Source organism: Thrips palmi, unplaced genomic scaffold (genome assembly GCF_012932325.1).
Source record: "Thrips palmi isolate BJ-2018 unplaced genomic scaffold, TpBJ-2018v1 HiC_scaffold_16, whole genome shotgun sequence".
NCBI classification, from domain to species: Eukaryota; Metazoa; Arthropoda; class Insecta; order Thysanoptera; family Thripidae; genus Thrips; species Thrips palmi.
The window spans coordinates 10,781,142-10,838,654 of record NW_023144625.1 but is presented as its reverse complement, the minus strand read 5'-3'; the positions used below and the strand labels follow the sequence as shown (position 1 = coordinate 10,838,654).

Here is a 57,513-nt window from a genome sequence, read left to right as displayed (position 1 = left end):
CGGAATCAGTCCGCCGGCCCGGGCCCTGCTGGCGCGGCGGTAGCGGCAGCATGGCAGCAGCCCCGGCCACATAAATTTCCATACAAACAACGTATTTCACCCGTTTGTGGCGTCGGCCCGACTCGGCTGCCGAAGCGAAGGTGGGAGAAATCACGCTCCATATCAGGCGGGCCGGGCCGAGGCCGGGGGGAGACAAAGGGAAGTGCGCCCCGGGCCTGCACTGCCTGCACTGCCCCGCTGCACCGCCACTGCACTGCAAGTCGTGCGAAAGCAGCTTCTTGCAGGGCGTCCAGGCCAGGCCAGGGTGTCGCCCTTCGCCCTCCTCTTCTCGGCCTTCTGGGAAGCACGCCGACGACAGCAGGGCGAATCCGCGCGCACTGCTTCGTCGCTCCGTCTCCTCCGCACTCCTTCGGTACGCGCCGCGAGAGCAAGAGAGATAGAGGCAGCCTGATTCCGAGAGTCGTCTTCGTCGCGCTGTCTCTCTCGCACTGATGGGGCGTCCCGTGAAGGTGCGAGAGAGACAGAGCGACGAAAACGACTCTCGGAATCAGTCTGCTGGTCATTCCATTGGACGGGCCGAACACGCGGGTAGCAGGACCAGCGGCCGGACGTGCAGGGAGGGGCGCGTGCTTCGAATGCACGACGACGAGGACGCGTCTCCGAGGCAGCAACAACAATAACAACATCACTTGACATTCTCAAGTGACTGGTTCAAAACGGGAGGGGGGCACTGCGGACACAATCAACACGTGCATGGCTACGTGCGCCACGGTACGACGGGCAGGGGGCGGCGGCCGGGAGTACGGCACGGCACGGCACGGCACGGCACGGCACGCCACGCCACGGCATGCCACGCCACGCCACGCCACGGCACGATGAAAAGGAGCAACAAGCCGCGGTACGGAATAGAGTCATCGTGGCATGCCGTCCACATTCCACTTCCAATGCTTCTGCTTCTTCTTCTTTTGGTGTCTCACTCTGTGTCCGAAGATTGAAGAGATTCCAGATTTTGATGGCCCTGCTGCACTGCAAGAAAACGGCACCCAGTCGCGGATCCAGGACTTTCCAAAGGAGGGAGTATTGTACCGATTTTTGCCTACGTACAGGGGCAAAGAAGTGCTTTTGCCTGTCTCTCTGGCGTTCTATCCAGTGCTCAGTGCTCAGAGGGGGGGGGGGGGCAACATCCCCACCTCTAAATCCGCGCCTGAGGGCAACAGCGGAAGAGAGCACAAGGCAGAAAGGCTTGCGCTGGAGTTACACTCAAACATGCATAGACAGTGGCTTCACTGGCGAGCCGCTCCGTGCGTTTTCGCCATTTCTACTAGTAGAATTGCGAATGGCGGAATGTGGATTCCAGAATTTCGTGGCTGCTTCCAGCTCCAGAGAGCCTCCTAGGTAAGGAATGGCCTGGCCGCGCTGGCTATCGAGGCTGTCCTTTGAGGACGCGCCGACGCCGGACGTATTTGGAAGTGGCCGAAAATCATCCGATAGGGAAGGCCTGCCCAGCCTGTCCACTGTCAGACGGGGAGCGGAAACGGAGCAAGCGGGGTGTAACTACACTGTAGGAGTGAAGCAAGTCAACGAGGAGCGACGGCCGCGCGTTGATTGGCTCGTCAGGCTGTAAATCCACCTGTCATTGGCTCGTTTGCTGCGATGCTGGCGTTGCTGGGGGGAGAAAATAAATAGAATGAAAAAGGAGGCCAACAAACAAAATGCCCCGTGCGTGCCAACGCGGAGTCCAAGTCCCCGGGGCTGGCCGGCCGGCCGCGCCCCGTCCGCCCCGGCCCGGCCCTCTCAGGCTGTCCACCTGCCTCTCGGCTTATCTGGCCTGTCGGCTGCGCGGCACTGCGGCCGGCCACGGAGCGGGCTGCAGCGCCGCCGAGCCGTTTTCGTCGCTCTGTCTCTCTCGCACCTACACGGGCCGCCCCATGAGTGCGAGAGAGACAGAGCGACGAAAACGACTCTCAGAATCAGTCTGCTGCCTGCACTGCAGCCTTCGGCTTCCTTTGGGCTGCTGCCATCGTGTTCGGACGTACAGTGTGGTGGCGACGCTCCGCGCTCCGCCGCTCCGCTCCGCCGGCCAATGCAGAGTGAGTTCTAGTTCTAACCTCAACCTCTGCTGCAGGGAGCGAAGTCCGTTCGCGGTAAAACGAAAACAATGCCGCCACTCTTCGCGTCCGCGTCAACCCGTCACGCCCTCGCCAGCACCTCATCTGATTTCGACGCGTTTTCTTGGGAAATCTGTCCAGTGGCGTGGCCGGCTGGCCGCTCGAAGCGCTCGGAGGTGGAGCCGGACTCCTATGGTAGCCTCCAGCTGCCTCCAGCGGGGCTGTGCTTTTATCTCCTCACATTCCGGTTAAACACCTACCGGATTGTTCCAGCCCCCATTGTGTGTGCTTCGGACCAAACAGATTTTCCCCCCTTGTCGGACGGACTCATCTCTTTCCAGAAAACTGCTCCAAATTGAGGCTCATCCCGGGCCGCCGTTTTGCACGCACAGCGACGCGCAGGCCCACGCGACGGGTTTATACCGTCCAGTGTGGGCGCTTCGGAATATATTTGCACAAAAAAGGCGCAGGTACGGGCGTCCGTTGCTGCAGACTGATTCCGAGAGTCGTTTTCGTCGCTCTGTCTCTCTTGCACTCATGGGGCGTCCCGTATTGGTGCGAGAGAGACAGAGCGACGAGAACGACGCTCGGAATCAGTCCACTGGTTTCGCCCGCCAGGCGAAGGTGAAGGGTCTACAAAATGGAGCCGTCCAGGGACGGGGGGACGCCTCTTGCGTTCTTGGCTCGAGCGAGCGGTGATAACTGTCCCCTGCAGCACAAACTGGTCCAGCAGGCGGCGTAGCTCAGCCAGCAGACTGTCTCTCTCGCACTCATGGGGCATCGCGTTTAGGTGCGAGAGAGACAGAGCGACGGATATGACTCTCGGAATCAGTTTGGAGGCCAGGCGCAGCCCAGGCGCAGCCCCACAATTTCCTACGACCGCGCGAATAAATCGGCCGCCGGACACCTGCTGGACTTGCCGGACGTCGCTGCACTGTAGACTGCCGTTCCATTTCGGATGCCGGCCGCTCCACAACTGTGGCGATACTCCGGCGCGAGAGACTCAGCTGCAGACTAATTCCGAGAGTCGTTTTCGTCGCTCTGTTTGTCTCGCATCCACACGGGATGCTCCATGAGTGCGAGAGAGACAGAGCGACGAAAACGACTCTCGGAATCAGTCTGCTAGTGGCGGCCCAAGGTGGCGGCGCCCCGTTGCAGGCGATGCAGGCCGCGTTTCGTTGACACGGCGGCAGCCGCGTGGCCGCCTCGCCTCGCTGTGCCTCGCTGTGCCTCGCTGTGCCTCGCTCGCCGCCAAAGGAACGGGCATGGCGGACAAACCGGAGCGTACTATCGGGCCGAGCCATCGAGCGTCTCTCTCTCTCTCTCTCTCTCTCTCTCTCTCTCTCGTTCTACGGATCGCCCCTTGAGTGCGAGAGAGACAGAGCGACGCTCCCTCCACAGTGCACGCACGCAGCGGCTTTGCCGGGCTTTGCGCCGGGAGGCGTTATTCGCAGTAAATTCGCCGATGACCGACGCGTATAAACGGAACGCCCGCGGACGAAGGACGACGGGGCGGAAAGGAAACGGCCGACGGCATAAATCTCTCGCGGTATGGACTGCGCTCACACACACACACACACACACACGTACATTTCACGTACGTGTACGCTGGACTGCACTGCGTTCGTGTCAGAATATATCTCGACCCTTCATCACGCGTGTACCTTTGCCCGCGGTCATGGGTCCTGCCCTCACAGTGTGCCCACTGCCACGCTCTCGCGACCTGCCCGAACGCCTTCTTCCAGGACGCCTCCAGGACACTGCTCCAGTACGCCGCTAGGACGCGTCCAGGACGGCTCCAGGACGCCTCCAGGACGCCTCCAGGAGTCGCGCCTCCAGGATCCAGCCTACGCTCCAGGACGCCTCCAGGACGCCTCCTCCAGGACGCCTCCAGGACGCTGCCTCCCAGGACGCCTCCAGGACGCCTCCAGGACGCCTCCAGGACGCCTCCAGGACGCCTCCAGGGGGACACTGCTCCAGGACGCCTCCAGGATGCTGCTGCTCCAGAACCCTCGCCTGGCTCCAGCGTTGAACTCTCCACGCATGTCGCAGCACGCGAGTGCAGCTTCCAGTGCACGCACATCTTGCAGTGGTCCAGCTGCGGCGTCGGCATCACAGTGATGCAAACTCTGTGTGCGTGCTCCCGGGTGCGTTCACGCGTGTGCGCTACCGTACGCCGGGCGTTTGCGCGCGTTAGTGTGAGTGTGTGTTGCTGAGTCTGTGTCTGTGTGCATCTGTGTGTCTGTGGGAGCTGCATCGCAAGTCACCTTGCTACCTGGACTCTCGGGAGAGCACCCCCTCCCTGCGCACCTCAATAAGGGCTGCTTTGTCGGGAACATCTCTGTCCCTCTACTGACTTTTTTCCCCTCATCTTCATTTTACTTTTTTCTTCTTCTTTTTTTTCGCCGCGCATCATTTGTTGGATCAGAAGATTATGTTGTTTGGTGGAATCCCTGACGACGTGTTCCCGTCCCAGCAACACATCAGACCCATAACAAGCCGGCCGGCAGCCCTGCGGCCCCGCGGACAGACGGACAGCCGGGCAGGCGGACTCGCCGCGCTATCAGTGGGAAATGGACTTGGAAGAGACGCCGTCCCACAGTGGGCCAGAAGCCGGTGGAGGCGGCCAAAACTCTAGACGCGTTTTGAGCTCCAGAGTCGCTAAATGGGACTCGAACCGAACGTGTGACCCCACCAATGGATTCCTCGTTCGGAGAGCAATCCATTGGTGGAGTCACACGTTCGGTTCGAGTCCCATTTAGCGACTCCGGAGCTCAAAACGCGTCTGGAGTCGTTGCTGCCACGGGGCCGCGGTGCGCGCGGGTGTAAGCTCATTCCGAGAGTCGTTTTCATCGCCCTGTCTCTCTCGCACTCATGGGGCGTCCCGTGTAGGTGCGAGAGAGACAGAGTGACGAGAACGACTCTCGGAATCAGTCTGCTGGCCGGGAAGAAACGCGATTCCCGCTCCGCCGTCGTGGCCTCGCCGGCCTCGGACATCAAATCGCATGTCCGCCCACCATTGTCTGCGAAAAAGGCAAAGTCGGGCGCAGCGCGAAGGTTAGGTGTGCAGCAGGGCAGCAAAGGTGTCCCGGCCCCGCCCCCGCCCAGGCCCCCGCGCCCCCTGCTGCGTCGACGGGGCGATCGACGATATGGGTGTGGGACCCAGGACCCGTCGCCTTCGTCCATCTGTCTCTCTCGCACCTATACGGGGTGCCCATGAGTGCAAGCGAGACGGAGCGACGCGAAAACGACTCTCGGAATCTACAGGCCGATGCTGGGCCGGACTTGAGGCCATCGCGTCTCTCGCACTTTGAAGCACCCCGAGGCGTCGCTGCGTTTTGAATCAATCAAGTTTGACGTTTGACTTCGTAAAATCTGACTTGCTTCAAGTCCAAAATTCCAGCCCAAGTCTGCGCGCGTTCTGGGTGTGGCGCTGCAGTCCGCAAGTCCCCTTGCACTCTGCATTTGAACCGCAGACTCCTCGTTACAGTGTGCTGGTCGCGCACTCCGCGCCGCGTTCCCTGCGCTTCTATTCACCTCTTTCTGCTCTGTCGTCTCTCTTTTCTCTTTTTTCCGCGGAACTCATTGTGGAGAGGCACAAGGAGAGGCGCACTGCTGGTGCCGCCTTGCTGTCCGAAGGTGCAACTTCTTCCACGGACTGGACTCCCCCCTCCACTCCCCCGCGCTCCCCCGATCGTGTGTTGTTCGTGTCTTTATCCCTGCTTTTGTGTGGAACATCGATCCACTCCAGTTCCATTTGAAATGCATGCACGGCCGCGCCAAGAGAGGCGGCTTGCGAGCCCCGCCCCGCCCCGCCCCGCCCCGCCCCGCCCGCCCGCCCCGCCCCGCCCCGCCCCGCCCCGCCCCGCCCGCCCCGCCCGCCCCGCCCGCCCGCCACGCCGAGCTTGTCCAGGACCAAGTTTTATCGCCTCACGGCCCTCGCAGGTTGCTTCCAGGATGCCTCCAGGATGCTCGACGGTGGCTGAGCAAGTCCGAAGGACCGCTCCGTCGCGCTGTCTCTGTCGCACTCATGAAGGGTCCACAGGAGTGCGAGAGAGACAGCGACGGAACGAGTGGCCGCACCTAGCCGCACCACCTGACAACTAGATCGCCTTATTGTGCCTCGACACTGCATCATCAGCATCTCTCTCTCTCTCTCTCTCTCTCTCTCTCTCTCTCTCTCTCTCTCTCTCTCTCTCTCTCTCTCTCTCTCTCTCTCTCGCACCCCGACGGCTTCGCCTCCGGCAAGCCCCATGAGTGCGAGAGAGACAGAGCGACGAAAGCAGTGTTGGGAGGCAGCCTGCTGGGGGTCACGCACGGGTCCTGGCCGCCAGTTTGGCGCGTCCCGGACCAATCTTGGACCGTCGGCGGGCACCTCGTACAGTACCTTTTACCTGGCCGCCGCCCTGGGCTGCCAGCCGGGCTGTCCGGGCTGTTTGTTCGATTGCGCCTGATTGCCGCGCTGCTGGCTGCCAGTGTGCTTGCCAGTGTGCTGCCGGCGTCCGGACACCTTTATCAAAATGTATAAGAGGGCGGTGCGGGGCGCTCGGACACCTGCAAGTCCCGGAGCAGGCCAACGAGGGACTAAGAGGGTGTTGCGCTGAACCAGCCGGACCGTGCCCGGCCCCACTTGGGGTCCGAGGCGGGCAGTGCCCCTCTGGGCCCCTCTGGGGCGCCCCGCCATGGCCCCGCCGCCCCGGGCGGTGGCGGTGCGCAGGGGGCGGGCACGGCGGAGGCGCGCGGGAAACCGCAGTGGAGCAGCGCCGCGTGGAGCAACCCCGCACAGCGTCTCTCTCTCTCTCTCTCTCTCTCTCTCTCTCTCTCTCTCTCTCTCTCTCTCTCTCTCTCTCTCTCTCTCTCTCTCTCTCCTCTCTCTCTCTCCTCTAAGGGACGCCCTGTGAGAGCGAGAGAGAGAGACAGAGCGACGTGCGGAATGAGCCCTGCAGGCGGTTACGCCCTTGCTGGTTCGGCAGTGTGTCCGCGCGAAGCGAAAAGCACGCCGCCGCCGGCCCACAATAACAACTCTCAAACGAGGCGAGAGGAAGGGGGTCCACTCTGCAGCAAACGCTTCTGGGAATAATCCGCGTTGATGTCTTTATTCGTATTAAGTCCGGCCGGGCCACGGCACGGCACGCCAGGGCACGCATGACACGCACGGCACGCACGCAACGGGACGCGGCGGCTGCAGGACAGGTTCTGCCGAGCGAAGAGTCGTTTCGTCGCTCTGTCTCTCTCGCACTCACGGGGCTCTCCGTGAGGGTGCGAGAGAGACAGAGCGACGAACCGCTCCTCCGAATCGCTGGGCAGTCCCGAGCGTCCCGACGTGCGGCGCCTCCAGTGCCGCCATCCTGCGGACAAATTATTTCAGCGCTTGTTCGGCGACATCGTCTCCCTCCCCGGTGGAATATAAGCCTCAGCCTCGTGAGTGTGCGTGTGCTCTGCTGAAGTTTCCACGAAAGTCGAGTAATCCTTTTTGCGCGAATTTCTGTACATTTGACGTCATCATCAATTTCTGAGATTTTGGTGTATTATGGTCGTTGGTCCATACGACTTGCTTATGACCTTGGTGATGAAGAAAGTCGAATTTCTTGTGTTTTTGCCAATTTTGAACGCGCGTAAATCGCCCTTCATATCCGCGCTCATATCATTTGATGTTCGTAAAATCTTTCATGCAAGCCTCGTGCTGTTTTGTAGTTGGTTGGGAATTTAATGAGTTGTCGTCAGTTCCATTTTAAAGACATTTATTTCAGGTTTTTTTTTGTAAGTATTTTTTTAAAGAGTGATACACGTGAAGCATATCCTACAAATCTTCGAAACTACAAACTAAATAATTCCCATCATTTTACACCACAGTCACACCATCTCAACTTTTTTGTGTTGTCGAACCACACTATCCTACATCGAATGTTAGCTAGGGTCACGAAACGCGCATAGAAATGCAAAGGGAGGTCCTGCCGAGGAGATTTGTATTTCGGCCAAGAACCAAGCGGCGAGAATGGAGCAGAAAATGACGAGGGAAAAAATAAGCTTCTCTGACAGAAACAGAATAACTAATATAATAAATAATGACATGACGAGGGAGGGGGAAAGAGAAATGATATGATTGTTTGACTCATTAGGTATACGAATCATTCTAATGAAGGCTGATAAATTGCGATATTAGTATTCTGACTTCGCCTTAGGCTATCACAAATAAAGTGGACAGTGACACATCGGATAAAGATTTCCGAAGCACATTTAGGTTTCATAAATTTGTTTTTTTTTTAACAATATACGATCTACGGCCCCGTCTATCCGACGACATGGCGGTAGCCGTGTCAACACACCAGACAGATCACTTTCTTTGAAACTCATGCTTTTCGCTTTGACCGCCGAACATAACCGCCCCCAGCCCAGAGCCAGGACTCCCAGGACTCCTTCCAGGACTACAGGTGCATGTGCGCGAGCACGACAGTGGGGCTCCGAACTGGGGGCGGCCGTTGCCATTGGCTTTTCGAACATCAACGCGTTCACTGACAATGGAAGAGTCTGAACCAGGACTTAAATTTTTGGTGAGGTATTCTGTAACCCCCAAACTTGGGTAAGAATTATTTCATTCGCCCAAAATCGCCCAAAATGTGGCATCGATCAAGAATCTTTCATTCTCAGTGCTTGGCTTCGTTCCGAACGGGTAGGCGAGCTAGGCGGCCTGGGGGAGGTCGAACTTCCACACGCGGTTGGGGCCGATCTCGGCCACGTAGAGGGCGCTGCCGTCGGGGGACACGGCCACGGAGTGCGGGTTGCTCATGCCCTGGAAAAGAATAGTAACACAAAATGACAACAACTTTCGTGTTTGAACGCACTTTTGCCAAAGACCCAGCGGACTGCATGAGGGCTCACCTGCGGCGGTCCCCACTTGTCGATGACGGACTCGGAGGCCGGGTCCAGGGTGAAGCCGGTGACCTTGATGTCCGAGGCCGTGTACCCGTTGACGGCGTAGATGTAGTCGCCTGCAACAGGAGAGCACGCGTCGAGTCAACCGGCGAGAACATCAACGCACAGTGGGCCAGAAGACCGGTGGAGGCGGTCAAACTCCCGAAACGCGTTTTGAGCTCCAGAGTCGCTAAATGGGACTCGAACCGAACGTGTGACCCCACCAATGGATTGCTCTCCGAACGAGGAATCCATTATTGGTGGGGTCACACGATCGGTTCGAGTCCCATTTAGCGACTCTGGAGCTCAAAACGCGTCCAGAGTTTTGGCCCACTGTGCGGCGAGGGAATCAACGCCCACCGCCACGACGCCGCGGCGCGACGCGGGGCGATGGCTTGGCGGCCACAATGCACCCAGCCAGCCGCCCCGCCCCACCCCGCCCCGCCCCGCCATTAGCATACAAGAGCGTGCGACACTTTGGGAGCGTCTGGTTTTGGTGTCGATTTACGCGACGCGGCGACGCCAACGCAGCGACACTGTCTTGAAGTACGTATTGTACTCTGGAATAAAACCATCAATCAGTTTCGTTTTACTATCCGACTCTTTTTGGAAACAGAAATGACGAAGCAGGGCGTTCTCCGCGTTGTCGACCGCGGCGGCCTCGGCGGCGGCCCCGGCGGCGGCCAAGGACCCCACACAACGAGTGCCATGTCAAAGGCGTGTTCCCTGTCGAACGGACGTCCGACTGTCAGAAGGGATTTCAATCGCCGCGGTGCCCCGCCCCGCCCCGCCCCACCGCGGCCACACACTGCTGGACGACAATATTATTGATAGATGGAGGATGAGCGCACGCGCCTACATAAGACGGTGCGGGGGTGGCGGGGCAGAGCGGGGCGGGGCGGGGCGAGGCGGGGCGGGGCGGGCCGGGCCAACAAAGCATGACAAAGGACCTCCCAGGGCACGCGGGGCCTATCGCGACGGGCATATCTCACCGCCTGTTAACCCGCGCGACCCCCGGCGACACCGCGGCCTGGAGAGTGACTATGGGGCTGGGAGGGCGAAGCTGGCGAAGCTGGCGAAGCGCAGTGACCACAGAGTAGTGCCTCACGGACATGAGACTGTCCTCTGCGGCTGCGTGGCTGCCTGCTCTCTGCCGCCACAGCCACAGGGACGTCGCAGCGCATCCAGGTCCAGGATGACGGCCTGACGGTCTGACGGCCTGCCGCCAAGCCGCCGCCCGTTCCCACGGCTGGGCCGGCGGCGGGGCGCGGGCGCGGGGCGGGGCGGATGGGGGTGGCGTGCCGCACGCCAGCACGCCACGCTCCTGCAGCAGCCCACCCAGGGCCTCCAGAACTCACGGCAGCGCGCCGGAGGCTGCGGCGGCGGCGCGGCGCTCTCGGATCCACCCGGAAGCTGGCCACCGCAGTGTGCCACCGCGGTTCCGGACAAGAAGACCCCCGGCAGCACGCCACCGCCGCCGTCGGAGCCACCCATGCCGCCGGCCCAGGCGTCTGGGATGCCTGCCTGTGCGTGGATTGCTCTGTTGCTCTGTGGGTCGCCTGTCTTTGGGTGGATTGCTCTGCGGGTCGGGTTGCCTGCCTTTGGGTGGATTACTCTGTTGCTCTGTGGGTTGCCTACATTCTGGCCCCACAGTGGAGGTCATGGCTGCTCATGGCCTGCGTGTGTGGGCCTGGCCGCCCTCCGCGCCCAATGGCCCAATGGCCCCGTGCCCTAATGGGCCGGGGGGGTCCCGGAAAGCTATGAAAGGGCCGGAAAGGGGTGCTTGTCACAAGTTTAGTGATGAAGTTTTGGCCCCCTCAGTACTACTCCCAAACAAGTTTAAAAAGGGCGACAATTAACTATTTTTGGACCGATTTGGCGTTGAGTCAGTTTAAAACGCTAAATAAAGCCTTAAAATGTGTTTAAATGTGAAATTTATGAGTAAAAGCAAGGTGTACTCACCCGTACTCATGTACTCATGTGTACACCAGAACGCAGAGTGATTCACCCCTCGCTCAAGGGCCCCGAAAGGCTGAAAAGGTCCCGGAAAGCTATGGAAATGGGACCGGATCTTTTAGGGCGACCCTTGTCCTTGTCACACAGATTTAGATGATTGAACCGTTTTGGTCTGGCCCCCTCGAGTCAACTCACGTCTCAAGAACGGCGAGCGTTCCGAACGTCACACATAAGACAACTGAATTTCACATTTCCTCTGGTACTCTTTCCCTGGTTTGCAAGACGTAAAGTGCACTTTGCTGGCCCCCACCGTCTGCTGGGCAAGCGCGGATCCCCCCGCTAGGAAGCGAGGGGGGGAGCGGAAAGCACCCCTGCCGCCCAAGGTCAAAACACCACTTTCCCCGTAAAAGGGCAAAGGGCGAACTTGCGCCCAGGGGGCGTCGGCCCCCATTGGGCGGGGGGGGGCGGGCCCGGCGGCGGCCCCCGGGGGCCCGGGCGCGGCAGGGGGTCCCCCCCCGGCGGGGGCCAGATGACGCGCAGGTTCTCGCGGTCCGCGATGCAGATCATGTCCAGGCGCTCCAGCAGCGCCAGCGAGTGCGGCACCTGCATACGGAGCGAGTCTGCAACAACAACAACAACAAGAGGACCGTCATTATGGGGAATGAGGCGCCAGGATGGCAACTGCAGCATGTCCGCAACAACAACAAGAGGACTACCATGCACAGCGGTTTCTGGGTTTTCCCAGGAACTCCCTGGAAATGGCATATATTTCTTTACTACAAGCTGAAGGAACCGTTTTTACCGCGTGATAGTGGGGGAATCAGGCGCAGGGCTGGCTCCACCATGTCTGCAACAACAACAACAAGGGCAGCGTCATTATGAGGAATTAGGCACCAGGATGGCACCACTCCCCGCCCCGCCTCGGTGAGACTCGTCGACGTGACTTATTCATATTGAGATTCGTATCGAGGTGATTGATCGGCATTTCCTCGTCCGGTCCTCGCCGGGTCCTCCGGGACTCTCGACTCTCTGGACGGCCGATGCGATCGCTGGCCGTGCAGACATCTGAGGCAGCGAGTCACCGTGACGGGGCGGCGCCACGCCGATCGTCGCTCTGTCTCTCTCGCACCCACAGGGCGCCCCGTCCGAGTGCGAGAGAGACAGCGCGACGAGGACGCTGTGTGGAATAATCAGTCTGCGGGGACGCCAGAGTGCCAGGGCCTCACTTTGCTGAAGATCCAGCCAGGGCCAGATATGCGCAGGACGACAAAACTTGAAGGTCGAATTTGAAACTGAAGTTCTGAATTGTTTCATCTCCCTAAACTGAACTGGCATCACCAAGCCCTCATGTTCGATGCATATGTATTTCTAGCTTTATTTTTCGGCTCAGTCTAATCAGCGTTGTCTAAGAGTGCTTGAGTAAATTTCGTATGACCCCATGGACCCTCCCCCTCCACACTTCCTCTTTTCGGCTGCCTGGCGGCCTGACGGCCTGACGGCGTGGCAGGCTGTATAATTTAACTGCCGTGCGGATTAAGACGGGGATTTCGGCGTAAAGGTTATTATGATTGTCCCGGGAACTGGTTATACTACACGCCGGTCCGGCCGTCCTGCCGATGGTCGCCGACGGCCTGGCGGTCGCGGTGAATCTGCCGCAGACTGATTCCGAGTCGTTTTCGTCGCTCTGTCTCTCTCGCACCTATACGGGACGCCGCATGAGTGCGAGAGAGACAGAGCGATGAAAGTGACTTCTAACCAGCCGGAAACACTCTCGGGGCGCACAGTGGGCCGGAGTACTGGAGGCGGTCAAAATCCTGAACGCGTTTTGAGCTCCAGCTTCGCTAAATGGGACTCGAACCGAACGTGTGACCCCGCCAATCCGCCAATGGACTGCTCTCCGAACGAGGAATCCATTGGTGGGGTCACACGCTTAGTTCGAGGCCTGTTTAGCGACTATGGAGCTCAAAACGCGTCTAAAGTCTTGGTGGTTGGTCCTCTGACCCACTGTGCGCGGCGGAAAGCACAGTGGAAAGTGCGTCCAGTCCCGGGAGTCGAGTGCGTGCGTTTGCGTTGCGTGGTGCGGCGGCGAGAGCGTTTAGCGCGGGTTTTATAATTCGGCCGCCCATTAAAAGCATTGGAAACGCTCAATAACGCAGAGGCGGCTCATTTACGCAAGACTGGTAATCGAGCCAGTCATTATCGCCGCGGGGAGACGCGGTGGGCAGTGCCGCAAGCACACTGATTCCGAGAGTCGTTTTCGTCGCTCTGTCTCTCTCGCACCCATACGGGACGCCCCATGAGTGCGAGAGAGACACAGCGACGAAAACGACTCTCGGAATCAGTGTGCAGCGATGGTGCGATATGTCCGCGTGAGTTACGGCCCCCTCCTGGCCCCGCCCCTCCGGCCCGGGGTGTCCCTCTCATTTGAATCACGCGCTTCTTTCTAATTTGCAGAAAATTGTGCACAGCCGCCTCCACTGACATTTTTATTGGCCCCAGTGCCGTGTCGAACCCGCTCCTTGCTTAGGACCTCCTCCCGTCCTTGACAGGGCGTCGCGTTGTCGGAGAGTGTGCGAGGCGTGTACAGTCCGAGCGGAAACACCTGGCCGGGCCAGTCCTGGCCACTTTGCACCTGGCGGACGCCAGCGGACGGGGAGGGGAGTCGTCCGCGTGCCACACTGTACCAGGCTGTACTCCGTGCGTGCCGCGTGGCCGCGTGCGAGCGAGTGTTTGCACTCGGTACACTGACGCGACGCCGTTGGCACGCCCCGCCATGCACCGCCACTCCGCCTTGTTTTCTTTCGTCTGTCCGTCCGTTCTGCGTCCGTTCGCCCGTCCCGTGTCTGTGCTACGTCCGTCCTGCGTCCGTTCAGAGTCTGTTCGCCGGGTGTGTCTGTCCAGAGTCCAGAGTCCTGCGTCCTGTCCTGCGTCTGTCCAGAGTCTGTTCGTCGGTTCTGTCTGTCTGTCTGTCTGTCTGTCTGTCTGTCTGTCTGTCTGTCTGTCTGTCTGTCTGTCTGTCTGTCTGTCTGTCTGTCTGTCTGTCTGTCTGTCTGTCTTTCTGTCCGTCCGTCCGTCCGCCCTTCCGCCGGCCCCGCACCTCCACGTCATCAATCATGGCCTCTCATCGGCTACCTGGTGCCCGCGCCAAGCCAAGCCGCGCACCTTCCTGGAATCCACTGCCCCCTACGGACAGCGCTGAGTGTCCCCCTATTCACGTTCCGACGCCCCCCCCCTCCCCCTCCCCCTCCCCAGCGCCCCGTCGCCCCATCCGGGGCCCTATAACAAGTCTAATTTATTCTTTCCCAGATCCACACGTTCGTGGTAAACACCTTGCCGCGCGGCTCCAGCAGTGCCCCAGCACCACTACACCGTCAGGCTGGAGCCTCCAGTCGCCAGCAGCCATCGGTTTGAGAAACTGTCGACGGGGAAGGCTTTTCCGCCTCATTAGTCGCAGTAGGCTCGATCCGAACAGCGCTCTCGCCGCGCCGTCTCTCTCGCACCCCGTCGAGACGCCCCGCGAGTGCGAGAGAGACGGAACGGCGAAAGCGCTCGACGGACCGCACTGCGCACTCCAGCTGCTGTGTCCGATCAGTCGATCCCTTTCGATCCTATCGAACAGGGGGATTATTTGGCCGCCTCGAGTTGAGCGAGGCCCGGCCGTATGTAAACAGAATAAAAAGGTGAATCAGTGGCGTCCTTGAAACCGGACACCTTATCGGGGCGAACGAGGCGAACGGCGGTAAGCCGAGCCGCTTGGCCTAGTGCAGTGGGCAGCGCGTAATGGCCGGGCATTAGATCGCACAGTGCAGTGGCTGGCCAGTGGCGCGGCCGATCAACTGTGGTCCGGTCCAGCCACCAGTTCAAGTTCAAGGCCTGAGCGCACTCACAGCGCCGAGAACCGTGCGGCGCCACTGCCAAATTCATTGTATTAGAATTTTATGAGTGCGGTTGCGGGTCACACATACAGTGCAGTGCACTCTACTCACCCTCCTCCTCAGGATACATCCGCAGCAGCACCCCGGCCGGGTCGTACTTGAGGACGCGCGAGTTGCAGTAGCCGTCCGCCACGAAGATCTCCCCCGTGGTGGCCACCGCCACGTCCGTCGGCATGCAGAACTGGTGCTTGCTGCTGCCCGGCGAGAACCGCTGGCCCAGGGTCAGGTTGGGCTTGATGGCGCCGGGAGCGAACTGCGAGAGGAAGAATGCATTTCAAACGTTGCGCGCGCACTGCCGCCAAGGCCGGCGCACAGTGGGCCAGAAGACCGGTGGAGCGGCCAAAATTCTGGACGCGTTTTGAGCTCCTGAGTCGCTAAATGGGACTCGAACCGAACGTGTGACCCTGCCAATGGATTGCTCTCCGAACGAGGAATCCATTGGTGGGGTCACACGATCAGTTCGAGTCCCATTTAGCGACTCTGGAGCTCAAAACGCGTCTAGAATTTTGGCCGCCTCCACCGGTCTTCTGGCCCACTGTGCGGCGCGGATCCAGCGGGGGGCAAAGGGACAATTGCCCCCTCGATAGCCGCCTGAAATGTACGCGCAAAAAGCCGCACTTTGCCCGTGTAATGGGGCAAAAAGTGATACTTTGCCACCTCCTTCAGGCCGGCTCTGGACCCGCCACTGCGCCGAGAATAAGTACTGACCTTGAACACCTGGTGCAGGGCCACGTCGGTGAGCCAGGTGTTGCCTCGGTTGTCGATGGTGATGGAGTGCGGCATGAAGAACAGGTCCCTGCCCCAGCCCGTGAGCACATCGCCGTTGTCAGGGTCCAGGGTGAGCACGGTGTCCTCCGGTATGGGGCCCTCCTCCACCAGCAAGAAATGGTTCGTCCTGTTGAAGGAGCTGCGCAAGAAGAGAGGCACGGTTTTAGCACGGAGTTCATGGGTCACCTTCTGCGGCGCACAGTGGGTCAGAAGACCGGTGGGGGCGGCCAAAATCCCGGACGCGTTTGGAGCTCCAGAGTCGCTAAATGGGACTCGAACAAAACATGTGACCCCCACCTATGGATTGCTCTCCGAACGAGGAATCCTTGGATGGGGTCACACGTTTGGTTCGAGTCCTGTTTGCGACTCTGAAGCTCAAAGCGCGTCTATAATTTTGTCCGCCTCTACCGGTTGTCCCACTGCGACGTCGAGTACAGTACACTCGCTACACTCACTTGTTGTCGAACACCCTGGCGCCGCGGTGGAAGACGACGGGGAAGCCGTTGAGCGCCACGGCCACGCCGGCCACCTGTCCGAGCGGCGGCGGCCCGTGCAGCGGCCAGGACGGCACGACGCGGGGGTGGGCGGGGGCGGGGGCGGCGTTCAGCTCGGGGCCGCAGGGCTCGCCGCGCTGGAACACATCGTCAGGCAATCAAAAACAGAAACATTGCAGCGTTTATCGAAATGCGGGATGCAAGGATAACACGGGAAAGAATATTTATTTATGCCACTTTCTCTGAATTGAATGAAAAATAACATGCTTAAAACGGTTCCTGGTTTCCCCAGGGACTCCCTGGAAATCGTCTCCATCTTTCCGATAGGCTACCATGGAAAACCAGGAACCCTTTCGGCCGCGAATTTGACGAAGCAGATTTGATTAAGCCTAGTCTAGGCCTAATGGCTGGCGCTCGCATATGACGTTTCCAGGATCCCGGTTCGGATCTTATGGCCGAGACGTCTTCGTCGCAATTTTTCCTCACAAATTTAAAATTTACAGTCACGATTTGCGAATAATCATCGAAACGGGCTTCGTCTTTTCGAAGTGCTCGTCAGGTACACCCGAAGGTGGCAGGTGGCGGCCCATATGTTGCCCGCGCCCCTTGGCGGGGCCCCGCCGCGGCCTTGCACGGCCCGCCAACGCGCAGCCACGCGCAGCGCGCCATAAAGTCAACACGACGCGGGGCGTGCTCGATAAGGTGAAATAAATGAAGCCCACGGAGCACTCGGCGCCGTATCGGCTTGGCGGCGGCCCCGTCCGCAGTGCTGCGCAGCAGGACAGCCACCCCGCGGCGCGCGCCGCCAGGCCTCGCACGTCGATACCGCGTCGGACCGAGACTCGGACCCACCTGGTGCATCGCCCTGCGCATCGTCAGCAGCTCCCGGATCTCGGCGTACAGCTCCGAGCTGAGGTCGTGGACGTTGCTGACGGCGCGGGCTATCCCCTCGTCCGGGAGGTTGCCCAGGACGACGAACAGGGCCAGCAGGGCCGCCGGCCACCACCGCCGTTTCTTCGCCATCTTTGTTTTGAGGCCTGGGCTGCCCTCGTTCAGCGTGCCTTGCTTCGCCCGCGCTGCTCCGCGCTCGGCACTGCTGGCTGCTTGGCGCGCCCCCCGCGCGGCGGCGCCACCGTCGCCCCGCCCGCCACCACCCCCACCCCCTGGAGAGCCTGCTGGCGGCCAGCGGCCTGACTCCGAGAGTCGTTTTCGTCGCTCTGTCTCTATCGCGCTTATACGGGGCACCCCGTGGGTGCGAGAGGGACAGAGCGACGGAAACGACTCTCGGAATCGGTCTGCTGGCGGCCAGGGCGCACGCGCGACGCGTGGGCGAGGAGCGGCGCCCACCCTCGGCCGCCCTCGGCCTGTAGCGCCCCACGCGGATTCGGGCCCAACTAGCAGCTGCATTCGCAGCCGCGCAGCCTGGTCACGAGTCAAACAAGTCAAGGACTTTGGGTGGGCGGAGCGGAGCGCCTTTCGCTGTAACTTACTCATTAGCGCCTGGGTGCACATTTGAAGCACTCTCCGTTTGTCACGAGAGTCGCGGCAAACAAGCTGCCCCGTGTCGCATGCGTGCACCTTGCTTCAAGGCGCGTTCTGGAACTGATTTCGTGTCCTGGGTTCGATCAATCACTGCTTAAATCGGCGAATTCTTTGAATTGAGCGGACAAAGTAGAGGGTGGGTCGTACGGAAAGTTGTCTTAATCAGGGCGTAACGGACCTACTCCTCCACGTCGCTGAAGCTGCACGCATGTGTGCATGTACGTTGGCCCGCCATGGTACAACAGGTCCCCCCCCCTCCCCCACTGCCACCCACCTTAGGCCATATGACCTTACACCCACAGACCGCCCTTAGGGCAAGCTGCGCTGCAAGGCAGGGCCCGCAGCGCTTACATATGACCTGACGCAGGGCTCCCCACGCAGCCCGCAGCGCACGGCGAGCGCCCGCGCAGCAGCGCTTAGGCCACGGCTAGGCGGAAGTGCACGTTGGGTTGCCTATCCTCACGGCGCTCCGTGCGGCAGTTTTGCACATTTGAGCAGACAGGCTGCGTCTTGTGTGGATGGGCGATGAGGAAATGACAGAAATGAGACAGAAACGGTGTGAGGAAGACGACAACTGTATTTGCTAGAACCTGGCTGGAGGCCTCCCCAGCAACAATACAACAAACTTACAAAAATTAACACATCATCATATTGTTTAGCACAATGTTGAGCTATCTCTATGGATACAGTACTCGAAAGGAAACCGACACGTCGAGCCGTGCCGAGCCGGAGGCAGTAAGGGGTTAGGGCAGTGGATAAATTATTGAACGTGAGAAATTGCAACCGTCTCCTAGCCGCATTTCAAGTGTTGCCAGTGGCAGGTAACTTCGTTTGCTAGCAGGCATGGCCCGAATAAAGTGGCACGTTGCTGCCTCTTTGGTACTGGCAACACTGCCTGCATCTCTTTCTGTCTTTCTGTCCTCTCGGCAAAGATCAGACCGACAGCAGGTTGGTGCCGAACAACGGTGCTATGGTCGTTCTGTCCCTCTCGCACTCATGGGGCGTTCCGCAGGGGTGCGAGAGAGCGAGAGCGCCGAAAACACAGCGCAGCATCGCTTTGCTGTTGTCATCGAAACAGTCCGAGCGCTTAGAAGACATGAGCGCCTGAGACCGACAACTCCATCACCCACAGGCACAGTGGGCCAGATGACCGGCGCCTGCGGCCAAAGCTCTAGACGCGTTTTGAGCTCCAGAGGCGCTAAATGGGACGTGAACCGTGCATGTGACCACCACTAATTGACTCCTCGTTCAGAGAGCAATCCATGGGTGGGGTAACACGTCCGGTTCGAGTCCCATTGAGCGACTCTGGAGCTCAAAACGCGTCCGGGATTTCGACCGCCTCCACCAGTCTTCTGGCACCCTGTGCCGGCTGTCAGGGCCTTCGGGTCCCTTCGGGTTCCTTCGGGTTCAGGCCCCCGCGGCCGAGGCGGGCGCGGCGGCGGCAGAGCCTCCCCAGCCGGGCTGCGTCCAGATGTAGCCCGTGCCCGTCACCGTGCAGTACGCGTTGTAGTAGCGGCCCGGCGACCGGCAGTAGGACCACTGCGGGCACTTGCAGCGGAACTGCGTCTGGAACTCCTCCTTGCAGATCTCGTTCCACCAGCAGGCGCGCTGGAACATCCAAGCAGGGGGGGGTCACGCGCAAGAAGAAGAGCCCTGGCCCCTCGCAGCCCCAGCAGACTGATTCCCAGAGTCGTTCACGTCGCTCTGTCTCTCTCGCACCTATACTGGGCGCTCCATGAGTGCGAGAGAGACAGCGACGAAAACGAAGCGCGGACCGGTTCGCGCTGGTTCGCGCTGCAGCCATCGATCTGCCAGTGCCGTCCGCCCCCACGGCCCCTCGGCCGCGTCCTCCCAGTCCCAGTTGCAGCCGCCCGCTGCAGCGCGTCCCCGCGGCCCCGGGCGGGGTAGGGCGGGGTGGGTGGCGGCGCGGCGTGGCGGCGCCTCACTCACCTCTGTCAAGTAGCCGCGCACGGATTGATCGTTGTAGCTGCGCTTGGCGACGATGGCCGCGGCGTCCGCGCTGGTGGGGGCGTGGAGCAGCAGCAGCACCAGGGACAGCAGTGGCAGCAACAGGGCCAGGCACCCGTCCAGCCCCTTGGCGCGCGGCCACACGCACGCCGCGGACTGCGGACAACGCCATGACGGGGTTATGTAGTGCTGCGCACTCATTCCGAGAGTCGTGTTCGTCGCTCTGTCTCTCTCGCAGTCGCGAGGCGTCCCGCGTAGGTGCGAGGGGGACAGCGACGAAAACGACTCTCGGGATCAGTCTGCAGGTGCGCGGCGCGCGCAAGGACTCACCTTCCCCGCGGGCCTCGGCGAGGTCGCCGCTGCGGCCGCGGTCATGGCGGCCCGGCGTCGAAGTCGCGGCTAGCGAGGGACTCCGGCCTGCTCCGGTTCGTGCTGTCCGAGGCGGAGCGCGGGGTCCGCGACGAGCCGCGCAGCGTTTCCTCTCCTCGCGTGTCCGGGCGGCGTGCTGCGCGTCGGGCCAGGCGTCGGCCCCGTTTGGCGAGGCGAGGCGCGGCCCTGCTGCTACACTGCTCGGGGGAGGACGCGGGCAGCACTGCCTTGGCGGGCCGAGGGGCCGCGGGGCCGCGGGGGCGCGGGCGGCCGAGGGGATGCGGGATGCTGGAGGCTGTGCAGCGAGGATCCAAGGAGGGGGTGCGTTGCTAGGCGACCGGACCGGGCCCTCCCCGCGGCGCCGCGCCAGCCTGGCCAGGGCCCAGGCCCGCCAGGGTTGCGTTGGGGTAGTTGGGCCCAGCCCCCCCCCCCCCCCCCCCCGGGGGGGCCTCGCCAAGCGTGCGATCGGAGAGTACCTACTCACTGCGAACAGAGCGGAGTACCTGTGGGGTGGCGACGCCCTATAGCGTGCCTGACAAGGGGTGAAGGCGGAGTATGACGTCACCGCGACCCAATGAGGCTCGCGGGGTCCAGCGGGCGCACTGTGTCGTTGCCGGCCCAGGGTGCACGGCGGCACGGCTGGCGTAGGCCAGGAAGAGGTTCAAAAAATTAAAATGAAAATCAATATGGTGACATGATGTTTTTATGAATAAAGGAAACAAGTACTAGACTTCAATTTAATCTTTTATTGTGCACTTTGCATAATATCTTGACGGTGCGTTTTCCACAAATTTCAGAATCTTTCTTCGCTTAGTATTAATTTAATGTTTTGACCTCGTGTGCCCACCTAATTTTGTGTCTGGGCCAAGAATTTCTTACTGTTTGCCCTTATTACTTCATGGATTCCACAGGTTTTCACAAATTTGATAAATAATAAACTTAAGGCTGATTCAATACAAGAGAGTTCTACTGAAAGTTACAGACGCATTAGAACCACGGATATTATTGTCTTGCTGCAAATTATTGTACCATCGGGAAAGATGAACGAACTGCTCCTTCTCTTGGAATGTGAAGTTACTCTGAAACAAAATGCAGAAACAAAGTGATTGTCAAAACACAATTATAATAAAATAAATGAAAATACATCAAAGCATTATCAGTAAATTTAATTGAAACCTATACCATGACACACGACATGGAAAAGTGCTTAACTTACCACAGTTTTGAATAAGAGATGGTAAAGGACTATGTCAGCCAGAGACTTAAAATTGCCAGCAATATAAGTTCGATCCGCCAAAGTGGCATTAACATCCTGTAAAGATAAGAAAATAATAATAATCTCTGGTGGACAGAGGATAACAACATGACACAAGTGTCAAGTAATATACAATCTTAGGAAAAAAAACAACAGGCCTTACCTTTAAAATTTGCTTGGAAACATGAGGTACATCTACATAATTGGCGCTAGATGCAGCGTAATCCATCCATTGGCGGACTAGTGCTTGTTCTTCCAAGGTGTTACCAAGCAACTGTTTATTGTTTGTCTTAGCAAGAGTGACAAGTGAGGAAGAAAATCCAGGCACACTGCCATCGTGAGTTTTGTGTTGCAAAACAGGAATCTGCAAAAGAGTTCAATAGAACCCTAAGTACCCAGAAATAATACTAACAGGAATGCTAAATAAGAAAACGCAATACACACTTTCTTCACATCAACTGAATTGGACTTTGTTACTTTAATGCTACTGCATATTTTGTTGAAGTTTTCAATATTACACTGGACCATATTGACTATGAGGAAGATATTTCAAGACGTTGACAAAGCTTTCTAACCTCCTTGCCAACAAGGTTCGTTTGTGTTTTCTGCTAGGAGAGTAAGCAGTGTGTTAGATAAGGCGGTGACATGAGGCGGCGGTGCTGCTGTCGTCTGCTCTTGTTGATATTTTTATTTTTCGCAGGTGGCCGGTGGGTGCCGGTACAATCAGAAAGTTACACACAGCCTGCCTGTAGGAGAGAGAGAGTTTTGATTTGAAAATAATCTCTGAAAGCAGAAAGCTCCTCCAGCACTGATACAACAATGACGTTTGATGTGGTTGTGTCTCAAGAAGCGCCACTCAAAATATTAGCCAAAGACCTTCGAACACTAGCTGTGAACCAGGCCAAAGGATTCCCTTGGAGAATCAAGTTTGCCCCTGATAATTTGATCAGACGCACTGTGGTTGTTGAATTTAGCCAGGTCTGGCTTCAGGGTTCTATTAAGAGCTGTAGTGGTGATGGAGACGTCTTGACGATCAACGATGGCAGTGGAGACATTCGTGTGACAAAGTGCTCCAGGGCTCCAGGGTTCCAGGGGCCCCAGAGCTTAAGTTTAAGTTCAGGTATTATTAAGTTTTGTATGTATTTTTGTTAGAGGACGAGACTGCTCTCTCTTTTCCAGCTGGTTTTGCCATCTAGTTGTTAACAACAAGTATCTTTCTAGGTTCGTACTGGGCAATTCACGCCTGTGTAAAACTACCCTTCAAGTCTCCTCCCGAAGTTGAAGCAGTCAAGCTCATGCAAATTTTGGAGACAAGAAGTGAGGCTAAAAGCATGTGGCCCTTGGAGGTTCAAGAACTTACCGACCTCCTCAGGGGCAAAGTCACCTTTAATATGTGATTTTACTAAATGTAACTTTTGAATGAAGCATGATTCTGAACAGGAAGTTTTTATAAGAACAACACAAAATTAAAGTGTCTTGAAAAATATATTTTGTTTAAGATTCGCTTGCAAGAGTTCTTGATTGGTACATTCTCAGGGTTTTGGTCGAATGGTACAATGCAGCAGAAGCAGATCCATTGTAATATATGAGTGATCACACATGTGATGCTAATTAGCTTTAAAATTTTAAGACAGACTAAATATAAGTACTTGGTTATTTGACCAGCTGATTGTAATACGATCATTTAAAGCACTATTTTAATACAGTAGTCATAGCTTCAAGATTATGCAAACACAAACCCACAGCTACAGTTAAAGTGCAAGAAAGAATTAACACAGAATGGATAGAGGTTTGATTGACCAGCCATCTTTGTCAAGCACTTGTAAGAAAGAATTTAAAAGTGTGTTAATACAACACAGGTGGTAGTATAGATGAAATGGGGTGATAAGTCACCTGTATCATCACAACTTTAACAAAACAAGATAAAGACAAACTGAGGCAGCTATCATGAAGCATCAAATTATTTATGCCAATCTGATCAGTCAAATTACAGTCTAGATAAAATATCAACAAAATCTAAATCATAACAGAAATTCTACATGTGGTAATTCATATTGTATGCAACTTTTAGCAAACTTTGGTTCAGAAACAGAGCAAAGCAAAGCACACACAACTAATCCAGACCTGAATTTCGTCCGGCGAAATCAGTACAGAGTATATAATAATACAAAGCAACACAATAATTAAAAATTTTGATGTCATCTACATCAAATAAACAATAAAAGTATTTACAGATAAAACAGGATAAATTATTCTTAATAAGATATTATCACAAAACTTTACAATGGAATAGGCATGTCAATGTTTTAGGTAGGAAAATGTACAAGACACAAATTTCAGTCAACTTCATATGACAAAATATAAAAACAAAAGATTGCCTAGATCCTCTTTGTAAAACAAAAGAATTAAGTTCAAAGACATACAGTTGGATCAAAGGGCAAGACACTGACTTAAAACAAAAATACAAAATCAGAGCAATCTTGCCAATGTAATGGCTCAGATCCTGCAGAATTCAAAACATCATGATTTTGTACTGCACACTAAGTCCACATAATGACGAAAGCATCACATGAGTTAAAGCCAGTGCGCACTATTCGCTGCTATCTCTTTCCCTTTGGCAGTTATATCTGAGTTATGAGAAACAACATAATAAGTAGGTGATAACACATAAAGCTGTTATTTTCCCTAACAAAGGCACATTAAGCACTTAAAAAAACAATTCAGAGTGCTTTGTGACACAAGACTTCTGTTTCATGAGTATTACATGCAAACTGCTGCAGAAAGTGAACAAAAATTCATTTACATATGTTTGTACTATCTACAGTTCATACAACCTCATTGGCACAATATCATCAATCCATATACAATGGAAATTTTGAAATTACAATTTATTATCGTTAAGAAGGGGCCATGAGTTATACATAGAGAGGGACACAAAATTAACAATGAGCACACAAAGAGGAAAATTATGAGAAGTGAGCAGTCTTAACTTGCAGTTTCATTCTGAGTTTCAGTACTACGATAATGTCTTAGTCCACAGTTCAGACCAATCACACGCTTGCACATCTATGTTGCAAATGTGCTTTGCTGTCAATCACAGCTCATTCTCCAACACTTCACACACGTGTCGCCATGTAAAAAAATCTCACAATTATATAAATAGTGCATCAAAAGAAGACTTGGTGCAAAACTGAAATGTTTATCTATAGTTAATTTACCCCATATCAAGAAGGACACCTAACAATGCACAAATACACCAATACAAGTCAGATTACCTGCTATATTGTTCCCACTCCCATAGAAATTAATACAGCACAGGCTCTGAATGAAATATTATTGCTAGTAATTTCAGAAAAATCTGGGATGGATGGAATGGATAAACAAAAGCCTTACTTCAAAGCAAAGCCAACCTTCAAAATATACACAGACACATTTACATCTTCAGCATTTAAAAAAACCCCAAAACAACAAATCTCATTTTCCATGGGATTTTATTTGAGCAGCAATGCATTACGTAACTAATTGAATTGAATATGTACAGACAGAGCAGTGGTTTGAAAGGGAGGGTAAAACACCACCAGAAAGCACCATTAAAATAGGGGGGAAATTTTAGAAAAAAGGCACTTGGACATATTGCAGTCCTGAAAACGATGCCACAAAAAGTTCTACAAATTTGTGGTGCCTAAAAACTCAAATGAGAAAATTTGAGCAGAATAAGTAGGGGGTCTTTTGGGGGACGGCTTCTAGTACATTTAGTATTATTAATAACAACTGAATGTTCGTCTAACAAGGGTGTTCACTCACTGGCCATGGTCTGTAGTTTTAGAATTTGAGAGCCAAAGTACACTAAAAGGGATTAAATTTAATAATTACAGTTTTGAGGACAGAGGACGGCCTTCTACTGGAGTTTGAAAACGCCAAACAAACTAAGGGGCATCTTTTCTTCCTTTGTGAAGGAGCATAATACTAGCCTTCGACCTAAACCCAATCTCAAAAGGAGAGCTCTGTTGTAACAATAAGGCACATTCATCACACCACAATAACAAACATTCTGAGCATAATACACCTGGTCTCAAGAAGAGACAGCAAATAAAGTAAAGCAAAGAGCGAGTGCCGTTCCTTCATACACATTCTTTGCATATAACTAGTTGCTATTATTTAGTTTTATAAACTTCATGGCACATTTTCCAAATTTTAGGTAAGTTTTAAGTAATGTTAATATATAAACAGCTACTGTAACACCTGAAATAGGCAGTATTGTCAAGAAATTGAATATATGATGCATGCAATTTATGTACACAACTTCGCGCACATGTTCTAAACTATGTTCATCATACATCATACGCAAATGCACCACATCTGGCCCAAAATAAATGCTCTGCATTAGAGAAACTTTAGTTTGGATGGAAATGTGATGTTAGTGCTTCTTGAGATATACTTTTAAACAGCAAATACATAGAAATGTGCTGTTGAGCAAATGAATACCTTGATTAAATATTCTGCAGCCATTAGACATGCTGTAGCCCAATGCTGAGGATGACTGATAATTGCAATTATAACAACATGGTAGCAGGAGTGAATACTCCATATTAGCAGAGCATATTGTTTTCCTTTAACCTAGATCCAAAAGTGTATTGACCTATCCATGCCTGACCAGAAGATTTTCAGAAACACTCTACCTATGAAATGATACAACCCGCCTCAGCTTCTGGCTTTGCCTCAAGGGGCAGTGGGTACGAGTCATCTCCCTTTCCAACATCAACACCCTCTTGAACAATATCAACCCCACTTTCTTGAGCAGAAACTCCAGAGCTAGGGCAAGGGCCCGTGGTGACTGTTGACGAACTGCTGGCTGTATCAGATCGGGGTCGGCTACTACTTGGTGTCACCACAGCACGCTCCACTTTGGCCAAAGACACCTCAGAATTGTAACATTCCTAAAATAATAAACAGAAATTGTAAAAAATAAAGGACTTTTATTTTAATGTTTCAAAATTAGAATTAAGGAAGAGAAGAGGTTGGGACCATTGAAAGAAGGAAATACATAAACTTAATACATACCTGATTGGCGCTATCATCAATAGGGTAAGCATTATTAGAAGTAGGTGGTGGAGTCCCTTGCAACAAACTCTGTTGATGCAGTTGTTGATGAAGTTGAAACTGCTGGAGTTGGTGTTGTTGCTGTTTACTAGTCATTAACTTTGTGAGAACTCCAACTTGGCCCTGAATTGCCATCATGAACGGTTTATACCCCAGGCTGCAAAAATGAATTAACACAAATGTGTTTTAAAATTCTCCACGGAAATAAGGATAATACTTGTGAAAAAACTTCACAGTTTCTTGCACACCCACCATTCTGTGTTACTCCAACTTGTGAGTGTAGTAATGGTATCCCGCAGTCGAAGCACACAAGTGTATGACTGGGATGGGGCACGTGCAGCAGCTGTTGTTCGGACAACTGCCATGGCATCATGAAGTAAAATAGCTAAAATCAAAGCCCACTCAAGACACCCAGCTTCTGTCATCAATTGAAGGAGATATCTGAAAGGAAATAATGACAATAGTAATGAATAGAATGAATTAAAGCTTGGACAGACGATTCAATCATATAATATACTGCCACAGATTTCAAATAAATCATTACCTCAACTGAACTTCAGATTTCTGTGAACCTTTATTGGATGATTCAGTGTTTAATTGCTCAAGGGTGCTAGTCATGTCTGCAGCAGCATGACTCCATGTACCGCTGGCATCATCTGGAGAGTATTGCCCTCTCTCTCGTTCTTTTTCATCTCCCCAGTACGAGCTTTCCTCACTAACAATGCTTCGATCATCTGTAAAATAAAATTAAAACATAACACAGATGATGAAGCTTTTGAAACATCAAACCTATGCACCTATAATGCATACCTGCAATGGTGTGAGGAACAAGCCTCGCTTCCTCGATGCAACTTGGACTAGTGAGGTACTCGGAGTAGTTGTGAGGAAGAAGTCTATTAGGGACCCCAGACTGGCTCATGTAACCACTATCACCTATCCGACTGCCACTTCCTAAATTTCCAACAACACCTGTCGGTAAGCTGGTGACGTCGATGCTGAGAGACTGCAAATGCTCCTCTGTGAGAATACCTGCAAAAATAAGACCATGGATACTGCACGGGCCACACACAATGTATGGGAAAAGTTAGTCGACATGAGGGGAACTTGCTCGTACTCGACTTGTTCCTGTCCAGGCAATGCGCCAGGGGAGACAGCACTGCTGGGTGGGGCCAGCTGAAGTCGGAGTGCAGCTGCTGCAGCGAGGCCACCGGGTCGTCCACGCGGGCCGCCCTGTCGCGCTCTCGCGCCAGCCACGCCACGAGGTGGAAGTCGAGCCGCGCGGCAAAGCGACCCAAGTCAGCCAAACGGCGCGCCGAGAGCAACCGGCGAGCGTGCCTCTGGAGAATCACGTCCATGAAAAACTCTTCCGCAGAGCCAGAGATATCCCTGCGCAACAGAAAAGATATTCGTCATGTTTGTACATATCTTACATGGTTGGAATGTTTATTTATTCTGTTCACATGATACAGGTTTATTAGGCAAACATTACCTTGAGTCTCCTCTTCCAGTGGGAACAGATTTCTTACGACGCAGAGGTACAGCTACTCCTGGCGTGGGAGCTGGAGCTCCTGGGAGTCCTTTCAAAATGCTGTCACGCCGTAAAGGTAACAAATTGCTTCCCTCCTTTGATCCTACATCAAGTTTGGGCGTAAGGGTAGTGCTGAAACTGCGCCCTCTTGAGAGCTGCAAAATATTACATGAATTAGCAATTAATAAAATAACAAGATGAAACCAATAAGACCAATAAGATAGATATTTACATGCATGGTGCCAAGAACAAGGGTAAGGTCCTCTTGACTTGGACTGAGAGGAGGAGACTGCGGACTTAAACCATAGCGCAGAGTGGGGCCTGGTAGGACAAAGGATGCTCGTGGAGACTCCACATCATTGGGGTCTGTAAACAAATAAGACACAAAGTAAATACAATGCCACACGAGCATTCCTTTATAAAGTCAAGAGCAAAAATACTTGCCAATGGCTCTTAAAAATCGAACTAAATCCTTAGAAAGCTCCCAGTGACAGTTTTCAAGAGCTGCATCTAACAGAAGTGTAGCATATTGCCGACTTACGGATGATGGCTCCAGATTCTAGAAAATGGGACAATTAATAAAACACTTGCCATTTGTAAAATTATTCTGATCTGATTCTCTCTTGAATTTGAAAATTACCTGAAGTATAATTAAATATGAAGCAGCAGTATCAAGCTGCCTTCTAGCCAAACACTCTTGAAAGAGGTCTTTGGGTTTGCCTGCAGCAGCAAAAAGGTACGGCCATAATGCAATTTCAGTTTTCCTTGCACAATGAGCAACTGTTTCTAAGTAGACTGGGAACTCTTGAATGAACTCAACTACACTAGGCAACAAAGCATCAGGAATAGGTTGTTTGCTTGTTGCTTCCTCCTCCAAAACCTACCCACAAATGAAAGAGACATGAAATGAATAGGCATGTAAAAGGTGGAAAAAAGCAACAATTAACAACAATTGTAGAATACCTCATGAAGGAGTAGTTCTAATGAGTGAGGAAAATATGGCAGTGCCGTACAACTTCTGGCGATTTCCCATGCATGGTAACCCAAGTTGCGCCTTATAAGTTGACGTAGAATTTGATGGAGATAAACTTGGCTCTAATGGAGGAATGATCATCAAGATGAGTTACAAGAAGCAAAATTAAAATGAGCCAAAACGATAAGATGAATGTTTCCTTACAGTTCGCTCTAAAACACAAAATGGAAGAGAAAATGGACTCTTTTGGTCTGACGTGTAAAGAAGAGTGTCATTTTCAACTCCTAGGAGAATAGCATCTTCAAACAGTATAGCTGCAAAAAGAACATTAAAAAACAAAACAATAAAATTTTTAGAGAATGAGAGAAATTTTGCCAAGAAAAGAAGGGTACTGAAATCATAGTTTACCTAAAGGATAAATCCGAAGATGGAAGGGAAGCATAATTCGTTTTGCCATGAAACTATGTTGGTTGTCTTTAGATCTTGGAAACAGTGGTAACCACACTCTCATTCCATGGGCTCCACAAAACAGCCACAAAGCCTCTGTGAGATGTGGCTTTTCTATAACACTTCGGTTAGGCACCCAAACATGCTCAACACAAGAAGCCAAAACAGTGGGTGGAGTGCAATGAAACTGTAAAATAAGAGAGGCAGATATTAGAATATAATAAAAAAAATGAGGTAACATTATCAACAACCCTCAAATAAACAAACAGAATAGAATAAACATTTTTTGGAAAAAGAGAAACAAAAAATGAACTTTGCGAGGCTGATTGGTATGATAAGATGGCTGAACAAATTGGTTGAATGTCCAATTGAAAAACAGGATGCACTGGTTTTATATCATGAAAGTATATCTATTTGTATGAAATCGCTCTGCCATTAGAAAGCATGAGGAAAAACAGAAAGCAACGAATGGTGCATGCAAAACAACTTGTCTGTGCACACCTCAGAAACAACAGGGCCAACATATCATCAGCTTATCTTACCAATAAACCTTTTTGAGGATGTGTAACACTGAAGCAACATTGTTGGCAAATACTTGGAAAAAAATTCAAACTGTTCTGAAATCAATTGCTAATTAACTACCATTTCTGCTGACTTTATTGCAGTGAGGCAGAGAAAACCCGCTAAGCCAAATGAAACTCTTTTCAAACTGTGGAGGAATGAGTACTCACCAGCTCATCACTGTGAGGTGTGCGGGGATCTATTCTTCCATGTTCTCTTTGGACCATTAGCAACCTCCCACTTACATTCATAACAATACTTTCCATCTGCTGAGTGTTTTGCTGGCTCCTTCCTGACTCAGTACGAAGAGGAGTGAGAGCAAGAGATACAACACAAGCAGGATGCACACAAAGAGCGCTGATGTCTATCATTTGAAGAGCTGTGACATCAACTGAAGCACCTGAAGGAAAAAGAAAGTTCAAAATTTATTTGGTATTTCATGCAAAACTTTTTCAAGCCTAATAATTTTACAGAGGTAAGAGCTTACCAGAGCTGGCATTGTCCTTAGTGGAAAGGGCATAAATCGAAACTCGGGCATCAGAGCAGAATGTCACTAGGCGGTCCTGAAGTATATTCAGTAACAAAGCCTGGGCAGGTAGTTTAGTTACAGTTGCGAAAGAATTATCAAGTTTCGAATCTCTAGGATACAGACGTAGTTGGTCACAGTCTGATGCAACACTGTATGCAGCAAGAACGATATAAGAGCCCCACCACAATAACCCCCCTGATACAATGATGTCTCTTTCTTGACTTTCACTTCCAAATAGCTTCCATCTACGTGTTCCCACAGAATACAATGCCAGACCTGCTCGACCGGCAACTGCTAAGTGCTCTCCAGAAAGATCCATGGCAGTGTACTGTCAACAAACAAATAAATTTGCTTTTACAACAGCAATTACATAAAATTAAAAACCAAATACTGTATGAAAAAAAATATACTAACTCGAATGGGCCAATTTGCAGCTGAATATGTTGAGGGCAAAGGCACAACAACCCACTGTTTGGTTCCCATCAACTGACTGTTGTTGCTTATACCTTTGCTAGAGTTAACAGGAGTTTCAGTAAATGACAAACCAGAACCTGGCACAAACAATGATTCATCTCCTGAAGATTTTTTGGGGCTAGGCAAGCCGGTAGCACCCAGGTTTATATACAGTTTGTCTTCCCCTTGAAGGTACAGGTGATTTAAGTGTCCCTAAAAACAAACAATGGATAAATTAGTCGATTTGTTTGTTAGGATTTTAGGAAAAGGAGCAAGAGGGAATTGTGATTTGTCCAGTATGCATTACCATGCAAGGATTGACAGTTAGTGCACTTTTCACAAAGTCTAGGAGAACAACTGCATCTGATGGCTGTTCAAGACCATCATCACCACCTAGATCTTTATCAGGAAATCGACGAACCATCCATAATTGGTATCCTTCTGCACTCCACTCCTGTAGTAAATGCCAGAAATAATGAAAAACTTGTAAAATTATCAGAATTTGATTTTGAAAAAAAATGAGCATACTGGAAGAAAAATTGCAACTAACCATGCTCTGAATATTTAAAAGGCTTGCACTTGCTGACTCACTGTGCAAGCCATAGTCCCAGCCCAAGGAGCACAACAAAAGGGCTCCAAAGGTGCTCCACAAAGAAAGGCCCCCATTGGCCCAGGCCATTGCCACACAGCGTCCATCAGGAGTCCATCGAATGCAGCGAACTCTTCCTGGGCACCCAGGGTAGTCTTTAGGTGAGAGCACCATTTCATGAGTGACTTCCAATCCGCCAGTGGTTTCATCAACGCAACACACAACAGCTTGCGAGCTAAAAGAAGAGAGAGAGAGAAAGTAATTAAAATGTCATAAATTAGTAGTAAACTGATGAAATGATCCAGGCATGTTTCTTACTTTTTCCTTCCATAGGCTATTAGTCGATATTTGTGATTGACAGCAGCACATGTCGCGTCATCAATATTCTGCGCCCAAATCCCTTGCACTTGCTGCAAAAGTAACATAAAAATTAGAGACAGTACTTTACTTTTCAATAGTGGAAAATGGATTGTAAATTGTTCTCTGTCTTTCCCTTGCAAATTTACTTAGTGATTAAACTTGACTATTTTATTTATTTTTTAATTTGTAAAGTGCTACTTTATTATTAAAATTTGAAATTTTCCAATAACAATTTTACAGTGACAAGTAAAAAATGGTAAACAGAGTTTGGCGAATGACAGATAACGACAACACATTTAGGACGAGGAAAATTGGCACAGTTGAAAAGCACAGCTACCAAAATAGGCCAAGTGTGGAAAAATAAGCAAAAGAGACCAGTCATAGGATATGGATGACAAACAAGGTCTCCAGGATATTGCATCTGTAGTACAGCTGCAGGCATAAAATAAATCCACCCTCAATGCAGAGGACAGTACAGGCTCCATAAAAAACAAAAGGGAAAAGACACCAAGCAACTAACAAGCCCGAAATACAGTCTTACCCTCCTTCTTTCAAAATTGGCAGAATTATTTTCCTCTTCGTTTGGGGTCACCTGTGTTAAAAAGACACAGCAACTAAAGCATAATACGTACTACATTAGATGCAAGCTTATGCGGAAGTATGCCTCAGGTGGAGAATATTCTTAATATACTCTGGTGAGGACAACTTACACATGTAGCAACCCAAAGATAGTGTAGTGCAACACAAAACAAACTAAGTAGTCAAAGTAAGCAGCAGGTAAACGTAGGATAAGCAAGGTTTCCTTCAGTGCAGATCGGGGAACCACTCAAACTGAAACGGTGCACAGCACACTGACAGCTAATTCTCTCACAGGTGCGAACAAAAACTCACAATTCACCACGAAACTAGAAATTCTGGGAAACACATGAACACAGATAGACCTTGCTACTTACATTGGGGTCAAATTTAAGAGTTGAGGCGGTCAGGAATGCAGCTCTTCCATCATTAAGAACCACAGCAAATCCTCCCACAAGAGGTGAATAATCAATGCTAACAACATAGGTGTTGGCCTCAACAATCGGTATTGCTGAGAGAAGAGAGAGACAAAGTTAAAATGGATAACAATAGGAAGGAACAGGTCAGTAGTTACATAACAGTCTCCAAACCTTTGGAAACTTGTTGATCTATGCAAAAGGGTATTCTTCGAAGGTCCAAATTGTAATCTCGATTCTGGGAACCATCCCAGCGATAGCGTAGAATGTGGCTTTGAGAAGTCGCTACCATCAACTCATCTCGTATACAAGCAATACATGTTAAGGCACCGTCGAAGACACTAATTTCTTGTTCCTGCCACAATTAGAGTAGAGTTAAACATATGAGATTCAAAGCCCACAGTCATGGTATACAACCATAGAAATTTGAGTCCAAAAATGGACAAACTAATACAATAAAGGGCAATCTTCTTACCAATGTTAGCAAAAGTGGTGGAATGGATTCTTGAAGAAACAATTCTGCACTGTCTCTCCTAAGGCTAGGCACAGGTGAATCAATTTGCTCGTACAGCCCTTTTTGGTCAGGTCGCACACCAAGGTGGTACAGTAGTATATAACCACCAGATGTCTGCAAAAATACACAATCCATCAATGTTTCAATTCAAGATTTATTTGAAAAATGACCAGATGAAATACTTTTACACTCTGTGCTCCAATTTTGAATGGAGAAGAGTTACTTACAATGACCGCAAGCATACTGGAATCTGGTCTCCATTCCACAGATTCGTTGCTGCCGATGGCTTGCACTGACTCTCCAGGCCGCCGATGCGACACGATCGGGAGACATGGCTGTTTAATTGAAAAAACAGTGGGTAAGAAATAAACACGGACAACTGAAGAAATTGCTGAACCAACATAAAATGAAACCCGCAACAGTATGCCCTACTCACGAGTAATAATGATAGTACATTGACATTCAAGTATTTAAGATTGAGACTGACTTATGAAACACGCAACCCCAAAAAACATACAAAACCAAGGGTTGGGGAGGCAGAGAGAGTGGGAGAGCAACAACATAACCTGAATATAGAAATTACATTCTCTGTTGCCAAAGATCAAAACTAATGATAGTACGACTCAGATGAGTTAAGAAGAAAGACATTGTCAAATTTTTATTCTAAAATGACAAGTAATAATCCAATGTTACCTTGCAAAACCAAATTGACAGAGAATCGTCTGTCAAAATAGCAAAGAGAATCTTGTCCCTGTTACATATTACTTGGCGAATAGAACATTGACCTTGTTGAGGGAAACTTAAGACCCTAGGCCATCCTATGGGGAAGTACATCGTTTCTGATAGGTGATAGAGCTCACATCATTCACAGATTAAAGTATAAACAGCCAGGCTAGCATAAAATCTGACAATAACACGTCCTGCTGATCTTGGCCATGTTACACAGTTTGCAATCGTGAGAATATTTTCATTTTCAATCACAGTCCAAATTTCTGATTGGCTGCGCGCTGCACAGCTTTCGCCAGGAATCGAGATTGCACCAATCACACATCACCTTTTAGACAAGGTAGCGCTTTTCGGTGAAACTCGCAGTCGTACCAACAATCCACCACCAACTGCAGTGTGTTCACAATGGCTGCCCTGTGCGAAATTCGGTCTGCTGTGAAAATATTGAACTTAGTTCGTCCTGCTGGCCAATTTTCGGTATGTTGTGTTGTGCTATGTTCAACATTTATGGTATTTCTATATTTCCTCTCGGTGGCAAGCAGAAATGTGTGCGAATCACAAACACAAATGACCTAACCTCAACTCTTTTCTGATCTGTATTACCTACTGAAGGAAATATATTTTATTTTTTGCCTCTTAGGTCGTAGTCTCTGTTATCTTTGGAAGGGAGAGAATTAGAATTTCGTGGCGCTTCGTTGACATGCCTAAAATATTGCTGTCAGTCCATCATTTTAAAAATCTAACACTGAACTAAGATCAATGTCAAGAGTGACAAGAACCAAACTTTCAATAAACTGTACAATTGTCACCGAGTGATGACATGATTTGCTTCTTACTGAATGTGTGATGTGTTTCAATTCCTCTCTTCAGGCATGTGGAAACAAACACTTCGCCTCAGCCGGCAGCCAAGGGTCCTCCAGCAAAGGATCTTCCGCTGGTAGCTCTGGTGCTGCCGCAGCAGACACCCCAAGTGTCCCTGGCCTCAGCAAGAATGTCCTTTCTGTTCCAAGTGGAGGTTCGTCATAAAATTGATCATTGTGGTAAGATCCGTGAAGATGTATGCAATACTAATTTTAAACTTGCTGTGTCCGTAGAAGTGGGACCGGGCGCCTCCAAGTCTACCGGTTACAAGAATCCCGAATATTTCTGCTACCACGCAGGCTCATACTTTGAAGCTGAAGTCGAAATGCTCAAATATAGGTGCCCTCAACCATCTGCCTTGAAGAAGTAATTTCTTTTAGATTAGATTAATTTTTATTGTTATGCCTCTTGCAGTGCATTCTTCATTGTACATCAATTTGTAAATATAATGTGTGATGAGTAGTCATTTGTTGTTAAATCATTCATTTAGCAACACTTTGTCTCAAAGGAGCATGATAGCTTTCAAGGAGCAATAGACTCAGGCACTCTTCAATCACAGTACAACATACAAGCCAAAAGAGTCTTTTTCCAGCAATTTGACCTTCTGGACTCGAGAGTACAAGCACCTTCATGTGTCTCAATGGCTCTTGTACCTTTAGGTATGTTTTTAAGCAAAGGTATCATCTGCTGAAAAGGTAAACTGTCAAGCACAAACTGTAGGTCAATGCCAGGAGCTACTGTGTCAAACTTTGAGTCCGAAAATGCAAAAGAGTGACCAGTAAATCACCGTCATTTCCAACCTGGCCCTCATATCTCCCAGAAAGGTGAACCATTTTAGAAGAAGTGAGTACTAGGACCAAGTCTCCACCGCGAACCTGTGCCACGAACCACGTGAACAAGGCCACGCTCTTGTCCACGCGGAAGCACCTACATACTCCAACCAAACATAAAAGAGCTTAGAGTTGTCGCGGTCGAGGGACGAGGGCCACTGCGATGGCGGCCAAGGCGGCAGAGGCCCTCGACCGCGAGAACTCAGAGCCCTGCCCAGTTGGGTCGTCGTACAAATGGGGAAGGGTAGAAAAGGGTGAACAGGGGGCTCTTTCGGAAGGGGTCCCATGAGGGGCTCCCGTGGGGCGAGGCAGGGCGAGGGCACTGTGCTGTGCAGGGCTGCAGGGCAGGTGTCGCGAGGCGCCCTTGCCGACGAGGCGCCCGCTGCGCCCGCCCTTCGGCGTCCTTCCCTGCCCTGCGCCCCGCCCCCTCCACCACCGGCAGGCCAGGCAGCCGGCGCTGGCCGCCGTGCCGCCGTGCCGGGGGTAGGGGTGGCCGCCTGCAGGCCCGGCCTGGTGGGCCCGCCTGGCTCGCCTCGCCGCGCGGATGGCTGGGGTAGCCGGGGATGGCATGGCGAGTGCGAGTCCAGTCGCTCAAGCAGTCGCTGATCGCGCGGCCCGCCAGCCGCCACCCCTTCGGCGCCTTGCTGCGTCGCCGTGCGTCGCTGCAGCCTGCAGTGCGGAGTGTGCGGGGCGCAGGCAGAGCCGGCAGCGCGGGGCCTCAGACCATGCCCCCCGCGGCCACGCCACCGGCCCTCGCCCTGGGGGCCTTGCCGGCCACCGCGGCCACGGCGAGGCCGTCCTCGTCGTCCTCGTCGTCTTCCGGCGCGGCCGCCGGCGAGTCGCTCAGCACGCGCGGCGCTGACGCCTTGGCTGACGCCTTGGCTGACGCCGACGCCGCGACGGTCCGCGGTCCAGCCGAGCCCCCCGACAACGACGACCCCGAACCGCCGCCGGAGCAGCCGGCGCCAGTGTGGTCCACGTCGTCGCTGACGGAGACCATCGCCGACCTGCGGAAGGGGCTAGCGCAGCTGCAGCACGCCACACCGAGCTCGACGACCACGGTGGTGCAGACGGACGTTGCGCAGACGGACGCGCGGCGGAGCACGGCGGCACAGGCCACCACCGCCACGGCCAGGATGACGTCAACGCGATCGCTGAGCCGTGGCGGCTCGCAGGTGACGGCCACGGACGACGCCGCAGCCGCGGACACGACGCGCTCCCTCTTCAAGGTGCAGCCGCGGTTCGCGATGCCCGTGTCGCCGCCCAGCCTGCCGAGCACGGCGACGGGGGACTCGGTGCGGCGCGTGGTGCCGGACGCGGACGCCGACAAGCGCGCCGCGCAGCAGGCCCGCGGCAACGGGTTGGCGACCTCGCTGACGGCGCGCCGGCTGGTGCAGCTCCCGGGCCCCGCCTGGCCCGCCGGCTACCAGACGGCGCCGTCGGGCTCCGTCACGTGGTCCTTCGACGGCGTGGCGCGCCCCCACGGCGGGTCGCCCGGCATCACCCTCGTCGGCGGCGGCCCCGCCGGCCCCGGCCCCGGCCACCACGGCGCGCCCAACATGACGGGCTACGTGGGGCAGCGCGGCTCCGTGGCCGGCACCCTGGCCGGGTCGCTGCACGGCGGCGTCAACGTGCTGCTGGGCGGGTAAGCTTGACTACGTAACGCCCCCGCCGTTTACTGCGGAAAGGCTAAGCACGCACTCACCGGCCGCCCAGACCGTCACCGTCCCGTCACGCGCCAAACGCAGCGAGAAGCGCCGAAGCGGAGCGCCCGCGAACGGCGGGGTAGGCCAGCCCGCCACACACGCGTGCCTGCGGGACTGCCTACTTGCAGGCTGTTTCTGAACGATGGTTTCGCCGCTGTCTCTTTTGCTCTCAAGGGGCGTCGCGCAGGTGCGCGAGAGAGAGACTCTTCACAGTGGGTCGGCGCAAGGGGTAACCAACTCAAGATTTTCATGTGCACTGATTATATTTAGAGTATGATTACATGTGACTTCTTTTGATTATTTTATTATTCATCACTGATTATAGGAGGTTATTATGTTGATTATTGGGAAATATTGGGGATTATTTGAGCGCCGACCTCGGAAAGCTGTTAAAGTGTCGGAAATTCAATATTGGTGACTTTGGGCAGCCACTGCGTCAAATTTAGTTGCGGTCATAGGCCTTCCTCGACGCCTTACTATTCTGAAGACCCTACTCTTTCATGCCCCGCCTCGGGAAGGCTTTGACCGCTGATAGTTTGGGAGCAGTGGTCTCGCAAAAATAGTCAAAGAGTGAATGAATTTCAGAAAATCACCGTTTTTGCTAACTTTGAGCGGTCACTGCATCCAATTTAGTTGCGGTCAAAGGCCTCCCTCGACGCCTTACTATTCTGAAGACCCTACTCTTTCATGCCCCGCCTCGGGAAGGCTTTGACCGCTGATAGTTTGGGAGCAGTGGTCTCGCAAAAATGGTCAAAAGTGATTAAATCCCAGAAAGTATGTTTGTCGTTTCATTGGATGCTGTTGATTATTTCACTGATTACCAACTAGACGTGCAGTGATTATCATGAGTTGGGTACCCCTTGGGTCGGCGTCGGCACGCGGAGACGGGGCGGCGTGGCGCGTGCACTGACCCCCTGTGCGCATAGAAACCGGCAGGGTGACACCCTCGGTGACGCCGGACACAGGTCGCCGCCGAAGCCCGGCGCGGCCGGCCGAGAGTCTTGACCGTGACGGAACACGGCGAGGCCTTGAATCGCGGGGCCGGCTCGTCACCAAATTGAATTACTAGCAGAGAAAGGAAGGGCGGGGGGTGGGGGAGCGCGGCCATGACCATGGCCACGTTGTGCAGGCGGAGGCGCGTTGCTAAGACTGCACACTGTGCGTCCTCGCTCGCTGCAGGCTGATTCCGAGAGTCGTTTTCGTCTGTCTCTCTCGCACTCACGGGACGCGCCGTATAGGTGCGAGAGAGACAAACGACTGAGTCCGCTGGCGCGCGCATTATACTCGTTCCCCGCCACCCTGCAGGGCATGCCGCGCCCCCCGCCCTTGGCCCTCGGCCACTTTAGGGCGTGGTCACTGCTAAGGGTCCTTGTCGGCCCGCGGGGCTGCCGCCCTGCCGCTACGCACTACACTGGGCATTCCCCGCCTCGGCGGCAGCACAGCGCCCTCTGTGCGGAGCGCGGCGCAACTACCCGCCCACCGCCGCCACTGCAGCCGACGTAATCGCCCCCGCGTCGCGTGCACGCCGAGCATGCCGCCGTCGTCCCTCGTCCTTCTCCTTGGCCAGGATGGCCGGCCGGGCGTTGCGTTTTGCCGTGCGCTCATTTCGGAGGGTCGATACGCCACCAGAGCAGACTGATTCCGAGAGTCGTTTTCCTCGCTCTGTCTCGCTCGCACCTACACGCGACGCCTCATGAGTGTGAGAGAGACAGAGCGACGCAAACGACTCTCGGAATTGGTCTGCAGGGTTGCGCGGGCGCCGCGCGGGCCAGCCGGCCGGATGGCACCTCCAGGAGGGCAGGAAGCGCCTCCTCCAGGAGGTCCAGGGCGTCCTGGACGAGGCCGCGCCGAGGCCGCGCCGAGCCCGGCGCCCCCATTTCCGGCCGCCTCGCCCTCTTTCCGCCCGCCGCCGTCATGGTCGGCATGGTCGTCATCGTGGCCGGCATGATCGTCATGTTCATGGTTGGCATGGCTGCCATGGTCGACATGATCGTCATGGTCGACATGGTCAGCATGGTCGACATGGTCGTCAAAGTCATGGTCGTCGTTGCTGCCATTCGGCCAATTGACGCAATGATGGGCCAGCCCAGCCAATGACGGCGTGACGGCCCCGGCGCTCCTGGACCGTGCCCGCCTGGGGACTGACCGCGGCCGGCCGACCGACTGTGGCACTGGAAATAACGAATAAACAGATTCGATCTGACCGCAAACCCGAGCGACACTGCCAAGGGACGGACTGTCCATAGCCAGCCACGTGGTGGATTGGACAGCAGGCCCAATTTCAGCCAGTAACTCCCGACCCCCTTTCCACGTTAATTGGTCACGCGGTTCGTGGACGCTCCTTGAAGCGGACTAGGCGCTTCCCCGGTTGCTGATCTGGCTCTGCCGGCTCTGCCCCACTGGCGTCGCCAATATCCGAGTCCACCCTGCGCCGTTCGCGAGGAAGCGCCACTTACCCGGCGAGCTCTCCTTCCTTTGCCCGCGACCGGTTATTGCAATTTTCCACCTGGATGTGAATTCTAATATCCGGCGGGGCAAGTCGGACTGGCCTCGCCCCCCCGCCAGTCTATTGGCACGTGTCTCGGCGAGACGGGCAGCAGTTAGTCCGATTCCGAAGCGCCGCGTCGCGCCATGAGTGCGAGAGAGACAGAGCGACGACCGCAGCGCCGCTCGGTCGGTGCGCCGCCGCCAGACTGCGGGGCGCAGTGGCCGTGCACAATGAGCCGAACAAGAACAAGCCGGGTGACTGCCTCCGTGCTTTCATTCGCCGGGTTCGCCGTTTCCATGGCAACGATTACAGGCCCCAGGGTGCCCCGGGGGACTACGCGGGCGGATGCAGCAGGACCCACGATCCACCGCCGCCGCCCCGACGGCGAGCTCCACGGCAGCGCCTCGAGCAGCTCGGGCCACCATAAATCTGAGATATTTGCTAATGAGCCTCCGAGCCGGGCTGCCCGCCTGCCCGTCTGCCTGCGTCGGTCCGGCTGGCTGGCTGGCTGACTGCCTGGCTACCCTTCTGCCTGGCTGCCTAACTGGCTTCCTGGCTGACTGCCTGCCTGCCCGGCTAGCTGCCTGGCTGCCTGCCTGCCGGCCCCGCTGATGAAGGAATGACTCTGGACGCGCTTTATTTATCGACTCGGCTCCGATGGCCGCCTCGATATTTCGCGGTCAACAAATTCGAGCCGCTGCAGACTGATGCCGAGAGTCGTTTTCGTCGCTCTGTCTCTCTCGCAGCCACGGGGCGCTCCAGGTGCGAGAGAGACAGAGGACGCCTCTCGGAATCAGCCTGCTGGCTCGCGGTTCCCGGTGCAGAGGCGGCAGCACTGGTAAAACAAAGGCATAAAAATTACGCCCTTTAGGGCATAAATGCTCTTTTACGCCCTTGCAAGGGCATAAATCGTTTTATGCCCTTGGGAAGGGCGTAAATGGTATGGGAATTTCAAGCAAAATTTTAATGCCCTTCCCAAAGGCATTAACGATTTATGCCCTTTAAGGGCGTAGATCGTTTACGCCCTTTAAGGGCATAATTTTTATGCCTTTGTTTCACCAGTGAGTCGGGAGTTATCACCGCGGTAGAATTACGGCAGGGACTCCCTCACCGCCGGCAGTGCTTTCGTCGCTCCGTCTCTCTCGCACTTATGGCGCGCTCCGCACAGGTGCGAGAGAGACGGAGCGAGTGTCCCGGCCGGGCGACGCGTCGTTTTGTTTTCGGGACCCCATGTCAAACGCCGCCCTTCGGTAAGCCTTTCGGTAATGCTCCGCTTCTCGTTATTCATTTAGGCGCCGCCCCGCCTCTTTCGGCTCGTGCCAACTTCCGGGACGTCGGCACGCCAGCCGGTGTGTCGCGCAGCCCGCCAGCCAGCCAGGCCGCCGAGATGTAGCCGGCATGTTGTTCGCAAACACACTGTATAATTCATTCTATGACTTCTGCCGGCAAGGTGGGGGAGGTAAAGGCGATGCGAGCCCCGCCAGGGCCATGGCCCTGCAGGCCCCCCGCCCCAGGCCGGCTGGGCCCACGGCGCTGCCAGACGCTTAGGCCCTTGTGTACCTGCCCTGTCGGGCCTGCACCCACCCCCTTCCCCAAATGCCAAGGCTGTCGGCGGTGTGCTGGGGGCGGCTGGGGGGTGGGTGGCGTTGCCTACGCCAACGGTCGCCGCCCCCAGGGCTCAAGGCGCGGCAGGCGCGGCCCGTACCATAGGCCAGTCGGCACGCGTTTCAGCCCCCCCCCCCCCCCCCCCGGCGTAGCCCCGCCGAGGGAATGCCAGCTGCAGTGGGGTGCCCCACGAGTGCGAGAGAGACAGCGAGCGACGAAACGAATCTTCTGGATCGCTCGGCTGCTTTGACGTGGCTTCGGCGCCGCGCGTGTGGACAATCAACTCGTGGCGGCGCACAACGGACCGCGCTGCAGCCTGCACTGTAAAAATGCCGTACTTTGGTACGGAAACGGCACAGGAAAATATCGTACGGACAAAAGTACGGACGTTCCAGACAAATGATTGACCAGACATGTTCCCTACTTTTTCCGTACTTTTTTCTCACAGTGCGCTGTCTCTGTCTCTCTCGCACCCCAACGCCACGACGCCCGCGAGTGCGACAGAGGCAGACGGCCGGGGTCGCCACTCACATTAGCGACGCACGTGTAGCGGACAGAGCGCGGCGATCGCTTTGGAGCGCGGCGTCGCTGCCGCCTGTGAACTTTCGGCCGGGCCGCGCGGCCGCGTGGATATTTGATGGGTTTCGAGAGACGGCTGCTTCGGCCCCGCCCCCGCTCCGCCACTCTTCTCTCTACTCTCTGCTCTCTAGGTCGCGAGCGCGCGTCGGTCTCTCCTCGTCTCTCGGCCTGCAGACTGATCCGGGGAGTCGCTTTCGTTTTGCCCTGTCTCTCTCCCACTCATGGGGCGTCTCATGTAAGTACGAGAGAGACAGAGCGACGGAAACGACTCTCGGAATCAGTCTGCAGGAGGTCCAGCCCCCGCCCCGCCGCTCCGCCTCCACCTGTTAGAGAGTTGACAGCTAGTAACCCCTTCCCCCTCCCCTTCCCCCCCCCTCCCCTTCCCCCTCCCTTCCCCCCCCTTCCCCCTCCCCTCCCTCCCTCCCCTTCCCCTCCCTTCCCCTCCCTCCCCCTCCCTCCCCTCCCCCCTCCACTGTAAAAATTCCGTACTTTTGTACGGAAATGGTACTGAAAAATATAGTACGGAGGTACGGAGAAAAGTACGGAACGTTCCGTACTTGCTCCATATGAACCCATGTAAATGGGTACGGAAAAAAGGTACGGAACGTTCCGTAGTTGGCAAGTACGGACGGTCCAGGCAAATTATTGACCAGACATGTTCCATACTTTTTCCGTACTTTTTTCTGACAGTGTCCCCTTCCCCCTCCCCTTCCCCCAACCGGCCGCCGTTCTATTCTCGTTTGACAGCGACGGGGAAACCCACGCAAACTCATGGAGAAGCCAGCGGATGGCGCAAAGCCGGTCGCGGATGCCCCGGCGAGCAGAGAGTGCCAACTCTGCAACAACAAATATTTCAAAATTCCTGTTCTTCGTGTCTTTGTCTCGTGAACGGCCAGCGCTGCGAACGACATGTGTTAATTAAATGACACGGTTAGGAAACTAAATTACAAAATGAAGTTGTCCGCCACTGTCAAACCAACTGCGGATGAGATATGGATTGCCATTGGCCGAATGGTTGCTACACCAAAAGTTTTGAGCTCCAGAGTCGCTGAATATGACTCGAACGAAATTGTCCGCCACAGACTAAAACTGTGTGAGTGCAGTGAGTTTGCACTCAACTCAGCCAGACTTTTTGCGCTACTGACAGGCGTTTGCCTTACAAATTGCCTACATACAGGCGTTTTCCAGCTAAAATCTAAGAGAGTGGGAGTGAGTGTAGGCTGGACGCGTGTGACCCCACTAATGGATTGCTCTCCGACCCAAGAATCCATTGTTGGGGTCACACGTTCGGTTCGAGTCCCATTTAGCGCTTCTGAAGTTCAAAACGCGTCCGGGATTTCGATCACCTCCGCCGGTCTTCTGGCCCACTGTGCGACGGGTCTGGCGCGAAATGACCCCAATAACCTACTAACCCAGGCTTGCTTGCAGGGCCATGCTGAGCGGCCTCATCCTGCTCGTCTTCTTCATCTGCTACTGCTGCCAGCGCTCGGCGCGCAAGAGCGACGCGCACTTCCGGACGCAGTACTGGCTGCCCGACCCGGACGGCCCCCTCGAGGTCTTCACGCTGGACGCGCAGGTAGGACGCCGACGAGGAGGAGGAGGAGGAGGACGACGAGGAGGAGGACGACGACGACGAGGCATGGTGACGAGGAGGACGAGGACGACAAGGAGGAGTAGGATGAGGACGATGAGGACGAGGACGATGAGAACGAGGAGGACGAGGAGGATTAGGACGAGGAGGACGACGTGGAGGAGGACACGCCGACGCCGAGTCGAGACAATTTCTGTTCACTATTTCATGCAGGCTGCGTGAGGCAGGATGGTCTCCGTGGAGCGGAGCGCGAGTGTGAGAGAGAGAGAGAGAGAGAGAGAGAGAGAGAGAGAGAGAGAGAGAGAGAGAGAGAGAGAGAGAGAGAGAGAGAGAGAGAGAGAGAGCGGCTGGGCAGCACGTCGGCACGCGCTATGGCTGTGGCTCCGTGGCTCCGCCACTGTATCGACCGCCAGCGACCGCCAGAGTCGTCGGTGTGGTCACAGATGTCGTGACCGTATCAATCCACGGAGTGCTGCCAGTGCTGCCCCGCGCCCCGCCGGGAACGCCCCCCCCCCCCCTCCCCCTTCCACCGGCCCGGAATTCGGTTCACTTACCTCCGTCCTCCGTTGACGCGCTTTATGCAACCGCCGAGCGACCCTGGAGAGTTTCGCATTGCTCTCTCGCATCCCAACGGACGGGATGCCCCGCATGAGTGCGACAGAGACAGAGAGCGACGCAACGACGGTTCGGAATCAGCCGTGACTTGAAATAAGCTTGGAACCCTTATGCAAGACCACAGAGTGTGCGGTTGGTCGATTGAGGGACCTGTGCAGTACACTGTGCAGTACACGGGGCCGTGCGGTGTTGTTGTTGAGAGGATCTCGTCGGTCTGTCTCTCTCGCACCCCCACATGGGACGAACCATGAGTGCGAGAGAGAGAGAGAAACATCCTGGTCAGTGAGCAGGGCGTCATCGCGGTGGACAGCCCGGCCGCGGCCACCAAGGCCCTCATGTCGCCCCGCCAGCCCCGCCCGTAGGCTGGCCGGCACGCTGGCCGCGGCAACAGTCCTCCTCATGATGAGGGATGAGGGATGGTGACACATGTTATTGAGCCGGCCCGCCTATCGACGGCCCGCTGAGGGGATTGTTATCCGGACACACACACACACACGCACGCACGCACTCACACACACATTTCCGCCCACGCACACTTAACACACACACACACACACACATCCGGCCAAGCTCTCTCTCTCTCTCTCTCTCTCTCTCTCTCTCTCTCTCTCTCTCTCTCTCTCTCTCTCTCTCTCTCTCTCTCACACACACACAAACACACAAACACACGCTGACGCGCGTGCCGGCCGCAAAGTCAGAGGCCCGGACGCACAGTCCCTGCGCTGCGCCGCGCTGCAAAACAAAATGAAATAAAGAGATTTATTCGGCTGGGCGGGCTGGGCCATCCGGAGCGACAGCGACAGCGGCGGCCAGGGCGACAAGGCGGCTGGTGTAAATAATGGAAAAATCAATGTGCGCGCCCTCCTGGGCCTCCGAGTTGGAGAGCGAGAGCGAGAGAGAAAGAGAGAGAGAGAGAGAAGAGCGAGAGAGAGAGAGAGAGAGGAGAGAGAGAGAGAGAGAGAGAGAGAGAGAGAGAGAGAGAGGCCTATCCTGCGGCGCGGCAGTGTCAATTAATAATTTCCCGCGGCGCAGTGTCGCGCGTCAACCCGTTATGCGATCGAAATTCGGGCCGCCGTGTGCAGGCCGGCCGGGGTCGGGCAACGGTCGGATAAGGGTCGGGCGAGGGTCGGAAGCGGGGTCGAAGCGAAAGGCAAGGTGTATGAAATATGGCCCAAGGTCGGAGCTATGCGAGATCAGCGAGAATAAATCAAAAAGGGGTCGGAGACTCGGCAGACGGGGTCGGCGACTGGGTAGGCGGCTCGCACACAGCGTCGCGGATAGGGTAGTCGGGGTCGGAGGGGGTCGGAGGGGGTCGGAGACGGCAGTCGGACAGGTGCCCCACTCCCCGCTCGTCCGTGGCGCAGGCGGCGGAGGTCACGGTGACATGTCGAAGAGGAATGTGCAGCAGCCGCACACACACGTGGAATTGCTGGCAGGGGAAGGGGGGGGGGAACTATTATGGCCTCCTCGCTCGCTGGGCCGGGGCAGGCCAGGTAGATACAGTAGTGGATCATATTTTCAGAGGAGTAGGGGAGTGCGGGGTGGAGCAGGTTGCAGCCTCCATCCCCCTTCGCGCGAGTAATTCGTGTCGGGGAAAGCCTCGAGCCACCTGCTTAGCAATCCAGACCAGACCAAGGGAAGCAGAAGAAGGGGGAGTAACCCTGGGGTACCCTGGGGGCCATCCGAGGCACGCCGGCGGAAGGGGAGGGGGTGGGGGCTTTCAAATTGAAGGGGGGGGGGAGCTAACCGATCTCGTCAATAGCAGTGGAGCACGTGTCGGCAAACCCTCCACCAGCGGCTTCACACTCGCAGACGTTGTTAGAACGGTTTTCCATAGTCGAACGGTGTCAACGAACTGCGTCTGTGACTGGAAACCGGAACACGGTGGCCGAGAAAAGACCGGTGGACGCGGCCAAAATTTTAGACGCGATTTTAGCTCCAGAGTCGCTAAATGGGACTCCAATTAACCGAACGTGTGAATCCACCAATGGATTTCTTTCCGAAGGAGGATTCCATTGGTGGGTTCGAGTCCTGTTTAACGCAGTTTAGCGACTCTGGAGCTCAGAACGCGTCTAGAGTTTTGGCCGCCTCCACCGGTCTTCTGGCCCACTGTGCGGAACCCCCCCCCTAACCCGATTTGTGCTTGCCTGCTTGCAGTCGCAGCGCCTGGAGCGCGCCGGCGCCGTGCTGCTGCCGACGGAGCAGCTGGAGGCGTTCGTGGCGTCGCCGTCGCCGCCGCCCGCCTACCACACCGTCGTCAACCTGCCGCCCGTGTCCAAGCCCTCGGAGGCGCCGCACACGGCGCAACCCGGCCGCCTCAGCCGCCCGACCTCGGCCAGCTCCGCGGCCTCCGCGGCCTCGGACTGCGCGGCCGCCTCGGACGTCCTCGTCAAGCGGCCCGCGTCGGCGACGTGCAGCCTCGGCCAAGGCCTGGGACTCGGACGCAGCGAGGTGGACGCCGACGGCCTGCCGTCGTACGAGGCGGCGCTCAAGATCGAGTCCCAGGGCCACATCTGAGCCGTCGGGGAATGACAACGAGTTTCTACCTAAAAGGAAGAACGGAGTTCAACGAAATGACTTGCAGTGTATTGTGTGGCCATGTGTCGCCAGGCCACTCATACCCGATACGTGCGGCATTGCAGGACAAACTGATAAAAAAAATGCCAACGTGTCGCCGTGGCCCTGTTCCTTCGCGCTTCACGGACCGATTCGTTTGGGGCTTCTGTTCATGAACTCTGTGGGAAAGTAAACCCACACGATTGGCCATGACAGAAGCTACACTGTTGTGTAATTCAATCCAAATCGACCAAACTTTTCTGTGTAACATACGTGTACATATGTATTGTTTTCTAACAGTGGGGCGGGTGTGGCCTTTTGGTACCTGAGTGAGCAGTGCTAGTAGAGGTCGGATGAAGACTGCAGCTAGAGTCGGTCGTATTGAGAGGCAAATGCAATAGTCAAAGAAAAATCTCACATATCGTACATAGTGTTCGATGCACAGGTTTCCGCTCGGCTGGACCGAGAGGGAGATTACTTGTGTATGAGACTGTGGACTTGTTCTCAGATCTTTCCAGTTGCATCAGAGAAAGTTTCTAAAGAAAAATTAAAAAAGTATCGAACCAGTTTAAGCCGTCCATTAGATTCAGAGAGATATGTCATTAAATTAACCTGGACAGCCCATTTATCGTTCATTTGTATGTCCGTGTATGTTGTACAATTAGCTTCACTGCATTATAGGGCTCGTCCATACATCACGAAATCATTTTCTTGTTCGCGCTGCGTAGAAGAAGTGTTAAATAATAAACAATTCAGCAAAAAAAAGACATAAAATATTTGCAAAGCAGATTTTATTGCACTCGTACGCTGTATTTCTGTGATATAAAAATGCGAGTGAGAGTTTCTTTTTTTTTCGGGGAAGAAGTGTGAGGTAGGGATTTCAATTCGTCTATAAGCTCACCCGCTGTAAGAGTCGCTTCTTATGTCTGAGCGGGACAACCAGCGCACCTGTATAAAAAAAAACGAAAGAAAACGTTTATAATTGCTGCGTAAGTCCGTCACGCCAAAAAAACAGCATGTTGCTTTGTGAGCGTGTAATAAATTTACTTTTGTAATTATAATGAACCATCTTTATTTGTCCATCCATTACCCTCAAAAACAAGTTCCTTCTCCATGACGACAAAAGAATAGCGCGCACGCACGCACACACACACACACACACACACACACACGCACGCACGCACGCACGCACACACACACACACGCGCGCACACACACGCACACCCCCCACCCCCACACACACACACACAGAGTTTGGGAGGTAAGTATATAGTGACCACACGGTAAATCCATCTCCCAGAATTTCCAAGAATATCGGTTCATTCCCATGAGATGGTTTTGCCATTGCCGTGACCCTGGTCGCCTCCGGCCGGGGGCGTCGACCCGCGCGTCCACACCGCGGCTATTTTTAGGGAACGCCTCCGCGCGGTTTTGTCCGGCGGCACTGAGTATTTTTGTCGCCCGCGCCGCGCCGCCACTGTTTGTCCAGTCTCGGCAAACGGTGTGGGTGTCGCGGTGATCGAGAGGGTGGTGCAGCAGACGACGCAACGCCGCTGTCAGAGGAGTGGGCGACTACGCGTCACCAGGCCGAAGTATTTCGAGCAAATGTATGGGGTATACCTTGTATTCAAACTATATTCAGTATTTTAAACGAATAATTGGTCCGTCAGTCCATCACGAAGTATTTCTTTGTGAGCTATATATGATCAAAATTCTTTGTTACCTGTCGTGGGTACGGCCGAAAATAGTTTGTCGTAAGGTTTTGAGAGTGCACTTTGTACTTTGTACCGTGAGTCAGTGTGGTGGCGGAGAGGGGGGGGGGGTTGCGAGGGGCGGGGCCGGCGGCGGGGCAGCGGTGGCCTCGCTAGGCCGGTCGGCCCGAGGCCGTGACGCCGTGACGTCAGCAAGCTCACTCGCGGGGTTTCGTGCACTGATACGTGGCTCTGATAGCAAGTCACCTCCGCCCCGCCCCGGCCCGCCCCGCCGCCGCGGCCTGTTCCACTGTTCTGCTGGTTAGGGCTGCACGACGCTAGGAGGGCCCGGCTAGGCTAGGCTAGGCTAGCTGGCCTCGCCTCGACCCACTCGCGGTATGGATTTCCTCCGACCGACGTGCACTCGGCCGCGGGGGTGCAACATTAGCACTTGCACCGAGGTGTGTGAGTGTGTGTGTGTGAGAGAGATAGAGAGAGGGGGAAAAGTGAGCTAGAGAGAGAGAGGGTGAAGAGAGAGCAAGAGAGAGAGGGGAGAGCGAGAGAGATGGAGAGAGAGAGAGAGAGAGAGAGAGAGAGAGAGAGAGAGAGAGAGAGAGAGAGAGAGAGCGCATTGACGTCACGTGGAGCTGGTGTTGTCCGTCGTCCCCGCTGCGCGCTGCGCTGACCTAGCCACCCGTTGGCCCTCGCTGGGGGAAAAAACGCCCGGCCCCACCCCGGCGCGTAGGCCAAATCCGGCCAGCAAGGTCGCCATCGCCCGCCGGCTGTCGTATACGCAGTGGGGGGCGTCCCGCCCGGGTCTGTCTCGCTCGCACCCTCACAGGACGTCCCATGAGAGCGACAGAGATGCCTTCCGCTAGCGCGTCAGAGACATGATTGTGTGAAGAACGGTGTTCTGATGACATCCTTGTAACGAAAATTAGCCGTGAAATTGTCATCAGGTGACGACTCAAATTTTCACAGTGTGCGGAGATCGAGTCACTCTGCATTTTGGAGTGCAGAGCTCTCTGCAATTGGAATTAAGTTCAGCGAACATGAAACTACGCCGCAACGCGTCCGGGATTCCACACTGTCCCAGACTGCCCGCAGGGATGGGTATCTCTCGGAATGGGCGATTCGGCCCCCGCCTGATAAGAGCTGCTTTCGGCTTTCCACGAATTTCGGGGAAAGTCCGAGTGATGGCGCTGCGTACAGTGTGGCAGTGTGGCAGTGTGTCTCCCGGACGCGTTGGTTGGCGGTCGGGACGGGAAAGCCTTGACAGTGGCGTATCCAGAGGCGGCCTTTTCCTTTCAGGCGGGGAGGTTTCTGCGTGTGTGTGTGTGTGTGTGTGTGTGTAAAAGGAGTAGGTTTTGCCTTCGTACAGGGAAAAAGTATGACGTTTTGCCTGCCTGTGAGGCGGCTACATCTGGGTGCTATGGGGACCAAAACCTTCTTCAAACCCCGCCACGCTTCAAACCTCACCAAGCATACGTAGTACAAACTAATTTACAGTGACTTTATAACATACCATTGAGAATTCACTGCACCTTATAGATATTTTGACGAATTTTGTTTTGTATTATGGAAAAAATCTCCACCATAATATGGTAGTGCAGCTTTTCACCGTAAGACTTTTACAGTGTGGACCTGGACAACTCCCACTCCAGCTGCCTACCTGACTGCTTGGCTGCCTGCCTGGCCGCCAGAGCCATCCCGGTCCACCTGTTAATCTGTCATCACGGCCCGCGAGGCTCGCGACGTCCGGATGCCGATAAGCCGCGCCTCATCCATCAACAAATTTGATTCTTATTCGCAGATAATCGCTCGCGTGGGGGAGAGGAGGGGGGCGGTTATTGGATCCCGCTGCGGCGCTGCGGGCGATTGCGATGGAAATAGCCGGCCAGCGCGGCGCGCCACTTGCCGACCAATTGCCGCATTACAAACACACGGCGAGGAGTGACGTCACTGATCAATCAGCCAGCCAACCGCGAGGGCCAATCAATCAGATCAGTCTGGCCGTTTCGATTATTGGTGCGCAAGACAAACACGCCAAAAAAGAGGGAGAGCGGCCCTCCAGCCAGGCCCTTCAGGCCCTTCACGGTGACGGCGTTTTGACAGCCAGTGGGGGGGGGGGCAAGCACGGCAGTGTACAGGGTTAGGAGGGGAGGGGGAGGGAGGGTTTAGCACCCTTGCAGGCTGGCCGTCGGGCCGTCGCCTGGCCGTGGCGCCTGGCGTTTGCCTTCCCGGCGGGTACACATGCACTCTCTCTCTCTCTCTCTCTCTCTCTCTCTCTCTCTCTCTCTCTCTCTCCTCTCTCCCCCAATCTCCCTCTCACCTGCCCAGACTGGGGCTGAACTGGTTTGACCTGCATTCGGCCGCTGGAGATCCGCTTCCGGCCTGCCGAGCGGTCAGGTGAAAGAGCCTTGACACTTTGTCTATATATCCTTTGCTATTTTCTGTTTCACGTTAGGAATTTTCTGTAGGTATGATTTTACAATTACTGTTCAAAATTCTTGTTCAGTTGATATTGTAGATATTTTCGGATTTTCTGAACCCGTCTTATTGTAATGTTGGTCACCGTGTTGCTTGTTCTTCGCTCGCCTGGCGGTCTGGCAGTGCACTGTAAGACAAAGGCACAACAGTCTTGCAAGATCTTTAAGGGCCTAATGAGGTAATAATGCCTTTGGAATCACTGGCCATTTTGACCACATCAGTTGGTGTGGTCTAGACCACATTTGGTGCGTTTGGTGTGGTCCAGACCAAACGTGGCCAAACGTGGTCTAGACAGCACCAACTGATGTGGTCAGGCACCCATCTGGTGTGGTCTGGACCACGTTTGGTTTTTCAGTGATAGAGCATTAACATTTTGCCAGGATGTCCTAATAAGCTGAATCACCTCCCTCCCAAGGGCGGGAAACGATACACTCCGCTTGCACCCTACAAGGGCATAATTTTGATGCCTGTTTTTACCAGTGTGGTTGGTCATGCGTGGGGCCTCGTGCCGCCGGACCCGCGGTACTGCCGAAGGGGAAGGGGGCGAGTTGATTCGAACATGCTCTGTGTGAAGAAGCCACATGAGGGCGCCAGAGCGCGGCCGCCGTGGCCGTGATGCAACAGTGCGGCCGGCACACTGAGAGTCGTTCTCGTCGCTCTGTCTCTCTCGCACCTGCAGGGGACGCCCCATGAGTGCGAGAGAGGCAGAGCGATACGAAAACGACTTTCGGAACCAGTGTGCAGCCAGCCGAGCGAGCAGGCAGAAGCAGCGCCCCGCCGCCGCCTGATTTCGAAGGGTCGTTTCGTCGCTCTGTCTCTCTCGCACTCATAAAGCGTCCCGTCGAGGTGCGAGAGAGACAGAGCGACGAAAGGACAGGGCAAGGGCCCCGAAGGGCCGAAGAGCCCCCACCACCACCAGCAAGGCACCAGTGGCGTGGCGCCCCACGAGACCCAAAGCACCCCCAGGAGCCCCCGCCAGCAGGGCCCAAAAGACAGCGACGTGGGGGGCACTTAGAGACATGCACACAGGCGTCCACATAACGTGACATCGCAGTTACACAAAAATAGCTCATGGGAGTGTACCGTGGGTGTAGTAGGATCCCAGTGGCATAGAATTCGGTAAGCGTCCTACACAGTCGGTTCACACTAACACCGACAGTGGCAGTCCAGTTAGTATAAAATATTCGTACCGGAGGGTGATGACCCGACGCCCGACCACCTCTACAGTGTCTCGCCGCCGCCTCTCGGCTGCTTTGCTCGACTTCGCTGCTTTTCTACAGGCGTCACGTGACGTCATCGTGACGTCAGACGCCGCGCAGCCAATACATGCGTGACGACCACCATGACGTCCGCGCCGCCCTGACACACCATGTCTGACACGAGGGGCCACGCACGCCAGGGGCGGATCCAGAGACGGAAAGGGAGAGGGGGGGGAGAGGTCGCTGAGAATGAATGGGTCACCACCATCACCCTTTAAATGGGTGAAGCAACTTCGTTGCCCAATTTCAGGTGACGAAAAAATTCATCATTTGTTAACAGGCGTTCGGTCGCCCAAATTTGAGTAGCGTCGTCGGCGACGCCGTGAGGTCCCCGATGACGTCCTTCCGGAGCCACCATGATGACCGCCATGTGGCGTTGAGGCCGCTCCGAGTCTCACGGCATTCAACGCCGAAGTCAGTGTGGTCGCGACTCCTTCATTAAACACGACTGTGCGCCGCCACTGGGGTGTTGTTTTTTTTTGGTCAAAGTGTTCCTTTTTTACAACGGAAATCTCACCAGCAAGAGTAATACTACGAGTTAGAAAAAATCACGAGGGGTTCCTAATTTGGAAAATTGGTAACGCGTCTAAACTGTACTCAAACTTTATTCTTTGGGAAAAGTAAAGATATGACTCCAATTTTGAAAAGGAAAAAAGTATCGAAAATGTCCAAGTTTGCCGTTTTTTAAAACACTGTTTTTTCCCCAGTCGAGCCGCTTGCTCGCAGCGCTTTGCACCATGATAGTTTTATCGCCATTTCCTTCCGGTCCGTGCTGCACCGCCTTCGGCTTTTTTTTTTGCAGCGGTTTTGCCGCGAAACGACTTTCCTGGAACACCTTATTCTCCACTGTGACGCTGTAGAGAGGTTTTTAGTCCCGCTGGCCGAGGAGGTGCACCCTCGCACCCTCGCACCAGTTCGGACGTTCGCAACCAACCCTCACACTGTTGAATCGCGTGTTCCGCGCTGCGTTCCCTATTCCCGCGAGCATATGCTGCATATGCACCCCGCCGTGTGTGTGTGTGTGTGTGTGTGTGTGTGTGTGTGTGTGTGCGTGCGCGTGTCTGGGGCAACGACCGCCTCTGGGGCGCGAGGCAGGCATCGGACAGGCGAGCCGGGAAACCTGAGGAATGCAGACCAAGTCCGAAAATACAAACAACGGAATATCCCCGAAAGAAACGACTGGACGAAACGCGGCGAAAAGCAGAGGACGATTTTCGGCAGTGTACCGGGGAAATGACGTCCTTATCACCACCGGAACTCCGTCCGAGTAATAACACACGGCAGGGCCGGCAGGGCTTTAGGGTGGCGTGGCGTGGTTCGGCGTCGCGACGACAGATGGCGCAGCGAGGCGAGCAGGGCGAACCTCGCCGCCGCCGCCATCGCTACCCCGCACCGGCGGGGTGTCTACCCCTGGCGTCGCTACCCCGCGCTCGGTCGACGAGGGGCTGCGGCAGGTGTGGTGGATCTACTCCACTTATGCGTATGGGGTGAACTCCGAAACACCGAGGAACATTGAGCTCAAGGAAGCAGCAGCCACAAAGAAATTTTAATGCGAAAATGAGGAAAAAAGTTTGGTTTATTCCGTGTCAAATTTGTACAATATTGAACGCACTGTTTGCATGTTTGTACAAAATCGAGCAACAATTGACAATTTCTAGCGCATGAAATCGAGCAACAATTTCTGAAGAGCAAGTTCCCTGAGACAGTTTGCACGAAACACTACGACCAATTACAAATTGGCTCTTATTATGTGTACGTCCGAAAACACAATTTGACTTCAATCCAGTTTCCGACGCATGGACTGACAGCTGACCACAGATTCATCAGACTAGTATGCCAGACAACTAAAGCGACGTAAATACCGACCACTACACCGTCTAGAGACCGGCCAGCCTCACTGGGCCAGGCGAGGCCAGGCCGCACGCCGAGCATCAATCACCATTTAAACGCTGCGAACCCTTTCTGTCTCTCTGTCGCAGGGCGTCACGTCGCACTGTAAAATCAAGCGCAGCGCTGCAGCCCTTTGCAGCCCGCCCTGCAGTTTTACGATGCGGGAGACGCGACAGCCACCGCGCGCACACGCGCGCGCGCACACACACACACACACACACACACACACACACACACACACACACACACACACGGCGTCTCCCCTTGAGCCGGCTCCGCTTGACGGGGCTGCTGGCGCTGCGTCCAAACAATCACACACAAAGTGAACTGTTATAAATGAATTAGCGAACCGCTGCAGAGGCAAAGCTCGAATCCCCACCTCCCCTCCCCCTCCCCTCCCCGGCGGTAAATGCACAAAGGGCGCCGCCGTGTGGGCTACGGTCGCTAGCGTGGTCCCCGGTGCCGCGGCCACCGAAGGACCGCCTCGTCGCTTTCTCTCTCTCGCACTCATGTGGCGTGCCGGAAGAGTGTGAGAGAGACAGGGCGACGTTCACGTCTAGGATCGCGACGACGTCGAGGAGCCCGTGCAGCAGACTGGTTCCGAAGGTTCGCTTCGCCTTCGTCGCTCTGTCTCTGTCGCACTCACGGGGCGTAGGGGAGCGAGAGAGACAGAGCGACTGGAGGAATCAGTGTGCTGCACGGGACCCTCGTCGTCGTGATCCCCAACGCGAACCTCACCCCGCCACCGCGGCCCCTTCAGGGGCACCCAAAGGCACCGCAACGCCACGCAACGCGCGAGGCGACCGGACCGAAAAGCAAGTACTGCCGCTTCTTGTCGCAAAAGTACGCCGCCCCGAAGAGAAGAAAAAGAGCAGAGGGTGAAAAGGGCAATCGAATCCACACACACACACACACACACACACACACACACACACACACACACACACACACACACACACACACACACACACACACACACACACGACACTCGACACACGCAAAAACAACACACACACAACACACACACAAGATACAGACAAAAGACTCGGGGTCGAAAAAAAGAAATGAAATTGATGCGATCGAAGTTTTCCCGGGCTGATCTGCTGGTGAGGCGGATGCCGCCCGGGGCCGCCCGGTGGTGCCGCCGTGTGTCAACGGCAGTGCGACTTGCAGAAGCCGCCATGCCCGTTTGGCGGCACCCGGAGCCGCTGTCAAAGTGTGCACGCCGGTGCACCGTTAAATTGACAGGCTCTTCACTCGTAGGAAAATCTCCGTTTTCGAGACATGCAGTATTTGGACAACGAGATGCTTTGCTTACAGGGAAGAACATGGGGAAAGTTAGTGTAAAACACGTGCAACAATAATTCAAAGCTTAAAATTTTTTTTTTTGAAATGGAATATTTTTTTAGCTTTTTCCGTTGACTGGCTTTCATCCTGTACCGGTGTGCTACCCCTAACCAGGCGGCGCGGGACCCAATTCCTTTTTCGGCGCGGAAGTCGGTCGGTGTCTGTGTGGGTGTCCTCGTCGCCCCGCCCCGCCCCGCTCCACCCGGCACTGCGTGGCCGTGCCACTGCGAGGAAGGCACCAAAAGGGCCGACAGCTCTTACTTCCATCTAATTAGGTCACATCAAAGTGCAGCACCGACGACGTCCGACGACACGACCAACCGCCCGGCTTTTCGCAGTGGGGGCAGAGGGACAGACGGACAGACGGACAGACAGACAGACAGACAGACGGACACCTGACGTCTGCTAGGCCCGACTGGCTTGACCAAGCAGGGAGCCACCCTCCCTCCCTCGCGGAGCCCCCACAGAGGGCTGCAGCGGCGACGCTGACTGGGCGGCATTTTTGAGAGTTATCGCGAATTGACGTCGACACTCTCTTTCTTCGCAATATTCTTTCTCCTCCTTTGCTCTCGCCGCCGTGCACTGCATGCAGTGTGGCACACTCTCGATGCTCGGACGCTGCCGCCTGCAGGCCGATTCAGAGCACTGCTTTCGTCGAGGTCTCTCTCGCTCCCTAGGCTACAGGATGAGTGCGAGAGAGACAGAACGATGCGCCCCACACGCAGATCGACACCTTGGCCCCAGCAGACTCATTCCGAGAGTCGTTCCCGTCGCTCTGACTTTCTCGCACCGTTACGGGACGCCCCATGAGAGCGAGAGAGGCAGACCGACGTAAACGACGACTCTCGGAATCAGTCTGCTTGCTGCGGGTTCGGACGGGCAGCCTTCGATGGTGTGAGGCTTGCATGCCACCGACCGCACCGACCACCGCCTGATGTCACGCAAAAAGAGAGACAGAGAGAGCGAGGGGGCAAGACTGAAGAGAGAGGGCTCGCAGAAAAAAAAAAGAAGAGAAAATTGAGCAGAGGGTGTGGAGACGAAAATGAATGCAGTTTATATCGCGCGATGGGGATATCACGTCCACTTGGACAGCTCGCAGCGGGACGCCCGCGCAGGCAGGCAGGCAGGCAGGCAGGCAGGCAGGCAGGCAGGCAGGCAGCCATGCGTCCAGCCAGAAGCCGCCGGAACCCCCGCAGCGGCCGGCCGGCCCACAGGCGGCCCGGAGGAGCACCGGAGCCACACACACCACCGGATTAGCCGCAGTGGCACCACCGGGCACTGCACACCAAATGAGGATCACTCAAGTGGAGCCTTTATCAAGTTGTTTTCAATGGGCCCGGTGTTTGCGCACGCCTCATGTCACGCTTCCTCCTTTGTTCTCGGCCAGTTACAATGTTTTACGTGTCGCCTAGCCCAGAGTGTGTTCCGTCATACACGCATCACACCCAAAACAACGTTTTCTTAGTATCGCGGGTTTTGCGGGAACATTTACTTTTGGTTGAGGACTGGAAAGAATTGCAAACTGCTCGAGACACCACGAAACTTTGTGTATCCGAATAGTGAGAATGTGCCAGAATGCACAAAATTTCTGGCGTATCTGTCACCCATGTTTGTTGCCTACTTACAGGCAGCTTTGCCACCTAAATGTGGAATGTGTTCGAACTTTGTCGAGTTTTGTACAAGGAACGTGGAAAGTTGTTGCCCCCTTCGAAAATGCTTGAGTATATTCAAGTCTTCAACCAAGAGACATTTCTAGAAAAGCCTAGACTAGGTCTCCTGGATCATTCTCATAATCACTAAGAAATCCTACTGAAAGCAACAAACAACAACAACAACAACAACAACAACAACAACAACTACTACTACTACTACTACTACTACTACTACTACTATGAATAATAATAATAATAATAATAATAATAATAA

The 57,513-nt window shown here is 54.4% G+C and overlaps 6 protein-coding genes across 7 annotated transcripts; 2 read left to right on the top strand and 4 right to left on the bottom strand.

The window, feature by feature from the left end:
* Nucleotides 1-7,832: 7,832 nt before the first annotated feature.
* On the bottom strand, nt 7,833-17,268 carry LOC117642998 (peptidyl-alpha-hydroxyglycine alpha-amidating lyase 2). The gene is made up of 8 exons (XM_034381634.1): nt 17,026-17,268; nt 16,135-16,310; nt 15,620-15,818; nt 14,963-15,164; nt 11,779-11,823; nt 11,468-11,596; nt 8,988-9,097; nt 7,833-8,898 (listed from the first exon to the last, which is right to left on the bottom strand). The coding sequence occupies exons 1-8, from the start codon at nt 17,194-17,196 to the stop codon at nt 8,788-8,790; spliced, it is 1,143 nt and encodes a 380-aa protein (XP_034237525.1). The 5' UTR covers nt 17,197-17,268; the 3' UTR covers nt 7,833-8,787.
* Nucleotides 17,269-18,271: 1,003 nt separating this feature from the next.
* LOC117642250 lies at nt 18,272-20,244 on the bottom strand. The gene is made up of 3 exons (XM_034380217.1): nt 20,014-20,244; nt 19,666-19,839; nt 18,272-19,323 (listed from the first exon to the last, which is right to left on the bottom strand). The coding sequence occupies exons 1-3, from the start codon at nt 20,056-20,058 to the stop codon at nt 19,123-19,125; spliced, it is 420 nt and encodes a 139-aa protein (XP_034236108.1). The 5' UTR covers nt 20,059-20,244; the 3' UTR covers nt 18,272-19,122.
* Nucleotides 20,245-20,778: 534 nt separating this feature from the next.
* LOC117642145 (eukaryotic translation elongation factor 1 epsilon-1) lies at nt 20,779-21,946 on the bottom strand. Its single transcript, XM_034380031.1, has 4 exons — nt 21,752-21,946; nt 21,471-21,671; nt 21,269-21,364; nt 20,779-21,131 (listed from the first exon to the last, which is right to left on the bottom strand). The coding sequence occupies exons 1-4, from the start codon at nt 21,833-21,835 to the stop codon at nt 21,003-21,005; spliced, it is 510 nt and encodes a 169-aa protein (XP_034235922.1). The 5' UTR covers nt 21,836-21,946; the 3' UTR covers nt 20,779-21,002.
* LOC117642146 lies at nt 21,773-22,810 on the top strand. The gene is made up of 3 exons (XM_034380032.1): nt 21,773-21,897; nt 22,008-22,427; nt 22,529-22,810. The coding sequence occupies exons 2-3, from the start codon at nt 22,127-22,129 to the stop codon at nt 22,702-22,704; spliced, it is 477 nt and encodes a 158-aa protein (XP_034235923.1). The 5' UTR covers nt 21,773-21,897; nt 22,008-22,126; the 3' UTR covers nt 22,705-22,810.
* On the bottom strand, nt 22,774-34,308 carry LOC117642144 (guanine nucleotide exchange factor subunit Rich). Of its 2 annotated transcripts, XM_034380029.1 has the most exons (25): nt 34,047-34,187; nt 33,581-33,688; nt 33,315-33,467; nt 33,014-33,194; nt 32,801-32,934; nt 32,389-32,439; nt 31,806-31,897; nt 31,449-31,722; nt 31,206-31,352; nt 30,860-31,111; nt 30,404-30,773; nt 30,087-30,316; nt 29,317-29,542; nt 29,113-29,222; nt 28,899-29,030; nt 28,576-28,815; nt 28,380-28,494; nt 28,168-28,301; nt 27,897-28,090; nt 27,522-27,793; nt 27,218-27,436; nt 26,952-27,141; nt 26,660-26,848; nt 26,369-26,564; nt 22,774-26,244 (listed from the first exon to the last, which is right to left on the bottom strand). In XM_034380029.1, the coding sequence occupies exons 1-25, from the start codon at nt 34,185-34,187 to the stop codon at nt 25,987-25,989; spliced, it is 4,608 nt and encodes a 1,535-aa protein (XP_034235920.1). In that variant the 3' UTR covers nt 22,774-25,986. The 2 variants fall into 2 exon arrangements, with proteins under 2 accessions (XP_034235920.1, XP_034235921.1); XM_034380030.1 differs by lacking the exon at nt 32,389-32,439 and having other exon boundaries at nt 34,047-34,308.
* An 89-nt stretch (nt 34,309-34,397) lies between these two features.
* LOC117642147 lies at nt 34,398-35,406 on the top strand. The gene is made up of 3 exons (XM_034380033.1): nt 34,398-34,556; nt 34,950-35,094; nt 35,174-35,406. The coding sequence occupies exons 1-3, from the start codon at nt 34,485-34,487 to the stop codon at nt 35,308-35,310; spliced, it is 354 nt and encodes a 117-aa protein (XP_034235924.1). The 5' UTR covers nt 34,398-34,484; the 3' UTR covers nt 35,311-35,406.
* Nucleotides 35,407-57,513: the final 22,107 nt, after the last annotated feature.

Bases quoted from the DNA above. Each gene is read 5' to 3' on its own strand.
- LOC117642998 (XM_034381634.1), bottom strand. From the start codon at position 17,196: ATGGCGAAGAAACGGCGGTGGTGGCCGGCGGCCCTGCTGGCCCTGTTC. The intron at 16,311-17,025 runs GTGGGTCCGAGT...GATGTGTTCCAG, and splicing joins TGCGCAGGGCGATGCACCAG to CGCGGCGAGCCCTGCGGCCC. The intron at 8,899-8,987 runs GTGAGCCCTCAT...ATTCTTTTCCAG, and splicing joins ACAAGTGGGGACCGCCGCAG to GGCATGAGCAACCCGCACTC.
- LOC117642250 (XM_034380217.1), bottom strand. From the start codon at position 20,058: ATGACCGCGGCCGCAGCGGCGACCTCGCCGAGGCCCGCGGGGAAG. The intron at 19,840-20,013 runs GTGAGTCCTTGC...CGTTGTCCGCAG, and splicing joins CGCCGAGGCCCGCGGGGAAG to TCCGCGGCGTGCGTGTGGCC. The intron at 19,324-19,665 runs GTGAGTGAGGCG...TGGATGTTCCAG, and splicing joins TGCGCGGCTACTTGACAGAG to CGCGCCTGCTGGTGGAACGA.
- LOC117642145 (XM_034380031.1), bottom strand. From the start codon at position 21,835: ATGGTCCAGTGTAATATTGAAAACTTCAACAAAATATGCAGTAGCATT. The intron at 21,365-21,470 runs GTAAGGCCTGTT...TTATCTTTACAG, and splicing joins TTTCCAAGCAAATTTTAAAG to GATGTTAATGCCACTTTGGC. The intron at 21,132-21,268 runs GTAAGTTAAGCA...ATTTTGTTTCAG, and splicing joins ATCTCTTATTCAAAACTGTG to AGTAACTTCACATTCCAAGA.
- LOC117642146 (XM_034380032.1), top strand. From the start codon at position 22,127: ATGACGTTTGATGTGGTTGTGTCTCAAGAAGCGCCACTCAAAATATTA. The intron at 22,428-22,528 runs GTATTATTAAGT...GTATCTTTCTAG, and splicing joins GAGCTTAAGTTTAAGTTCAG to GTTCGTACTGGGCAATTCAC.
- LOC117642144 (XM_034380029.1), bottom strand. From the start codon at position 34,187: ATGTACTTCCCCATAGGATGGCCTAGGGTCTTAAGTTTCCCTCAACAA. The intron at 30,317-30,403 runs GTAAGCTCTTAC...TTTTTCCTTCAG, and splicing joins TAAGGACAATGCCAGCTCTG to GTGCTTCAGTTGATGTCACA. The intron at 26,245-26,368 runs GTATGTATTAAG...TTATTATTTTAG, and splicing joins TTGATGATAGCGCCAATCAG to GAATGTTACAATTCTGAGGT.
- LOC117642147 (XM_034380033.1), top strand. From the start codon at position 34,485: ATGGCTGCCCTGTGCGAAATTCGGTCTGCTGTGAAAATATTGAACTTA. The intron at 34,557-34,949 runs GTATGTTGTGTT...TCCTCTCTTCAG, and splicing joins GTCCTGCTGGCCAATTTTCG to GCATGTGGAAACAAACACTT. The intron at 35,095-35,173 runs GTTCGTCATAAA...CTGTGTCCGTAG, and splicing joins CCTTTCTGTTCCAAGTGGAG to AAGTGGGACCGGGCGCCTCC.